This window comes from Haliotis rufescens, unplaced genomic scaffold, assembly GCF_023055435.1.
Source record: "Haliotis rufescens isolate VD_foot unplaced genomic scaffold, xgHalRufe1.0.p SCAF_5, whole genome shotgun sequence".
Taxonomy (NCBI): Eukaryota; Metazoa; Mollusca; class Gastropoda; order Lepetellida; family Haliotidae; genus Haliotis; species Haliotis rufescens.
The window spans coordinates 9,273,174-9,335,673 of record NW_025964223.1 but is presented as its reverse complement, the minus strand read 5'-3'; the positions used below and the strand labels follow the sequence as shown (position 1 = coordinate 9,335,673).

Here is a 62,500-nt window from a genome sequence, read left to right as displayed (position 1 = left end):
TGTGTCTGTGAATGTGTTTTGTCCCCTGAAAGCATATGATATGAACGACTTCCCTCATATATTCACATGTATATAAAGTTTGATGCATATGTTCCATATGTCACATACATACGTGCAGAATTTTCTCTCGAATAAATAATGTTAAGGTCCGATGAAAGATTTTGAAAACTATTGTTGAACCCATTCTATAATTACTGCGCAGGTCACCTTTTAAATGATATACAATATATATTCCAGCAAATATGATAATTCAAATTCAATATTACACTACTGAGAAATATTTCTTCTTGCCTAATCAAAACGGCCGAGTATATGCCATCTTTAAGATATAGTTGTGTACAGAAATAAAAAGAATCACTACACCGTATTTTATTAAGAAATGAATTATCATGAATTTGTCGGTATGCGTTGGTCAAAACAGTTTTTAATAAACAAAAACATCCCATTCGCCATGTTACAGCAAATACATTCGTGACAGCAAATGCATGTTTTGATTGTACTTTGTATATTTAGTCATTTTTTAAACATTATTCATGCATATTTCGAGCTTTGTGTTCTTTTTATAATGTTAAGTCTCTATCATATAACTGGTAGATTTCTCGGCAGGGTGAAGCCAACGGATAAAACTTGTATCTGTTGAGGTCATTAGCGATGAATTATTATGTAAAAAAAGGTCAGGTTGTTAAATACTAAGGCTCGGTAAATAAAATGTGTTTCTTTTGCAGGATATGTCCCATCCAAAAATACACGAGCGTGATAAACTCTACAGTAAACTACGTTTATAACGAACACGCTTATAACGAACTAACGGATATAACGAACTTATTTTTAATCCCAACCATTTGTTGTATATATGCTGTATGTATGCTTATAACGAACTACGGTTATTACGAACTAAAATTATTGGTCCCCTCGAGTTCGTTATAACCGTAGTTTACTGTATATTGTGGGTAAAATAATATTTTTCTTGGGACCCAAGCAGTACCTATTTCACCTCGCCCTCTCTTAATCCAAACTGTGGGCCATGTGTACTTGCTGGAAGGGTTATAGCTGTTATCGCAGAGGAAGGTCACACGCAAGCTACCTACACCGCAACTCAGCCATTTGAACTCCCGACAAAGACACACACACATGGCTTGCTAAGCCCTCAATAAAGAGGGTATACGCTCATGGCGCACATTTTACACACAATGTTTGCGAAGTTAATAGCCTACTGCCGACATGCACGTGGTTAGATTTTAGATAGACAATGTGTTCTGTTGCTATGAAGGCTGTAGCAATAGAATGACGTATATATTTCAAGTCAAACAGATTAAACATGTTTAAAGGTGCGTTTAGCAATAGCCTCTGACTGTGAAATACGTCATCTAAACTATCTGTACATATTTAAACATATTCAGGAAAGTATGTTACTGAACTGAGTTTCGTAGGATAAAACAGTTGGTTGGATGGTTTGTTGTTTAACGCCGCACTCAGCAATATTCCAGCTATATGACGGCGGTCTGTAAATAATCGAGTCTGGACCAGACAATCCAGTGATTAATATCATGAGCATCGATCCACGCAATTGGGATCGATGAGATGCATCAACCAAGTCAGCGAGCCTGACCCTCCGATCCCGTTAGTCGCCTTTTACGACAAGCATAGTCAGGCATAAAGTACAACAAACGATGTTTTCTTAAGTTTCAAAAAATCGCTCATTGGTAGAAGCCATCGTACAATGATGCAGTTATGTTTTTAGTCATGCGACCATATTCAGTGTCCTCTTCTGACCTGTGGATAGCAATTCAAAAGTACGACAACATCTGTACCAAGCTGTTTGATAAGATGATTTCTTTCCCTTTTCGCGAACACCTGGCGTCACCACTGATTTTCAGTGATCCATTTATATATTTTTCACCACTATTTTGTCTGTTTCGCCCTATGGAAATGGTTTCGTCCGATATTTGAGACTGGGTTCGATTCCCCACATGGGTACAATGTGTGAAGCCTATTTCTGGTGTGCCCCATCGTGATATTGCTGGAATATTGCTAAAAGAGTCCTAAAACCATACTCACTCACTCACTATAACCTTGATCAAACAACGTTTGAGCAACAGTCGTATGACGCTCTTAGAAATCTACATAGAAAGAGTATGCTCGATTGTAACTAAAAAGTGTGAAATGTAGACACCAAACACTGGAGCTGGTGGAATATTGCTCAACATAAAGGGAAAAGGACTACAAAAATTAAAAATTATAATTATTGTATTAAAAAGTTGTAGTCGCCCCTTTTTGTCATGAACTCATATGGGAGTTTTTTGTCATTCTGAATCTTTATGCCGTGTATGCATAGATCTTAGTATGAAACAGATGAGGCGGTCGAACTGATCTCTTTTATTTTTAGTTCAGATGGGTAAATCAGTTGAAGGTATTTGGCTATTTTACATTACTTGAACAGTAACAGATCATCTTTATACGCGAAGCTTAAGCTAAACCTCCACGCCAAATTCCGCTGTTTCGACTTTGCCAATCCAGCAGAATTCCGATTCATATGCATAAAGAAACATCTCAGTAAGAAGAGGAGCACAGTTGCTGCACATGGGCACAAAGTTGAGAAATCAAATGTTGTGACAGAATTAATTAATAAATTAATTCTGAGATTTCAAAACGTTCAGCAAATCCTTTGAGATTTTGAGAATCTACAGAATATCAGTTCCACTCTATCAATTCCAAATACTTTCTGTGAATAAATATGAAAGAAAGAAATAACTGTTTCTAAGTGAGTCATTGAGTTCATTCCGGAGAACAAATATTAAATTTGTTGGGGCGAAACATTAACATCGTGCCACGCGGTCATCTGTTCCAGAACACCGACGGCAACCTCCTTCCCTTGCACCACAATGTGTTCAGGCTATTGCTCTCCTAATAAGCAGGTCAGAGGTCGAAGGTTAAACTTTATTTTAAATAGTTTACATTAAGGCAGTCACGTCCGTCTGTCCAAGCATTTCCCCATCATAACGCTAACGTTGTATAACTTCGGACCTATTATGACGCACGACGGCGCTCTTGAAGACAGACGCAAGCGGTGTCAGATGGGAAATATACCACACGTTATTTATCATCAGTAGATATGCAACATGCACGTGTTTTCCATTCATCCCATGTTACGCTCCTCGCCAACTACTGTCACGAATTCAGGATAGTATGTATTACAATCTGGATGCCGAATGAAATGCACCCACATGAATGCACAAACTATGTCAACGCCATATCTAACTTCTAGACACATGTCTAACAACACGCAACCACAAACACCCATCACCCGTGAAGATCCGGGGTAGAATATAGGTCTTCAGCAACCCATGCTTGCCGTAAAAGGCGAGTACGCTTGTCGTGAGAGGCGGCTAACGGGATCAGGTGGTTAGGCTCGGTGATTTGGTTGATGCATGTCATCGTATCCCATCCGTATCGATGCTTATTATGTCAATCACTGTATTGTCTGGTCCAGACTCGATTATTTACAGACCGCCGTCATATAGCTGGAGTATTGCTGAGTGCGGCGTTAAACATCAAACAAACAAACACAAACGCACACACGCGTTCACAATGATGTATCCGCGCTTGCACAAACGCAGATACATAGCTCAACTTACAGAGCTTAATACAACCTGTCTCAACCCAACACATATACACACGCACACACATCCGCACACGCACACCAACACACACACACACATACCACCATCATCACATACAACACACATCTTAACCAAAACATACCTTCAACAACACAGTCTCAACGATACACGCAAACACACACTCACACCCTCTACCAAACATAAATACGTCCTATCATCTTCATTTCTACCCTCACACATTTAAACATGGCACACGCGCACGCGCACGCACACATACAAACGCCCCATCCAGATATAACCTGCAGCCCCAAGGCACCGTTGCAAAATACATGCTCTTTCACACACGTGCACGCTTATCTTAACCCGTACCTGATCAAGGTACCTACACCACCCACCACCCTCCACCCTCCCACACAGAAAACACCCGTACACGAACATACAGCAACGTCTACACCACGGTAAGAGCATTCATTCCCTCTAATCCCTATCGATTGTTAGTCGTGAAACATGTACAATGAAGAAACATATAACCTCGAAGATAAAACTTGTTCTATGAACAGCAATTCAAAAGTAGTTCGGGAAATGAAATAAATATGTAAGTAAAATCACTCTGCCCAGTGCCAAATATACGGTGAGCTGTGGGTGTCATCCCACGCGCGCTGAAACAGCCTGGCGAACTTGTCACAAGAAATAATTAACTGGGGACACATTTAAGTGGAGCTGTGATGTGACAGTGGACGGAGGCGGGATGTCAGCAGTGTAACCCCCGGCAATTGTCGTGTACAAATCAGCCCTCGGCCTCAGACAGCGCACAACGGAATGATACATGTCTCGAAACAGCCTCACACAACCCATCCATAATTCATGGCTAGCTTCAGCGTACTATGACTTACACACTATACCTAGCTGTAGCCGGACGGCCCGTGAGGCTGTTTTCCCAGGAATGAGGATCCGCAGCTTGGTATACTAATGAAGTACCGTTATCAGTAACGGGACGAAACCGAGTGGAGGACGGTGTTATAACGAGGGACCACCCCGGATCAGGATAGTTTGCACTCGTATGCTGTGGATACTAGTCGGATATGAAGGTGGGATGTTATGTGTGACTATAGGCTATATGACAGCGGTAGTGTGAGTATATTTTATGTCATGGTTCGTTCTGTCGCGTTGTCTAAATCGTTTAAATGCTATGTGGGTCATGTAGATAGCAGTATTTGTGACATATGTGTAGAATACAGGCATAATTGACGTCGTGGCCTGTCCCTTTTGAATATACAATTAACACTGTGAATCTCCAGTTTACACCCGCCCCGATATAATGGGATAGCACGGTAGAAAATCAATTGCGTACATACAATATTGTATTGAGAAGTGTTGACGGTGGAAGCGTGACAGATCTGTCTCACGCATCACGTACTCTGTCGTGTGTTTGTTGAAGAAACGGCCACTGAGTCAGTTGTAACTTTCCGCCACATCCATGTTATTTCCTCACAAGAACAAGAAAAGGATGCACAACGGTAATGACATTAGACAATGCTCTGGGGTAGCGCTTCACACTGCCATCACCAGTCTAAAGTCCAAACACAGTGTATACATAACCCAGGCCCCTATTCCCACGTGGGTGGAGAATTTTATACATGAAATAATTATTAGATTATATTGCCTATGTAAGTAGCCACGGATATGAATTGCTGTACAAACGATTGTTTCTAAATGTCTGCACGTTAGCTGGTAAAGTCGTCCTTGTCCTCATTTGATAGCCATCATTAAATTCTTAAAATTGATTGTCAGTTTAAGGATGTTGTTTTGAATCAAATATATTCGTGACCTCAGGAGAATATATTAATTAGCGTGTTAATAAACGTTATGAAAGATGCATTTACTGGACAGAACAACCCACCCACAATATGTTACCCATACAACTACACAGCGTTAGAAATTGGCACTAGTCCTGTAGTCCTTGCCAAACTGGCCAGTAGTTAAGGTATCATAAGGACAAGTAGAAATTTGCCATTTTTAAGGTTTTTGCTATATGTTATCATTATAAGGACTAGTGGACTAAATATGTTAGTTTCTACCCTTGCTACAACATTTGGCCGTCCATTCATGAAAAATTAACACGACGATTAAACATATGTTCTTTCGTGAACTTTGTGTTATCATCTGGCATGTTGTATGTAGAAAGCACCAATAGACCGATCCAGTCCCGACCGATAAGCCCCGCCCACAAGCTGCCGTCCTCGTTTTAGGCGTTAGGGGGGACAAACACTGGCTATTCGCTGTGGCGTCACAGCCGACGAAACTTGAATGCGCGGGCGATGAATTTGGCTCAGAATGCTTTGTTACCAGTCGTGTGTAAAAAATATCTGAAGAGAGTTATACATGATCTGTTTTTGGTTCTACTTTAGTTGTCATATTGCATATCGGAGTGAGAATGAGTCATATGTCCGATGTAATGGTGTATCAGTCAATGAGGAAGTCACCATGGCTGAAAGTTAGAAGCGTGCACTACTTCGAAGCACTCATATCAGGCAGAGAATACTATATTGTGAATTTACAGCATGTAAATAATATATTATTCACCCAAGGGTGGATTAACTAATTTTTGTTTTTACTTTCCATCGTAATTTAAGTGTATGGAAAGTACTGGAAACCGTAAACACAGAACAAGTTACAAATCATGTGGATATCTATAAATAGATTACAGACCCTGAAAGAAATATATCCAATGCAGCCCATGCAAGTTTATAATGTTTGTCAAATCGAGATTACTGCAGTATCTGAAAATGAAGAAAGTCTCCGGTCTCCTATTTATCATATTCTATAACTATAATTAAACTGTTTTTTTAAAAATAAAATATGTTCATTTCAGCGACTAGATGTTAGTCTATACCAGCACCTAAGATGTATGATCCATTCTCCCGTGAAGATTCCGGGGTGGAATAGGTCTTCAGCAACCCATGCTTGCCGTAAAAGGCGACTATGCTTGTCGTAAAAGGCGACTATCGGGATCGGGTGGTCAGGCTCGCTGACTTGGTTGATGCATGTCATCGATCCCAATTGCGTGGATCGATGCTCATAATATTACTCACTGGATTGTATGGTCCAGACTCGATTATTTACAGACCGCCGTCATATAGCTGGAATATTGCTGAGTGCGGCGTTAAACAACATTCCAACCAACCAAAAAACATTCACCCAGTGTCTGGTGTAGTAGCATCATGCACAAAAGAAAAGATGCGTATATTGCCTATCACACTGTATAACAACCGACATCAGTCGCATCTCAAACTGGCCCCTCGAACTGCAGCTGCCGCCACGGCTCCTCCCACAGGCGATGTTAGCGACTGAGCATGTTGTGATGTGTGTTCGTGATATTTAGTGGCAATTATAGTATCCGAAGACTTGTGTATGTGATTATTCACCTCTTCCTGTAGAATAATAAGTATAAAGTGTTTGCATTGCGTTGTAGAAACGCCCGTCAACTTTGTGCATACATCATTCGTTGAAAGTTCGTTTACCCGATGAAAAGAGGCATTCGTCACAACTCGCCCCTTTCCGTAACCTGGAATTGTCCCGGAATAACACGAGTTGGTCACGAATGGAAAAGGGGCGGGCGGGTAGCCTAGAGGTTAAAGCGTTCGCTCGTTACGTCGAAGACCCGGGTTCGATTCCCGACATGGGTACAATGTGTGAAGCCCATATTGGTGTCCCCCGCCGTGATAGTGCTGGAATATTTCTAAAAGCGGCGTAAAACCACACTCACTCACTCACTCACCACATAAAAAGGAATAGTAATGACAGTTTTGGAGATTTGCCTTGGGACCGGTTGCACTAAGCGATCGTGGGTGCACATAGACTTACGGTGGGCTGCTTTGTGGAGTTGTGCCTGGTAAGAATGAAATAACCTAATCCTGAAACTATAACTTTACTGATAACCTTCATAGACCTCCAACAACTAAAACAATAACGCTTATCTTTAGTTGTATTTTACCACGCTTACTGTTGGTGTTCCAGTTAACTGTAAGGCTGGAAAAGACTTGTGCAGTATTCTAAGCTGTAAAACGTAGCTAGTAATACGTCTTGTTCTTCTTAATCTCAGTTAAAAATATAAATATCAAAACTAAAATGGGTTATTTGTGGGTGGTTACTGACTCAAAAATCTCAAAATTTTCTACTTGTGTCAGTCATTAGATGTTATTACAACAGGGCTGGGTACGGCATATTTCATTCGCATTTGATAATTCGCTTTCAGTGGAAACAGAGCGATTTGGTCGAGAAGCACTTCGGTGAACAGTTGGGGCCATTGTGACGTCACAGTGCTCCTTTGGTGTTTAGCAGCTCTGGCGTCTGAAACGCCTCTTTTACTGAGATAAATCCAAAACAGATAATAGAGATCTTACAAAGTAATACAATCAGATATCCATTCGTCACAATCAGTTCCCAAGATGTATCGAGGGGACGGTTTGATCTCATCTTCATGTCTTCATCTGAACAACATAATGACACAAAAACCGGTTCTCTTTGACTCAGAAAAGATACAGATATTTTTTTAATGAATCCGTTCATTATACAGTTGGTAGAATCAGCGTATGTTGAAGATCCCCCTTATTTTTCTAGGAATTGGACGCACGAGAATTGTTTCACACAAGTGTCATGTCCGGATATCACGACGTCATATGTAGCGAGGAGGGTTAAACGTCGTCAGATATATCCATGTGTTGATTAGTTATATATATCGACGTCAGATATATCCATGTGTCGATTAGTTCTATCTATCGACGTCAGATATATCCATGTGTCGATTAGTTCTATCTATCGACGTCAGATATATCCATGTGTCGATTAGTTCTATATATCGGCGTCAGATTTGTATCCATGTATCGATTATTTCTATATCGACGTCAGATATATCCATGTATCAATTACAGACAGACAGAATTTTTTTCAATATTTTAGGCCATATGACCTATAGTACAGAAGTGGTTTTTTTTTTGTGTATCAAAATTGTACAGTCACGTGTAGGTAATAATAAGTTTAAATATAATATTAACGTCTTATTTCAAAAGTCTTCTTCAGGAATATCGACAGAGATGATGTATCACTTAGTTCTATATCGATGTCAGATATATCCATGCATCGATTAGTTTTATATATCGACGTCAGATATATCCATGTATCGATTATTTCCATATCGACGTCAGCTATATCCATGTATTGATTAGTTCTATATCGACGTCAGATATATTCATGTATCAATTAGTTCTATATCGACGTCAGATATATCCATGTATTGATTAGTTATATATATATCGATGTCAGATATATTCATGTATCGATTAGTTCTATATATCGACGTCAGATGTTTAGCCATGTATCGATTAGTTCTATATCGACGTCAGATATATTCATGTGTCGATTAGTTCTCTATATCGACGTCAGATATATTCATGTCTCGATTAGTTCTATATCGACGTCAGATATGCATATGAAGGTATGAGGTAGATTATGACGACGTAAAATTACACATGTAGCGAATGTTTGAATATGATGATGTTAGATATATCCATGTAGCGAATATGTCGATATTACGACGTCAGATGTACTCAAGTAGCGAATACTTCTACATGTCGACATCAGATATGTAACGGACCCTCGGTGTTCCGGACAAACGGTGTTCCTGACTCTTGGGATTCCGGACAAACGGTGTTTCGGACTAACGGTGTTCCGGACTAACGGAGTTACGGACTAACGGTGTTCCGAAGAAACGGAGTTACAGACTAAGGAAGTTACGGACTAACGGTGTTTCTGACTCTTTGGGTTCCGGACAAACGGTGTTCCGGACTAACGGTGCTCCGGACTAACGGAGTTACGTACTAAGGAAGTTACGGACTAACGGTGTTTCGGACAAACGGTGTTCCGGACTAACGGTGTTATGAACTATCGATTTTCCGGTCTAACGGGGCTCCAGACTATCAGTGTTCCGAACTTTCGGGGTTGTGGACTAACGGGGGCCAGACTAAGGAGCCTTCGCCGTACACCATGATCGCGGAGTGATACCTGCGCTGTATACCTTACAAGTCACAGGCGCAGAAAATGGGTAACCTCACCTGTCCTGTACTAAATGTTAATGGATAGTTTAAACAAGCAGATTTCCTCAAAGGCGTTTTAACATTTGCAAAAGCCGCAGGTCCGGTTATCTTGAATGCCATACCCGTGACTGATCTTCCCCGACAGCGCAGCGGTATCGGTACGTTGTAGGAACGGGCTAGTGAAGCAATCATATACAATATAGTCATTAATCGACGAGGCTTGTAGGACAATACGTCTTGGTCTGTCGTAAGTAGGTGAACCGAACAACCTGCCTGTAGTACTCGAATATCACATTACGAAGCTATAGCGACGGGATAAGTTAAACGATTGAGGCCGTAGTCGTCTTGATTGTGTTGAACCTTACACTGGTGTTGCTATGTCACGTCAAGTTCGTCTATATGGGTCATGTGATCTCGCAGAGCGTTTAGCTAGACGATCTCCCGTTGGACTTTATTTGTAACGCTCGGAAACGAAACACATGTGTAATGTCGAAACAAAAAATAATTTAATACTAAAAAGTTACGCCTGCTGCAAAACTGGACATTTTCTTTGATAAACTAATCAGTATTTACATAAAATAATTATACCCTTAAGAAGTCCGGGGTTGTTGAAAACAGCTGTAAAGTGACATTGTTTGTCATAGAGGGTGGGTGTCTGTTTGTAGGGAAGGCAGCCATATTGCGTCATGTCATTCTGACAGACATAATGTCAATGCAACCTTCTATTAAATGATTTTAATATTTCCTGTCGCTTTTGTAAAGCCAGGTAATACAAAATGAAAATATGTAAATCGAATTTTAGATAGCATTTGAAATTAGCCTTGTGTTTAACAGGTCATAGGGAAGTCTTCCTTGTTTCCTGATATAGTTTATAAAAATCTCACGTCAAAAGAATTGACATAAATAACATGGTAAAAAGTTTTTAGAATTTTTATGAGCCACTCTTCATTCTTCACAAAATACAGGTATAAAAGCATAACGTTAATCTGTAAGTACACAATTATACAAAGTACATGCTAATAGATTCTGTTAAAACGCATTGACTGGGTTGAGTGTTCCTTCATTAGGAATTAGCGAACCCAGATCCTCCAGTGAGCCCTCCCCATGACGCGTGTTTGTCCTCCCTATGGCGCAGGTGGGTCCTCACTATGACTCGCGTGTGTCCTCCCTATGAAGCGTGTGTGTCCTCCCCATGACGCGCTTGTGTCCTCCCTATGACTCGCGTGTGTCCTCCCTATGAAGCGTGTGTGTCCTCCCCATGACGCGCGTGTGTCCTCCCCATGACGCGCTTGTGTCCTCCCCATGACGCGCGTGTGTCCTCCCTATGACGCAGGTGGGTCCTCCCTATGGCGCGCGTGTGTGTCCTCCCCATGACGCGCGTGTGTCCTCCCCATGACGCGCGTTGGACCTCCATATGACGGGCGTCGGTCCTCACTATGACGCGCGTGTGTCCTCCCTATGACGCGCGTGTGTGCTCCCTATGACGCGCGTGGGTCCTCCCTATGACGCGCGTGGGTCCTCCCTTTGACGCGCGTGGGTCCGCGCAGCTGGCTCTGGCCGCGGAGCTGTCCTTCAGTCTCTGATATGGAAACATGTTTCGTTATGAAAATTAGTAGTTATAGACACTGGGTATTTCTATGGAAACATGTTTCGTTATGAAAATTAATAGTTATATACAGTGAGTATTTCTCGTCAATCCCTGTGGTCAAGTGGATAGAGCGTTTGCCCGGAGAGTGGAAGGTCGGTGGTTCGACCTCAGGCCTCGTCACACCAATAAACGTTAAAGATGGTCCTTGTTCTTACCATGCCTGGCGCTCCGCATTAAATTGAATAAAACAAGGCCTTGTCAGCTCGGAGTCAGTATAATGTTTGAGTGGGGTACTAGTATTTAGTTAAACTGACGTGTATGCACGTCGCTATATATGTACAGCAATCTTGAACGCGACGGGACACACCATGTCATCTAATCTCAACTTATCCTATCCGAACAAGACGTTGGAAAACAAATGCAGGCGGCATTGTGTTAACTCAATTAATATTAATTTGGGAGGTCACCAGGGCTAGGATAGCAAAGGAATTATTGTCAAAGTGCTAATTTTTATTTTGTCCAACACTCATCCCTTGAACATCTTAATGACTTATAACTGCAATCGAGAGCAAACCCACGCAAGTTGATTAAGCTAGCATGCGTAAATAGTCATCGGATGCTATGTCTTCACGTTCATAGATACATTTGTCTTATCAGCTTGGAACATACATTTACTGATACAATGAAAATACAGCTGAACACACATATCACATAACAGCACAACAGTATCACGTGACACACAAACTGGGTCTATTTACCATCGGTCATGCAGATCCATATCTAGAGCGAGCACATGTACAGCTGAGAGAAATAGGGATGAGAAGTGTTTGTTCACATTAGTGAATTGATTGCGCCCTAGCGCCCATCTATCTATCTATCTATCTATCTATCTATCTATCTATCTATCTATCTATCTATAAAACATATATATATAACGACAAATCTATCTATCTATCCATCTATCTATCTATCTATCTATAAAACATATATATAACGACAAATCTATCTATCTATCCATCTATCTATAAAACAAATATATAACGACATATCTATCTATCTATCTATCTATCTATCTATCTATCTATCTATCTATAACACATATATATATATAACGACAAATCTATCTATCTATCATCTAACGATCTATCAAATATAAAACGACATATCTATCTATCATCTATCTATCTATCTATCTATCTATAAAACAAATATATAACGACATATCTATCTATCTATCTATTTATCTATCTATCTATCTATCTATCTATAAAACAAATATATAACGACATATCTATCTATCTATCAAACAAATATATAACGACATATCTATCTATCTATGTATGTATCTTTCTATCTATGCAAAAGTCCAAAGACGGGCTGTATTATTATAAATATGACATGCATACATGTATATATGTAGGTGTAGGTCTGGAATTTCACAACTGCCATTAATACAAAGATGTTAAACCCACTTGTTGATCCACACTGTCATATACTTTGAAGTGCAGTGCAACTATGTGAATCCTCTTCAATTACTGTCATTTATATTTTTGACTGAATCCGTGTCAGGTGACCTTGTCTATATAAGCCTTGGCCCAGAGGCGAAATGAAGGAATGTCTCGCCCTCAGCCCAGCTAGGGTGTGGCTAGGTGCTGGGGGCACCGACACCAAACCCACTGTCGCTTGATGACCTGGCACAGTTTTTTGTGTACAGATGTGAACAGTTCTAATTAAGTAGTATAACATCCCATAAAACAAAACAGAATATTTCCAACAATTATTAAAGCCATGTTTCGTATTTTCAAAAATAAGGAAGTCGTTAAACTACACAGTAAAACATGTCTTCAGGTCGCAAAAACAAACTTAAACACGTTCCTTGTCCCATTATTTTGACATGTTTAGGTCAAAACATATTTAGGATTGTGTACAACAGCTAAACGTGTTTAGGGTTGAAATGTGTATACCTCACTTGAATTTCATCGTATGTAATATATAAAAGGATGCTATTCTCGTGGTGGAAGCAAATAAAAAAAGTTAAGGATGTATCGTAGTAATTAGATAAACTTTCAGCCCGTAAAGATCCGGGGTAGAATAGGTCTTCAGCAACCCATGCTTGCTGTAAAAGGCGGCTATGCTTGTCGTAAAAGGCGACTAACGGGATCGGGTGGTCAGGCTCGCTTACTTGGTTCTTGCATGCCAGCGATCCCAATTGCGTGGATCGATGCTCATGGTGTCAATCACTGGATTGTCTGGTCCAGACTCGATTATTTACAGACCGCCGTCATATAGCTGGGATGTTGCTGAGTGCGTCCTTAAACAACAAACAAACAAACAAACAAAAGATAAACTTTCATTGTCAGCTTCCTGTTTTTGAGACATACTACTAGTCATACAACAACGGGGCGGTCGGGTAGCCTAGTGGTTAAAGCGTTCGCTCGCCACGCCGAAGACCCGGGTTCGATCCCCGACATGGGTACAATGTGTGAAACCCATTTCTGGTGTCCCCCGCCGTGATATTGCTGGAATATTGCTAAAAGCGGCGTAAAACCATACTCACTCACTCACTCATACAACAACACCACATAGACCTCACGGCATACGAAACTGCAACCTCTTGTAGTCCTTTATGCTACCACTTGTACAACGGAGACTGTTGCCATTGCAAGTGGCAGTTCTCCTAGGCACCAGTTTGATTGTTGTACATTTTTATGTTAATATTGTATCAAGTTCGTTGAAGGTCCCGGCGGTATATGTGTTGTTCAAGTGCCCGTGAATCTGATTTCTACATCTAATTCAATATAATTTCATACTATAAAGTTTGCACTGTTTCTTTCATGCTGATTGGTTGAAGGAGTCACGTGATCTGATATTTGGAGTTAACACACCTGTGAACGGACAGAAAAGTTGACACGATGTGAACAATTTTTTTGTGAAATTGATCGTGTGAACTTTTGCCGGAACTACTTTCCGGGGTTTCCCCGAATTCTCGATCGGTGTTTACGATCAAGTCGTTTTTTTAATTTTCTGTTTAATCCCTGCATTAATCAGCAATATAATGTAATTGAGTATTTTTGCCTGGTCTTGTAACATTTCATCTGACGTATAAATAACAAATGCTTTGGTTCTGGTGTTTGATGTTGTCTGGTTGCTAGGCCTACATGAAACAAAATGGATTGTCCTCACGGCGATTTGTATATAGAATGGCTATCTATCAATACTAATAACGCAAGTGAAGAAAATGAATTCTGTAAAATAACTGAGGTGAACGAAATTGATTTATATTTATTGAGCGATATTGACTTTGATGCCTTGTTTTCGAAAATGATAGGAATCTAGCATCAAAGACAATCGCGAATGAAAACAATGTAGTACCCTGCTCAGGTGTGGCCGCCGGCACAGATCAAAGCGACTGCTCCTGATAAATCCCAAACTAAAACCCGATTCGCTATCGTATCGGGAAAAAACCCTCCAAGATTTTGAGAAACCAAGACTCAGCAAATCTACAATGAAAAACAGAACATTTATAGGCTCTGAAAATGTTCAATGGTAAGCCATATATAATTAATCTAGCTATTAAAAAAATAAGACATAAAAAAGTAAGGAAAGAACTTTAATTAAAAAACAAAAAAAACTTGCCTACTTGTTTTACCGATTGGTCATCGGAAACGAGAAAATTTCCGTACACGGAATTACTACACCGGTTTCTGAGTTAGCCGACCTTCTCCGTGCATTCTAGGCCGAGACGCGGCGGCACATGAAGAAGGACGGGGTACAGAAATGAAACAGCCACCATGCAGGTGATACCGTAGGTCCATCTCAGGCAACCAGAAACACCACCCAAGCAACGAATTACAGCACACACGACAAATTCCAAATTCCAAATATAACACACCCTGACGTTGAAAATTAACACAAAACACACACGTTTCAGAGCACTCCGTTCAATCCCCACGAGTCCTTTCCATAGTTTTCGATTATCCACACCACATTCATAAATCAGTCATATTCCCAATTTGCTCGTGCCAAGGGAGGGTTCATGCGTCGGGGTATTTTCCATAACTGTTCCATAAGCTTCATTTTCAACAGCTGTAAAAATTTCATCCTCATCCTCCCGTTCGACTCGAAATGCACCACTTTACAAACTTATGTGACGTCATAAATAAACACACACTGATGGTTGACCTCGCTTCGGTGCATCGAGTCATGTTTATATTTTTGTGCACTTTCCTGTTACCTATTTTAAAGATTTCATTAATCCCATTTGTTAGGATATTATTCGGCGAGACCAATAAACTACAAAGTATATGAAATTATAAGAATTGAACGATGGGTTCACATAGTTTAACCAGCGCTTTTAAATCGTTCACACTTCAATGAACCCATCCAAACTGACGTTCAATTCTTAAAAATATTATACATCGTATCCATATTTGACTTATCGCCTAATGATATGCTTCTTATTGAAGCAGGTATACATTCGAAACATATTTGAACTTTAAACTTCTTCAAATTCGAAAATGTTTGAACATGTTTAAATTCTAATACTATTTAAACTTAAATCATTTTTATAATCTAAACATGTTCAAACATGTTTAAAGTCTAAACATATTTAACGTGTTTAAATTCCTAACGTGTTTAGATTATGGGGATGTTGTGCTTAGGTGGTGTTCAGGCTGCGAGGCGATAGCTCAGTTCATGTGTTTAGACCTAACTGCGTTTGGATAGAACACCCCAAACGCATTCCGTTTAGGATATAAACACATTCCTAATCATGTTTATATCTAAACATGTCTAGTTTTACATTATAAACACTTTTAACAGGGAAAAATTGCTTTATTCAATCTAAAATAATGTAGAGGTCCCCGTTCCACAAAGTGATATTGATGCCACAAAGTCGTTGATGAGTATGGGATGCTAAGACTGGCCTTGTGCTAAGATCGCTTTGTGGAAAAGGGCCCGGTCTGGATATTATTTTATGAGGCACTTAACATATACACATTTAGACATTTCCCCAAAATGTGAAGCCAGTATCAAAAAGTATTTATAATGTACTGTTATTCAACATACCGAAAACATAAAATACCTCTATATCGTGCCATCTAGATAGTATACATGTTTTGCCGGTGTATATAGTCTTTCTTTACCCCACTTTGCCACCGTTGATGTTTTCTTGGGAAAAACACATTGATTTATGTGGTAAATGTAGAAAACAGTGCCTAGGGTCTATATAACTGTAAGTAATGCAGTCCCTAGACACCGTTTTCATAACTGTTTTGTTTCAACTACTAATCCAGACCGCCGCCGTGGTCTAGTGGTAGAGCGTCCGCACGGAGAGCGGAAGGTCCGGGGTTCGATCACCGGCCGCGTCATACCAAAAGACGTTTCAAAGATGGTATTTGTTGCTGTCCTGTCTGGCGCTCGGTATTAAAGGGATTAAGTGACTGTACTTTGTCTGAGTGTGGTATTCATGTTAAACTGCGGCATGGTATCGCAGTGGGCTGGCACTATAAATCGGCATCAGTCCATACTAATACACACACACACACACACACACACACACACACACACATGCCCAAGGGACGCAACTCGTCACAGCGAATTGCGGCGCCCTAGACGACTGGGCCAACCGTGGCCCAAGATACAACATGAACCCCATGCAAATAATAGGATGTAGTTTTTGTTTGTTTATTCTTTAAAATATTCCCATTTTTATATTTTGTAAATTATTAAAATGCATCTTTATTAATAGTGGTAATCCCATAAAATATGCTACAATATTCATTTGACGTACCTACCTCAAATGTCAATATTATGGGGCATTCTCTGCTATTGCCTTTGAAAAAGATTTATATACGTGTTTGTAATGAATATGCGCAAGGTATTTGTGCACCGTTACAAAGTACCTAGTGCATTAAAATAGATGGTTTAATAAATACACAAACAACCCATATCGTAAACAGTCTTATGTGTCTCTATTTTCCCCTTCAACATTATATGATATCAATATGGCATCTGTTCCTTTGTAACTGCTATATCTAATACCCTTATCAAGCACTAATCAATATTGATATGCCCACCTCTAGTCTGCTCGGGGCTATACTTAATATTGCAAAGAGGAGGCTGTTCATCGTCAAGGAGAATATCGCCTGCTTGCTTCCGCAGGGCCCTCCAGTGCACGACCTACTATCATGTAGCTGATGTTTGTCGACGTGGGTGCTTTATATTGTATTAAGAAATCAATGGCAAATGCATTCAGTAATACGATACAATGCACCTTAAACTGGAGTTAAAATTAATCCCTGATTAATTTTGTAAAATACAATAGAAACAGAGTGTATTAAGTATTAAGAGGCTACCTATGTGAATCAGTGAGTGAGTGAGTATGGTTTTACGCCGCTTCTAGCAATATTCCAGCAATATCACGGCGGGGGACACCAGAATTGGCTTCACACATTGTACCCACGTCGGGAATCGAACCCGGGTCTTCGGCGTGACGAACGAACGCTTTAACCACTAGGCTACCCGACCTAGTACAGAAATACTTTAATTTCCGTAGAGATTTCTATTCTAATTAAGGATAATATGTTTTTAAACAGTAGTCTTCTCTCGATGTACTGTGTTAGTTCGTGGTCATTGGTAACGCATGTGTCCATATAAACTTCTCAACTTTTGAACACCCGACCATCTGAACCGCCTGGTAGCGCCTTGTGGAAGTGAAGCAACATTGGAGTTGTTTATCGAACAATAAAACACTGCAGGGAGAACATACCATCAGGGACGCAGCAGTGTTTTATTGTATAATAAACAACGACCACGTGTCGTTTATTTCTTATATGAGATATCAACATTACGTACAGATGTTAGTAAGAAGTACACGCTTTAAAAATATTCACCCGTATTTAAATAATGATGAATGACTGGATAGAATCCGACTGGATAGAATCCGCAATGTCGGACAAGTCCATTTTATGAACAGGGGGTATGTGATATATATTTATTTATATAATTTATGTATATTTATGTTAGGTATTTATTGATAACACACACTCATTTTTAAGAAATCCTGAAGAAATCTAGATGATGAAACTAAATATATCAATTGGTCAGTTGGTCCAATCATGTATGTATGTATGTATGTATGTATGTATGTATGTATGTATGTATGTATGTATGTATGTTGTATGTATGTATGTATGTATGTATGTATGTTGTATGTATGTATGTATGTATGTATGTTGTATGTATGTATGTATGTATGTATGTATGTATGTATGTATGTATGTATGTATGTATGTATGTTGTATGTATGTATGTATGTATGTATGTATGTATGTATGTATGTATGTATGTATGTATGTTGTATGTATGTATGTATGTATGTATGTTGTATGTATGTATGTATGTATGTATGTATGTATGTATGTTGTATGTATGTATGTATGTATGTATGTATGTATGTATGTTATCGATACTATTTATGTGACACTTCACGAATCAATTCTGAAAACAATTACCCGTTTTATGTGTTTCCCCGATGAAGCAGTTTTTGTCATATGAACTTGTGATGTCAATAATCCAATTAACTGAGTGGAAATACGATCTCAATAAATGAAATCGATTGTATATTTTATTATGTTAATATAATGGAAGCAGTACGCACTAATGTATAAAAACGACCGTGGGGATTCCGGTAAGAATGTAGATCCCCAGCAACCTAAGAGGCGACTAAATGGATCGGGTGGCCAGGCCCGGCGACTTTGTGGATTGGATGTCTCTATATCCATCACGGCAATCACTTGCTGTTTTGTCCACAAACTATGTCAACGCCATATCTAACTTCAAGACACATATCTAACAACACGCAATCACAAACACACACCGCCCGTGAAGATCTGGGGTAGAATAGGTCTTCGGCAACCCATGCTTGCCGTAAAAGGCGAGTACGCTTGTCGTGAGAGGCGGCTAACGGGATCGAGTGGTAAGGCTCGGTGATTTGGTTGATGCATTTCATCGTATCCCATCCGTATCGATGATTATGTCAATCACTGGATTGTCTGGTCCAGACTCGATTATTTCCGGATCGCCCATATGTAGATGGAATATTGCTGAGTGCGGCATAAACAAACACACAGAAACTAATTTATAGAATGAATAGAGTAATCTTTTAAATATCAAGAAAACTCGTCGCGCTTCTATGTATGGGTAGGGACAGGATATCCGAGATATGTCAAGTGTTCCGATTGATTCAGGACATAATTTCGGAACTGGCTCTATACGGTCTCTGCTTGATTGTTCAACTCCCAACACATGTCCAAACTATAATCACATAGATCCATAGATATGTCTCATTATACAAACAGTTATTATTTAGTGTCACAGTTATGGATTATTATTAATAAGGGTGTAGCATATTGTTTTAGGGGACGGGTTATTCCTTCCATTGATACTCTTACTCTGTGGGGCGTTTATGCCACGATGTACTACCCCTACGACACGTGAAGGTATATGGCATTAGATATGCGTGTGTCAGCGTGTATGAGTTGCGGTAATTTTTCTTTGAAGAGTATGTCACGGCGCGTCACGGATCCTATCACGGCTAATTCACGAACCTATGCGCGGACAGGACTGAGCGTGTTTCAGGACACACTTGCACGGAGTGTAGGTCTCTGTTGTAGTAATACTGACACAAGTCCTTGTCCTGAGTCACGTCGACATTATGCATTGACTTTGACAAGAAAAGCAAAATGTTTTACTTATCACGTATGTAGTTTCTTATTGAGCTTAGTCTGAAAACTAAAATGTGATTAGGCAGACTAAAACAAGTTCGGGCATAATTTGTTATTTTACTCGAATGAAATATATCGGTTTGATTTTTTCACGTTACTATGATATTTCATAAACAAATACACAACACATGCAAATATTGCCCGCGTGATCCGCGTAGTCACGTGGCATGTCCCCGTTAACCATGTGATGCGCATGCCATGTTTTATTCAGGAAGTACAGTCTCATCACTGAATGATGCCATTGCTTCCCTGACGCAGACACTGAACATTGGGATAGAGTCCATCTGTCCATAACTACGCCGGCATTTGATGGGCTATTATATCTGTGTGTGAGTGGGCGTTTCTTGGACGTCGGTATATAAGTAATGACATTATGCTCGTCCCCTAATTATGCATCCACCACTACTACCGCTACCACTACAACCACCACTACTACCACTAACACTACCACTAACACCACACACACCACGACTACCACCAGTACTACATGTACCACTAACACCACCACTAACACCACCACTAACACCACCACTACTACCACTAACACCACTAACACTAACACCACCACTAACACCACTACTACCACTAACACCACCACTACTACCACTAACACAACCACTACTACCACTAACACCACTAACACTAACACCACTACTACCACTAACACCACCACTACTACCACTTACACCACTAACACCACCACTACTACCACTACCACTACTAACACCACCACTACTAACACCACCACTAACACCACTACTACCACTAACACCACCACTACTACCACTTACACCACTACTACCACTAACACAACCACTACTACCACTAACACCACTACTACCACTAACACCACCACTACTAACACCACCACTAACACCGCTACTACCACTAACACCACCACTACTAACACTAACACCACCTCTACTAACACCACCACTACTACCACTAACACCACCACTACTACCACTAACACAACCACTGCCACCACTACTACCACTAACACTAACACCACCACTACGACCACTACCACTAAAATAACCACTGCCACCACTACTACCACTAACACCACTACTACCACTAACACCACCACTACTACCACTAACACCACCACTACTACCACTTACACCACTAACACCACCACTACTACCACTACCACTACTAACACCACCACTACTAACACCACCACTAACACCACTACTACCACTAACACCACCACTACTACCACTTACACCACTACTACCACTAACACAACCACTACTACCACTAACACCACTAACACTAACATAACCACTGCCTTCACTACTACCACTAACAACAATAACACCACCACTACTACCACTAACACTAACACCACCACTACCACCACTACCACTAAAATAACCACTGCCACCACTACTACCACTAACACCACTACTACCATCACTACTACCACTACCACTAACATAACCACTACTACCACTAACATAACCACTACTACCACTAACACCACCACTACTACCACTAACACTATTTCTGCTGATAGTATACTTGTTACAAAGTACGTATTACTAATTACTAATGGAATGATAATGTACAAAAAAATCCGACCAGATTGTCGATTGATTGATACACAGAAGTATTGATTGAAAATCAAAGCCAACAAACATCAGCCTCACGTGACCACCCCGAGCTCGACACCATGACCGACAGATGTCACATCAACACTCATGCAGCAAGCGCGTGTCTTCATCACCACCGCGTTATAGCGAGGAGACACATTTGGACATGTGTACAGTACATTCCATTGAAGCCACTCCAGTTATTTAGTCAACATTCACTATCTAAATAGCTGTATCACTCAGCCCTGTTAGCGTAACCACACATTAATCGTCACATCAATATTCAAAAGAACAGAATTATGTTCGTTTGACAGATAGTTGTTTTGTTATAATCTTTCAAAGAGAACTTGATGTTAACACACACACCCTCCCCCCATAAGAGCCAGCTATGGTGATATGCTAGATACATACATGAACATCCACATCGATGCGTGTGGTCATGCAATACTTTTTGACCATACGGTACCATGCTGGACATACAATAATACAGTTCGATGCTGACCATTCAATGTTACACTGGCTACACGATACTATGCTGACCATCCGATACTATAGTGGTCACAGACTTGCTTACAATCAGATGGTTGAGAGTATTCCTCTTTTCAATGGTAAGTATGTAGGACACAATAAACGTCCAATACTTGGTTAGGATTTGTTTGTTTGTTGTGTAACGCCGCACTCAGCAATATTCCAGCTATATGACGGCGGTCTGTAAATAATCAAATCTGGACCAGACAATACAGTGATTGTCATCATCATCATCATCATCATCAATCCACGTAATTGGGATACGAGTCAGCGAGCCTGACCACCCGATCCCGTTAGTCGCCTCTTACGACAAGCATAGTCGCCTTTTACAGCAAATATGGGTTACTGAAGACCTATTCTATCCCGGGTTTTCACGGGTGTACGAGATTAGGACAAAGACTAAAATCCTAGCTCTTTTCTTAATGTTTGGATTTCTATCATCTGTAAAAGGAAACTTTTATGTAAATCTGAAAAACAAATAACTATGTTTTATCAACATTATGTGCATCAGTTTGTGCTACGCCTCGTGGGAATTCCGGGTTAGAAAGTTTGACTGGTCGTAAGAAGTAGCCAAATGGATCAGATGACCAGGCTCAGTGACTTGGTTGATTGTCATCTTACCCCGACAGCATGGGTCGTTGCCCACAATGTCGTTCACTGGATTGTCTGGTCCAGACAGATTTTTTACAGTCCGGAATCGTCTGGGTGCGGCACACACACATGGGCGGATGTCCTTCTGATTGTGTTACAAAGGCAACACGACTCAGGATGGAGTTCATGTAACCAATGACTAAAGCAATTTGGTCAAAAGTGAACTAAAACTCGCACACAAGTACTTCCACGCGGATGTGACATTATGTGTCATGTTTCTTTAGAACATGAAATCGCTGTGTAGAGTTGCGTCCCTTGGGCACGCCAGAAACCTATGATTGTGGGTTCAAATCCCGGTTCGCCCCGATTATGTTTCTAGGGTTGTCAGCACCATACCCGTGCTCGTGGGTTTCACCGAAGTGCTAAACGTCTGAAACCTGCATGACTTCGGGCTTTCCTCCAACATTACGCTGACACGCCGCGATATATGCGGCGTTAAACCCAACTCACACACACACACACACACACACACACACACACACACACACACACACACACATAGAACGTGAAATGCAAATTAGAATACAAATAGTTTATCTCAGTGCAGTGGTGATATGTCCAGTCATGTCTGTGTCAGAGTGTGGAACCTCCTTCAACTGCCAATTCACTGCGGTATCAAGTGAATCTGTGACTTGGGCTTTCCCGTTACATACCAGTGTGTCAGTTCACCGTGGTACAAGTCGCACTGTAGGCGTGGAGCGTTGCTTGTTTTATTGACCACTGGAGGAATATTAGCAGATAAAGCTGGAAAATGGCCAACTGTCGACACAATTAATTGACCCATCCGGGCATTTATGACATGGCGTCATAACACAACACGTGCTAAACTATAAATCAAACCTTCCTATGGGTATCTATTTGTGTCGTCGATTGTGTCGATTGTGTCTACTTTTTGTGTAGGCTCTCTACATACCACATGTGCTGTGATACCTGGACTGTCATGCCTCGACAATAGTTGAAGTAGTATTTGAGATTAGCGTTTACAGTGTACATGTCAGAAGCCAGAGCTGATGTCACCTTTTGGATAAAACACAAGAGCGTGGATATGGTGTTGTCATTGAAATGATTCATTATCCGGATCTAGGGTTCGAACCCACGAGTATGATGTTGACAACCATGGATCATCATTAGGGATAGTCTGACATCCCAACCAACCATTATCGGATTATGTAACGTCAAAGGGACGCCACTCTGCACACCACACTTTGGAACACTATTCAAGGGCAAAACGAAGGTATTTTTATTTTGTCATTGCTGATCGGGACCGGACTAGTAGAAGTCATCGTAGTCACTTATCTGCCAGACAGATGTGTTTTGTTAATGGAACTAGATCTGACTCAAGTAATAATGAAGAGATACAGTAAACTACGGTTATAACGGACTCAAAGGGGCCACTAGTTCGTTATAACCGAAGTTCGTAACGATCACGCTTATAACGAACTGACGGATATGACGAACTTATTTTCTTGTCCCGGCCACTGCTGTATCTATGCTGTACATATGCTTATAACGAACTACTGTTATAACGAACAAAAAATAGTGGCCCCTTTGAGGTCGTTATAACCGTAGTTTACTGTACGTTCTATTGCCAGGCAGATTACATCTGCATAAAGCTGTATGTGTAGTGTCCGTGTTCTGCTGGAAGGCTGTAGGGCTTACAGAGCGCTCTGTCTGTCTGATGAACGCGATAGGTTCTGTATTGTATATACTAACTGTTACGGGTAGACCTGAGCAGAATCTCCGACTTAAGACAACAGACTTTTCTTGTTCGCAGATTAATGATATGATAGAAAGGATATAATATGTCATGCTTGGATGCCAGCGATGATATAACATATAAAGAAATATACCCTATAACCTATTACCTCTCTAGTTCAAAGGCCGCGCGCTAATTACATCTGTAGATCGCGATGATAACATAGATTGCTGAGGGCATACATATAGAATACTAAACGAGCTTCCGTGTAATACCAATTTTATGAAACGAGTGAATAGTTGTGGTATCTGACGAGCAAGGGGGGCACGGGTGGCCTAGTCGTCTAAGGCGCCGCGATTCGCTGTGCAGAGTTGCGTCCCTTGGGCACGCCAGAAACCTATGATTGTGGGTTCGAATCCCGGTTCGCCCCGATTATTTTTCTAGGTTTGTCAGCACCATACCCGTGCTCGTGGGTTTCACCGAAGTGGTAAACTTCTGAGACCTGCATCACTTCGGGCTTTCCTCACACACGAAGCTGACACGTCGCGATATAACTGCAATACTGTTTAAAGCGGCGTTAAACGCAAGCGTTAAGGTTATCGCAACTCACATACTTTAACTTAGATCAACGACTGTCGTTGCGCTACAGTACGATCGCCTTGTTGAACGGGGCCTTGCACCTCAAAGTTTACAATCACGTCACAATACCCGATGACGTAATTTGTGGAATTTTGTTGCAAGACCCTTCGGCGAAACAATGCCATGTGACGTCAGCCTAGCAACAAGGTTGCTGGGGTCATCGAGTGTGCATAAGGTCCTCTCAGTGATCTATTATCTCCACACACAATGTCGTTGAATAATATGTTGAGAGCTTTCAATATTTGTTCGTGAAACGTGTTCCAAGAGTACATAAGCACGCATTTTGGTATTACACAATGTGTAATACAGCTGAATGTTTATTAAACGGGTGATCTCTTCACGGGCAAGTAATAAATTGGTGTAGGTATTGCCGTATGCACAACCCAAGCTGTAAGTCGGGAAAATACAATAGACGTTTCAGATTTATTTAGGAAAATAGTGATTTCAGATGATTTTTCAGAGAGAGAGAGGGGGGGGGGGAAGGAGAGAGAGAGAGAGAGAGAGAGAGAGAGAGAGAGAGAGAGAGAGAGAGAGAGAGAGAGAGAGAGAGAGAGCAGTAGTATACGGGAGTGCTGTAGTTTACGGTTTATGAATCATGTTGTCACTATCCTTTTATTGAAAACATTCCCGTGTCACGGAATGTTTGTGACATATGCTGGAATCGACCTCATTGTTCAGCGAGAACCACTGATCATGATCGATGGCAATAATGTAGGCAAAAACCAAGTACCAGGTGCAGATAATAAGCCAGTTGAATGCCATGAGCCCAATCACGCACTTTGTATAGATAATATTTAATTAAATTTGATTGTATATATTTGTTATATTTTATTGTTGTCATTCTCCAAAGTGAAGCCCAATTACTTTTTCGACAATGCCCGCTGCAGCGGCCGTTTTTATCAACTAATTAATAGCTTTTTATCGGCCATCTTTCTTTCCAAATGCACCAAAAAGGTTTATTTGCAAGAAGGGTAAAGGGTCATTCATATACAAAACCAAATACACAGAGCAAGAGCGAAAATTATACCACAGGTTAATACAAAACTACATAAATACAAACACACAACGACTTTGTGAGTTCATTACAGCCAATTTTCTTTTGTCATAAGCATAAAATTAGTAATGTGAGAAAAATTAAAATCAGCGTTCACTGGGAGTAACCAAAACTGATTTGAAGATATTTAAGCTAGGCTACTTCCAAAAACGTTCCTACATTCTAAGGTCTTCATATAATACAAACACATACATAAGAATTCGTCCTCTATAACGTGATTGCAAGCTGATAGTAATGTGAGCTTGATTTAGTTAGTGAGTGCTTGCTTTGGATAAGAACATATTGATACATATATCCGTAAGTTACCGTAGAGGTGAGATGAAATTGGGTTTAACGTCGCGTCCAAGATTATTGCACTTATATAGCGACGTGTGTGTATGTGTGTGTGTCTGCTTGTACTAGTCCGGACTGATTTCTTCTTTGATAGGCATTTAGCTTCTTTGATAGGCATTTAGAAGTTGGAGTACTAAGTAAGGATAAGAATTTATGGATGAACAACTTCTTTATTACAATAAGAGCGACGTTTCGGTGCAGGTTCTAACACCGTTATCAAGCAAGTGACTGATGTCGATTTATAGTGCTAGCACACTGAGATACCATGCCGCAGTTTCACTTGAATACCCCACTCAGACACAATATACTGCCTCCGAGCCGACCAGTCCTTGTTTAAGCCCCTTAATGCCAAGCGCCAGACAGGGTAACAACACGTACCATCTTTGAACGTCTTTTGGTATGACGCGACCGGGGATCGAACCCCGGACCTTCCGCTCTCCGGGCGGACGCTCTACCACTAGACCACGGTGGCGGTCAGTTACCGTAGAAAAAAGACAGTTGGCTGCAATCCGTTCGAGATAACCAATGAAACAAATAAAAAATCCGAGCAAGTAATGAGCGAATAGTAGAGGCCCATGGGTTGTGTCGAGGTCACAGTTACAAGTTATATGCCTTTTTAGGTATTCGGTCCTCCTGCATATGAACTACTTTAAGACAACTTTTTCTACTTCTAAGGAGAGAGTTTGTATAAATCGGAAAGTGATCTGTTTCTCCATACTTCCATTTGGGGTTAATAATCCGATATTAAGAAACTTTATAAACGTTTGCAGATGGATTGTTTCACATTGCTGTCCCCACACCACAGAACCATATAATAGACATGGCTGTATTTGCGTTTCAAACATCGTAACAAATACCGCAGTGGAAACCATATCAGTTTTACTGAAAGTTATCATTAATTCAAGGCGTCATATTTTTCATTTAATGCCCAAATCTGAAAAAAAATATTGCTGAAATTTCCTGAAAAATTAAAGACTAAACCAAAATATTTGTAGCTGGATGCAACTTCAATGAATTACGCAAAAATATTTCATTGCATCTGTAACCCATTGTCTGAGACTAAAATAACCTCGTCTGCAAAGACCAACAACAATATTTCTAATATATCAGGGATTAACTGAAAATCATGTTTACCATCAGAAATAATTCCATCAACTTGGAATTAAAGACAGCAGAAAGTTTGTGAGGTAGTAAATGTGAAAATACATGTCACTTTTGTCTTTGAATGCGACTTGTTGAACGAAGAAAGCGACACTTAGAAAAAAAGTAGTATAGTCAAAAATACACTAACTGATCTCAATTCGATATTCAATGGAAACGGGGATTTACCAGAACAAGATAATAATTAAAAAAACGATTATGTACAGAGTGTACATAATACAAAGAGATTAAGGTAAACTACATTGATCTCACTGTTCACTTACCTGTCCTATTCTTTTCTACATGTTTAGTACAAATTGTAAATCAATAGTGTAAATATCTGGGAGGTGTCCTAAGTTGGAGAACTTGTACCCAACTACATTTGTATAATAGATGGTGGAAAAAACACGGATGGACTGCAGAGTACTGCTTCAAAGGTATTATCTTTCATTTTTTTTTAATTCAAGTTTTTCCTACGGCAAATAGGTTTATAATTATTCCTAATAATACAATACCAATAATGGATCGAGGATCGCGATTTGTAAACTTACTTGATTCCCGCGAGTTGTTATGCGTTTGGTCCCGCACCACACTGAACGACGTGTTATAGAATACATGATTTAAAAATTAAGCTCTACCCCGGCTACCTGGAGCGGACATGCTGAAGTCAACATAAATGTAAGCATGGACACAGATATTTTACAGACGGATCTCCAACAAGGGAGGTAACTCGTACACCCTTACGTACAGTCAATGCGCCTTGAGCTGTCATCCACGCCACTCCGAGCTTGCAATTGTTTCAGAAAGTTTGAAACTAAAACATTATTATCTTGTCAAGTGGATTATCCAAACTGTAGGAAGAGACAGGGTTAGGATGCGGTCGTAGGTCAAGCGAAGTATCATGAGATTAACCATCATTCGTTTTATTTAAAATTCATTTTTTACATATATACACAACATATATACACCCACCAAGTTTGCGTCTTGTATTTTTAAAGCAAACAAACCAACCACAGTTTCAGATCTTGAGAAATCCTCAAATCATGGTTAGAGCACATTTGGCGCCCTTTGGTCAGTTTGGCAGTCTCAAATATAATTATTTCCTGAGTAGGGTTAAGAAAACGCGATCAAAATCTTCAACATAGCAGAAATATGCTTTCAGTCACGAAGGCCGTAATAGACATCAAAGACTTATGGAAATAGTTTATTGACTACCCCCGAATGTTCGTGAAGTCAAACCTTTATCAACGTCCAATATCTGCACGTTTTTTAAATATTTCTATTCATTCATCATTCATCACGGACACTTCAACCTTCACTTTGAAATCCAATTCCCACGTACCTTTGCCATGAAGACGTCAGAATCAAAACCAAGAACGCAATTGCCTCCAGGATAATTACCATGCGGTCTGACTCAATACATCCCAATATATTAGACGCTTTACAAGCACTATGTGTTTTCGGACTTGCGGGTCTTATTTCGTATGTGATGCCCGAAAATTTGAGGTTTCAAATGTTAAAATTAGCATGTTAAATTACTTTTTCAAAATGTTATTTTTCTTTTCAGATGGAGAATGGCCACGGTCCAAACCAGCAAAAACCCGAAAACACAAAGATCCGACGTCTGGTCCCATACGCGATTAGCCACGAGGGGATTCTGTGGGAGGACGACTCCCGTCTACTGAGCATCGTGTCCCTTTACATCCTCGGTCTTGTCGGAGTGTTCATCCTCATCTTCCTGCTGTGCCACTTCCTGAAGGACTCCGGACTGTCCCACCTCGGCCAGAACGACATCATTGACGTTGACAATGTGGCGCTTTATAACGAAGTGTATACCAACAGGATCATTGATATCATTCACACATCAGAGCGGGAACACCAGTCCCCTAAAACTAGTCCTGTGTCTACCATACGCAGCCATAGGAGACTCTGCGACACTGCTGAAATAAGTAAGTGAATTCTTCTGAAAAGCTTTATTTTGTTGTTCTCTGAACTCCGCTTATGAGTCGAAGAATCACCATTCTCGATTGTCCAGTTTATTATATATAGTAAACTACGGTTATAACGAACACGCTTATAACGAACTGACGGATATAACGAACTTACCTTTTGGTCCCGACTATTTGCTTTAGTTATGCTGTATATATGCTTATAACGAACTAAAATTAGTAGTCCCTTTGAGTTCGTTATAACCGTACTTTACTATATATCAATTCAATTATGATAAATACATAGGACTATTGATTCGTGTCGAGTCTGATTCGAAAGACATGACGCTTAAAATATCGTCCAATCAAAATCTCTTATCAGCGAGAGAAATTCTAACAACCTACCAGAGGACGTATGGGATAGATATGGCACAACAAAACAACATATATGATGATGGATATTATACGGTGAGTGAGTGAGTTTGGTTTTACGCCGCTTTTCGCAATATTCCAGCAATATCACGGCGGGGGGACACCAGAGATGGGCTTCACACATTGTACCCGTGTCGGGAATCGAACCCGGGTCTTCGCCCCTGAATATTATACATATATCTAATGCAGTATGTGTTATGCAAGCTCTACGCCATGAATGTATCAGCGTGAGAGAATGAGTGCGTGATTATGTCCTAATTCCGCATCATCATCTTTTTCCTGTATTCGATGCTTGTACAGGTAAAGATGGTTAACCATTTGACCTGTATCCTGTACCGTTATACATGTTCTTCTCAATGTTTCTGAACGAGCAAGACGTGACATCTGTCAAAGTTAGAGTAACTTGAACGATCGTGCGCTTCGTTGTCTAATATTGTCATTTATCATCCAAAACTGGCTCCCACAGTAGATATCGCATGGGTAATAAACATACAGCTGTATTACACATTGTATAATACCAAAGCCCGTGTTTATGTACAGCGGGAACAAGTTTCACGAACAAATATTTAAAACTCTCAACATCCCTGGGCTTATTCAACGACATTGCGTATAGAGACGACAGATCACTGGAAGGAGCTTATGCACACTCGATGACCCCAGCAACCCTGTTGCTAGGCTGACGTCACATGGCATTGTTTCGCCGGTGGATCTTGCAACAAAATTTCACAAATTACGTCATAGGGTATTGTGACGTAATTGTAAACTTTGTGATGGAGGACCCCGTTCCACAAGGCGATCGTAGCGCCACGACACTTCTACGTCTAGGCATATGGGAGAGTTATAGATAGCCTTAGCGCTTCGATCACTTTCTGGAAAGGAGCCCTGAATTCTTAGGTTGGCCGGTGCATGGTATTGAATTAATACGTGTCAACATTTGACGTGTTTGAAGTATTGTTTTGTTAAACTCAATAGGATTATGCTGTGGATCGCCTATAGATGTCTGCCTATTATCACACACGACATTGTTTTCTAAAAAAAAGGTTTTAAACGGCAAGTTATAAATAAAATACGAAACTCGCCCCGGTGTAGAACAAATTTAATGCAACTCGTGAATAGTTCTGGTATCTGACACGCTTTCGCTCGTCAAATACCAGAACTATTCACTCGTTTCATTATACTGGTCATACACGGGAGCTCGTTTAGTATTCTATTTATATAGAGATTACTACACGAGTGTCTGTCAGATACCATTGATCTTACAACGAGTTGTTTAAAAACGTATCTAACGAGCGAAAGCGAGTTAGATGCGCTTTGTAACAAAGAGTTGTAAGATCAATGGTATCTGACAGGCACGAGTGCAGTAATCTGTTTGTTACACACGCTAAAATCGCACCTTTTCAGCATCGAACCGATGCATTTTGTCTATTCTCATGATTGCAGTAGCGCATTAATACATAAAACCACTGTCATAAGTGACGTCATCCTATGTACTGCTTACTCTGTGGATTATCAAGGCGATGATAATAATGCAAACTAGACAAAATCAAAGAACAATCGTTGTTAAAAGTGGAAAAACTACTCGGCAAGCCTCGGAGTTATTCCACTTTTATAAAACTTGTGTTGATATATTTGATATCAAAAGACACTCGGATGAGACTCTCTCTCTCTCTCTCTCTCTCTCTTCTCTCTCTCTCTCTCTCTCTCTCTCTCTCTCTCTCTCTCTCTATATATATATATATATATAGATATATATAGTCAAGTATAGTAAAGTCGAGGATAATCTCTATATAGTAATGATTAAATAAGTGGAGTAAGATTGAACACAGTTTTAATTGGCTAGCGCTTTCAACTCGTTTACACGTTGAGAATAACATCTCTAACTCGACCTCCGGGTGGTTGGTTTATCTACAGTCCCAATGAAGAGAATAAAACCTCTTTCTCTAAAGCCCTAAAGCCCGCTGATAGTTTGTACATTACACTTCGAGGATAATCTCTCTATCTCGAATTTCTGGTGGACGGTTTATCTTAGCTACCAAACACGTAGCCTTGCTCCAAGGCTGTATTGAATGAAAAGTCCATAGATATGTAGTAATTCTATCCTTCTAATAGGCAAGTCTAGATATGTTGAAAGACTCCAGTTTCTCATAGGAACAACGTGTTCTTAATATGTACAACATCTAGAAATTATGATTTACTACTAACAATTATTGCCTTAGAGACTTGTGCAAGTCAACCAAACACACGTTAATTCTTCTAAGTCCAAACTCCCGTGATCATTGAGGTTCCCAGTTAAAGTCAGTTTGACAGTTATTAATAACCACACATGTGATCTCAGGCACCGTTCAACCCCCGGGCGCTGCCTCACTCCCCTCACATTCCATTGCCCGGGGGAGGGGCGGCGGAGTTCGGATGACCGTTGTTGTTTTGTGTAGTGTAAACCAGTATTACAAGTGTACCAGGTCTTGAGGCCGCTTTTTCGTCGTGTCTCTCTTTGATAAATAATCCAACCATGTAAACATTGAATGAGGTCAGAGGGTCAGATTGCACGTACGTGCATGTACGCTGGAGTCACATGTATGAGTCACGGCACAAAGTCCGCGGTATATTTTGCCATTCGTTCCCACGCGCCACGGTAGTTGAAACAAACCCATTTGAATACGTCTGATGTACACATATAGGATGATGGTCAAGAGTTACACGATAAAAGCTATCTATCGTAGCAGTGGCATTGTTCTTGCACACGTGTATGTGGCAGAAGAAGGGGTGGGGGTGGGGAGTGGGCGTCATTCCATAGCGACTTGGTATTGGGTGTCTAACATATTCTCGTTACTCATAAGTTCATCAGTGACCCTCATCAACAAGGGATGCTGAGTGACCTTTTTCATTCATAAGTCAGTATGGAATCTCATTCACGTGATGTACACATGGGCTAATCTCACGCAAGTCTTTAATATAGTTTGGCAAGTCTAGATTTCTTCTGAAAATGAAGAGAGCCATTGGCTCATTTCTATTATATATCGTGAGACAAAATCATCAATTCTCAGCCTAGACTAACATCTAGAAATGAACATATCGTACAGAAAAAAACAGTTGTTCAGTTATCTTAATAGAAATATAATAAAAAGGAGCCCAGTGACTCTCGTCCTGATACTTCAGTGATCTAGACTTGCCAAACATTATAGACTTGCATGGGCTGTTTTTGATATATATTTGTATCAGGGTCTGTAAGACAGACTATTCTCAGCCTTTCGACGTTCATAGCGGGAGTACACAGCATGTTTGATGTTTTTGGGAAATTATTTTATTGTAAATTTAATCTGATGAACAAAGAGTTTGCCACTGAGTTGATGCAAGGCATCAAAGCTTTTCCTGTGAAAAGTCTGACGTAGTCCGGTGAAATTACGTACGTAATTTGGCAAGTCGTCCCTGTGACCCAACCCATGAGTATCCAATGTATTTATTCTCCTTTCTGTTAGGTTAATAATTGAATTGAGATATGATACACTTGATAATCGAGGATGCAGCGAAGATCGTACTAGTTTTGTCAGCTGATTTAATTCTTAAATGTGGATGACATCTTTTGAAAGTTAATTGTGTTGCATTCATAGTCTGTGGCTTTACTTATGATGTATTTTACATGGTTTATTTATAAACATGTAGCTTCATTTACCTGACTAATAAATATATTAATATATTATTAGACACACAATCATTCCTGAAGATAAAGGTTTTATTTCAAGGCGTATTCGCTCGTTATAAAGCGTTTGAATCACACTAGTAATAATAAAAACAGTATCTAACACGGGCTCGTATAATAATCATTATCTATTAAATCCTGTCTCTCACGGTGTTTAAGTACTAATCATTACTTACCTTCAAGCTAAAACGCAATGTTTCCTAGTAGCAAAGTGATACCCAAGTTTTCTTTGAATTGTGTATGAAATACTTGGTTTGGTTTGGTTGGTTTGTTGTTTAACGCCGCACACAGCAATATTCCAGCTATATGACGGCGGTCTGTAAATAATCGCGTCCGGACCAGACAATCAAGTGATTAATATCATGAGCATCGATCCACGTAATTGGGATCGATGACATGCATCAACCAAGTCAGCGAGCCTGACCACCCGATCCCGTTAGTAGCCTTTTACGACAAGCATAGTCACCTTTTACGGCAAGCATGGGTTGCTGAAGACCTATTCTACCCCGGAATCTTCACGGGTATGAAATACAATGACATTGAAAATATTGTAACGACAAATTTTGTTAAGATGTAAAATTTCATGGAATCGTAAACTACTACCACTACTACTACTACTACTACTACTACTACTACTACTACTACTACCACTACTACTACTACTGAGTGCGAAGCCATTTGGCAATTTATTTTAATAAATTCAATATATCTTCAAGTCGAGATCCTTAATGTTGTTCAAAATATAATACAATGCAGACGTAGATCCGTTACTTGTCAGTCATACTTGCCGTAAAAGACTGATGTAGGACGTTAACGCATTTCCCATCATAAACGGACCGATGAAGATTCCGGGGTAGAATAGGTCTTCCGCAACCCATGCTTGTCGTAAAAGGCGACTATGCTTGTCGTAAGAGGCGACTAACGGGATCGGGTGGTCAGGCTCGCTGACTTGGTTGATGCATTTCATCAATCCCAATTGCGTGGATTGATGCTCATGATATTAATCACTGGACTGTCTGGTCCAGACTCGATTATTTACAGACCGCCGTCATATAGCTGAATATTGCTGAGTGCGGCGTTAAACAACAAAGCAGCCAACCAACAACTTGTCAGTCAAAAAACACATCCGAGGCAGAATTTTATCCACATAATTGTAGTTTCACCTGACGAATTATTTGTAAAATATGAAAAACTAGTTTTCTTGCAGTCATACGATTATTTCTTTTCTGACCTCGGTGATCCAGTGGTTGGATAAGGGAAAGTTCATACAAAAATACATATGCGTGTGTATGTTCACTGAAACACTGCACAGCCTGACAGTGTCGTCGTTAACTGATTATATCTTCCCTGCCTGGTTCCCATATTGTGACAAACATGTACTTTAAAGCTTCACAGGAAAGCAACTCGCATACACAACTCACAGGGTTACCAAGGCAACGTGATAAACATGCCAAGGTGTAAATGAATTTAACAAGTCAAAAGTGATGTTATCTTTATAACAGAGTAACTACCAGAGACAGATACACAAGGATATGGGTATACTAACGGCCATTGAATATTCGGTGTGGCGGGGGGCGCTTGGAGTTTGTATTGAAGACAGATATTTTCCGGCTACAAATATTTATTTAATTGTAACTATGATCAAAAATAATTTTTCTAAAAACCACATTGCAACAATGTTAATATAATTGCAGATAATTTCCTTTTTTTTCCCAATAATATGAAGCATAAATAACCTTTTCTGGAAGATTCGGGGACAGTATATTTTTTGGGCTTATAATCCCCAAACTAAATTGGCAGGCCCCCAACATTTAGTATTAAAGTTATCTTAATCCAAATTGATCCCAGAACAATGCTTAATTTCAGCTTACTAAATCTGACTTATCTTTATTTCTATATTCCCTCGTTATACCGCCATTCCAAAATGTCTACCTATTTCAAAATATAGAACATTACCGTAGTGGTATACTGGTTACAGCTGGTGCATTCAGGTTAATGCAGGATACATGTGATTAAAAGGGATGCGATGGGATGCCTGGTGATGCCAATAATAAACGGGGAGTCATACACAGTAATGCTTAATGGTGTTCTGTAATGCTCACTTGTGCACGGTGATGCTCACTGATGCTCGGTGATGCTTTGTAATATCCATTAATGCTTTAGGATATTCCGTGATGCTCACTTCAGGTTGAGGATGTTCTGTAATGCTCACTTATGCACGGTGATGCTCACTGATGCTCCGTGATGCTTTGTTATATCCATTAATGCTTAAGAATATTCCGTGATGCACACTTCTGGTTGAGGATGTTCTGTAATGCTTACTTATGCTCGGTTATGCTCACTGATGCTCGGTGATGCTTTGTAATATCAATTAATGCTTAAGGATGTTCCGTGATGCTCACTTCTGGTTGAGGATTTTCTGTAATGCTCACTTATGCTCGGTGATGCTCACTGATGCTCGGTGATGTTTTGTAATAACCATTAATGCTTAAGGATGTTCTGTAATGCTCACGTATAATAATGGCCGATGATCCTGTTTACAATCAGTGAAAATAAACAAAAAAGACATGGCGTCGAGGTGACTGCAAATTGCAGAGGCACGGCCATTTTGGAAACATACTTTTTGACCATGACTTTATTCAATTCATAGGTCTGTGGTATGCAGCGAGTATGCCAGTGACCTTTATATGCTAGTGGTATGCAGTGACTATGCCAGTGACCCTTATATGCTAGTAGTGGTGAGGTAAGGTCATATATGGGGTTTAGGGTCTTGTTCAGTATTATTGAGTGAGTGAGTGAGTTTGGTTTTACGCCGCTTTTAACAGTATTCCAGTTATATCACGGCGTGTCAGCTTAATGTGGGAGGAAAGCCCGAAGTGATGCAGGTCTCAGACGTTTACCACTTCGGTGAAACCCACGAGCACGGGTATGGTGCTGACAAACCTAAAAACATAATCGGGGCGAACCGGAATTCGAACGCACAATCATAGATTTCTGGCGTGCCCGAGGGACGCAACTCTGCACAGCGAATCGTGGCGCCTTAGACGACTGGGCCACCCGTGCCCCCCAGTATTATTGAACGTATGCCTGCACGCGCGCGTGTGCCTGCTTGTACTGGTCTGCACTAATCCAGGTGTTGTAGTTCTAGTCCTCTGATATACTAGCATACCGCAGTTTAACATGAATATACCCACTCAGACAAATAATTCTGACTCCCGCACCGATCAGTCTTGTTTTATCCGCCTTATGACGAGCACCAGGCAGGGTAACAACAAGCACCATCTTTTAACTTCAAGTCTTTAAGTATGACACGGCCGGGGTTGGGACAACCGACTCTCCGGGCAGACGCTCTATCCACTAGACCACGGAAGCGGCTTATACACTGGTGATGTTTACACATTTGGGAATACCGACACATGATACCAGCAATATTTAGTGTCATTAAAACGTCGATATTAGTTCATACACAGCTTAACTTGAAAGTATTTCAATTAATTTGTTTCATTGCAAGTACCAGACAATTCTGAAGACCAATTCCCTTGGAACTATTTCTGACGACTTCGGATGACACCTCTCAGTGATGGACATATTTCACTAATGGAATTTAGTCATGCAGGGCCGTCGAAGTGCATCGCATCAAATTTCCACCGCCAAAGATGTGGCAACGTAGAAAATATTTGCCACTGCCCGATAAGCCTGGCATGTTAGAGTCATGGCCACATGCTATATCCGTTAATGATCTGTCGTTACGGTTAGACCTCCATGGTTTAACCCATAGTCATATTTCATTAATGAAACTAATGGAATACACACCGCTGATAATATCAATGCTATTTTGTCGATGACGAAGACGCGAAAGAAACATTGCTGGTTCAATTCTATACAAAAATTAAATGAGAGTTTGTTTAACGGAACAAACATGCTTATTTTGTATTTGTTTTTTGATGAAATGATTAATATATTAATATTTTAACCCTATCCTTATACTTACTAGCAATGATCTAATATTTTAAGAATCGTGTTCTCTCCAACTGGGGAGGTCGGTTAGCCTAGTGGTTAAAGCGTTCGCTCGTTACGCCGAAGACTCGGGTTCGATTCCCGACATGGGTACAATGTGTGAAGCCCATTTCTGGTGACCCCCGCCGTGATATTGCTGGAATATTGCTAAAAGCGGCGTAAAATCAGACTCACTCACTCACTCACTCACTCACTCTCCAACTGTGATGAGCACCCATGAAGACAAATCTCGGAGGACCAGCTCTTACCCTATCAGGGGTTAGAAGAAGACCGCACGGACCTAATCCTGCTAAGACATCTCATTACGTGAAACCGCTTCGGCCTTGAAAGCTTTTCTCCAACTTGTACATAGACAAGGTTTTACGTCGCGTTTAAGATATTGAGGTTATCACGCGAGTGTGTTTGGGGATGGTAAATATTCTGCATTAGGAATAAACATTGTATTTAGCGAGCCTTGGCGAGCTAAATACATAGTGTTTATTCCTAATACACTTAAGTGAAAGATTTCACTTTTTTCTAAAAAGCGTGTCAAACCTATATCGAAACGTTTGAAGACGACTTAATTAACTGTTAAATATGTTCAAGTGTTTTTTAATCCTTAAAGCCTTAATAAAATAACGCCATGTGTAATGTGTTAGATTGTGTTACCTATGTACATTCACAAGTAATTAGATAACACTAGGAAGAGAAACAATCAAATTACATATGAAACATACATACACTCTTAAAAAAAAGAAACGCACAGTTAGTGTGTAGTTCATTGAACCTGACTACACAAACAATCCGGTATATAAATTGGTAATGTGTATTCACACTTGTTCAAAAATGTCATGGAGGAAAACAGTAAAGCAGAATGTAAATGCAAGTTATGGCATTCGTAACTCGTGGTAGTGGCTATAAAAAGGCAAACATAAGTCAATAACTTGTCATTCAATTGTCAACAATTTTCAAGTTCGAAAATGCCAAGACTCAGCGCTGCCGATCGGAACATCGCCATAGAAGGTATCCAAAGAGGGGAATCGCAGTCTTCTGTTGCACGCCACTTCAACGTCCACCACAGCACCATTGGCCGTCTTTGGGACCGATACACAATTCAATTCAACTGCAGACCGTCCGAGAACCGGCCGACCAAGAGTTACCACTCCTGCACAGGATCGCTACATTCGACTGTTCCACCTACGTCATCGCAATGCCACAGCTACGGAGACTGCAGGACGCATCCCTGGTTTGAGGAGGATATCGGACCAGACTGTCAGGAACCATCCTACGACCCAGTAGACCAGTTATCGTCCCTGTTTTGCAACAGATCCATCGACAGCGACGCATGCGTTGTTGCCATTACTTACAGCCTTGGAACTTGAGAAACTGGAGACGCCATATCCTACACCATGAGATCTGACTTGGTTGTGGTTCAGGGAAATTTGACAGCATATCGCTACATGAATCAAATTCTTCAACATCACCTTCTTCCAATCATTGACCGCCAGAGGGAGCTGTTTCAAAAGGACAACGCTCCACCGCACACAGCTCATGTCACGGTAGACTACCTTCATAGTGCCAACATCAACGCCTTGCCCTGGCCGTCGAGATCTCGAGATCTCAACCAAATCGAACACTTCTGGGACGAATTCGATCGACGTGTACGTCAACGTCAGACCACGCCGCAGACACTCCCTCAACTGACCAACGCGTTACAAGCAGAATGGCGCAGAATTCCACAGGAAAGAATTCGTTCACTTATCCAGTCAGTGCCGAGGATTGCTGCCTGGGGCGGTCACAAGATATACTGAGTTCAGCGCACCCTTTAGGCCTTATGTGACATGATAACGAACAGTGTTCAATGCCTTTGTACAACGACAACATGTGACTATCGAGCTCCAAAACTTCATATTTGTAACTATAATATTAAATTAAATATATCGACTTTATTAGATACAATAAAGTTACTAAAAATCTACCTGTGCGTTTCATTTTTTGAAGTGTGTATATATTCCTTGTTTGAGATAGTAGGAATGACTTTTGGTTAGGGAACACTCTGTCGTCGAGTGAAAAAACTAATCATAATAGCAGTTTGTTATTCCCTAACCGATAGTTACCAATATGTTCCCAGCAGCCTATAAAATGTTTTCGTGCCATCAAAATCTGATTTACGTGGTAACATAGCTCGGTCTAGGAGGTCAATCTGGCACTGAACATATGCAATTCGAAATTGTGGTAAACTTCTTTTAAAACTTAATTAATAGTCCAAACAGTGTACCTGTTACATCCTGCTGGCTGAAGTATGCCTCTAAAGTATGACGTACATGACATAATGCTCTGTAACCCCAGTAGACTTGCACAAGTCTCTAAGGCAATACTTATTAGTTTAAATCACAATTTCTAGATAATGTAAATAATATGAACAAGTTGTCCCTACAATAAGAGACTAGTGTTCACATATACTTGCCTAATTGGAGTATAGAATTACTACACATCCATGGACTTTTCTTTCAGTACAGCCTTGGAGCAAGGCACACACACACACACACACACACACACACACACACACACACACACACACACACACACACACACACACACACACACACACACACACACACTCCCCCTACTGAAATGAACACTGGGTTTTAATAGAAAGGAAAAGATAAAAGCGGAGTTCAGACTATTCTTCGAGTCATCGCACGCTATTTCCTCGTGTGGCAGACGTATAGTATTTACGTTAATCTGCTTTACTTGCACTTTCCTCCGATTAATGATGTGTTTGTTTGTTTTCTGATCCAACTCACGTTTTCTTAAACTGTTAAACCTCTTTGGTTGGGACAAAAGGAAATTCGGTTAAAAATATCAGGTTGATTTTAACAGGATTTAATTCCTTTCTTTACATGTATGCGATACATGGTGTTATGTAAAATAGGTGATGGCTAACCTGGAAAGTGTTCATTCGCTGATTAAAAAAAACACACACAATGTGTGTATAAAATCGTTTATCTCGCAAAACTTGTACATATAATATCGTATATATTTTATTTCTCGCAGCACTTATATATAATATAATATGTATAGTTAATGTAGAGAGGTATGTATAATATCGTTTTTCTCGCAAAACTTGTACATATAATATCGTATATATTTTATTTCTCGCAGCACTTATATATAATATAATATGTATAGTTAATGTAGAGAGGTATGTATAATATCGTTTTTCTCGCAAAACTTGTACATATAATATCGTATATATTTTATTTCTCGCAGCACTTATATATAATATAATATGTATAGTTAATGTAGAGAGGTATGTATAATATCGTTTTTCTCGCAAAACTTATGTTGTCATGACATCCAGCCTGTCCAACAGTCTGGGTTGTTAAAACTGGGGACAAATTATGTTTTCCCATGTCTTTCTGGAACAAATAATTTTAAAAATTTATTTTTTATGTAATAACCCCACCCCCCACCCCCCCCACAATCTCCCTGAAAATCAAATTGTCCTGTCTTCCTTGACAGAGGTTCAGAGCCAAAGAATAATGCACATATTCTTGGCTGATGAATCAATTTGCCCCTCAGTCCTTGCCGTCAATTATAATGTCACATGAATTAATTATTAGTTCAAAATTATCAGCTTTTAAAACATTTACACATTCATCGCACTGGCTTTTTAGCAGCGTATATAGTTGAGGTTCAACATGATCAGTTAAGTATTATCAACACAGCAAAAACAGGCTAGGTCTCATATTCCGTCAATGCTTAATGAATATTTTATAGGTCTGATGAAATGATATATTTTGCGTAATATTCATATGCTTTACATGGTGGCATGAAAAGCAAGTATACATAATGAGGGCTGCGAAACTTAGCATTTAAATTTTTAACTTTCGTCTGTCAGATACCTACCATCCCTTCATTTATATAGTGAGTGAGTGCGTTGCGTTTAACGCCGCTTTCAACGGTATTCCAGTTATATCGCGCCGTGTCAGCTAAATGTGGGAGGAAAGTCCGAAGTGATGCAGGGCTCAGACGTTTACCACTTCGGTGAAACCCACGAACACGGGTATGGCGCTGACAAACCTAGAAACATAATCGGGGCGAACCCACAATCATAGGTTTCTGGCGTGGCCAAGGGACGCAACTCTGCACAACGAATCGCGGCGCCTTAGACGACTGGGCCACCACCACTCCCCCCCCCCCCCCCCCCCCCCCCCCCCCCCCCCCCAACACACAAACACACACACACACACACAAACACACACACACACACTAACAATAATATTAAATAACGCTATCAATACAATACCCATCTTCATAAGTTTCACCAAAGAGGTAACATCTTTGACCTGTATGCCATGATATAAGTACAGTACTGTTTGGAGCGGCGTTAAACCAATTCACTCACACTCTGCCTATCATATTGTCCTCGTGGGTCAGCCTTCTGTGATCGTGTTAAATAATTGTCTAGGTAGCCAGTGTATGATAGGCAGTGGGAGGAGCAGCTCACATAAACAGACAGACAGCCTAAAGAAACACCGAGGCGAGTGTTAATCTCTCTTATTCCCTGTGTGCAGCCCCGAAGAAACATTTGTGATTGAGTCATGAGGACTAACGTGTTGCCACTTGTACAAAGATGAGTTAATTAAGAGAATTTTCGCCTACAGTCGGCACGATAAACGTTGGACGTTCCTCGGGCGGAGGGGCGTTACCATAGCAACCGTCTAATATCAGTAAATTGCCAAGAATATTGATTCAGAAATTCGCCTCCCTTTTTTCCGCCGGTCAACGCTAGACACGCCTGCGTGGTTCAAACTGCTTGACTTTACTGAGCGGGGTGGCCGCTTCTCTGTTTGATTCCGGTATGTATCCAAGTTAATTACTCCCGAAGATGCACTCCAATGTTTGGTACACTTTTTCCTTCACGCGCTATCGTGTATCACAGCTAACTGCTCGGAATTCACTGTCAGAAGAACACGCCGTTCGCCACTGTGCGCCCTCGCCGAGTAGCAGACGATCCGTTTGCATCGTCTGCTTGTATGGATATGAAAACGAGGCCCGCCGTTTTGCGAGAGGTGATGGAGCCATCCAGATGCGTTCGCAGTGCTGTGAGGGTTAGTATGTGCGTTCTGCTTTGTGACTGTTCTCTCTCGGTGTTGGAATATGGTTGTATTGAAGCCAGTTCCGATTAAGTGTCGATCTGCGATCGGAGGACGATGTGGGACGAACAGGGTTGAGCGGCGAGGGACCGATCTCCCTTTCACTTGGAAACCATGCTGCGGAAGAAAAAGGTGTCCCCTGTATCGGGAGAACTGGTTATCCTAACACTGTGTCTGGTACTTGTTATGATCACGTTGTCACAAATACTGGTCGTTCATCACAAGTTTAGCGGCAAATACACGAGGGTTGTTCGCCCAAATAACCCCAAAGCTCGTAAGGAATTGCGCCAGTTGGAGCGCAGCATCGCTGCCCTCATGAGACAAAATGTTCCATCTATAGAACAGCATAAACAAATACTACAGAGCCAAGTGTTTGCCAGTAGAATAAAAGACATAATCTTCAGGGCTTCCATGGAGGCTAACACGTCTATCAGTGCCAGTGTTTCGGTACCAACGAAAGTCATGCGTGCTCCTGCCTCTCGGGACTACACGGGGCTGGTGGGCCAAAGCTTCGAGGGAGATAAGAATGGAGGCGGACATGGGAGTTCCACGCTTCAGTTCAAAACAGGGAATTTATCAGATATTCTGTGTGGAGCTATACCAGAAGGCCTAGGTATGTAGACAACGCATTCCTTCAGTTATAGCATATTCACACAGTTGCACTATTATCATGACGTAATCCCCATTGCACCGCATTCACCATTTACTATTGCTTCCTACTTAAGACTCCATTGACTTGGACAAACTACAGTTTTGTTTATGGTGCGTATATATACAAACCATCCCGTTCCCATTTCATATTGTGTCCATATGTCAAGACTACAGCATTGCTAAACTTGAAAAATGTCTGTGACCTCACCGTCCTGACCTACAGTGATTTAAATATTTTGTACAAGGATAAATGTTGGTCCCATGTGGAGTCACACGCGGAAGCACTAAGAGGATTACATAATGCAAGGCACGGTGACCCCTGACCACCACTCCCATGTACTCAACTCTGACTAGCCCAACACTTGATGCCTAATTAGATAAACACGTGGTCCAAGGAATGGCGGACCGGACATTTTTATGACCACTGGCTATAATCGAGTAATCGATATCATCACCATTGACTTGGATACGCGAACGATTTTGGAATCGGAACACGTTGGAAAAATGGTACCATTCCTGGTAACAAACCAAACTGCCCAGTCACAAAACTGACTATAAATTGTATAATCACATCTCAATTACCCTGGATGTGATTATGATTCGACATTATAGTGAATGAATAGTATTAACCTGGGTTGAATGAATTATGCATACGTTCGGAACACATGATCTGATATGAATGGAAATACATCAGACGAACCAACTGTTATGTGTTTTTTATTATCATAAGCCATCAGATGTAGGCCTACATACGTGATGTCTGAATCCATTATGCCTCTTGATATGAACTGGGACCGTGGCATCCCATCCATGGTGTGTTTGCTAAACGCTGAAAGCAGTGATCCATTCCAAAGACGTACTGCTGAAAGAGAGCTGGTACCTTTAAACAGTACCGACGATTCAATGATTAGAACAATTACAAATGTGTCGATTACGACTGGTCCAATGATCCATTTAACCACCTACTGAAAATATTCTCTCAACGAATAGTTATGTGTGTGTGTGTTTTGTGTGTGTTTTGTGTGTGTGTGTGTGTGTGTGTGTGTGTAGGGGGATGGGAGGGGGAAGTGTTTCAGGCGTGTTGTCAAATACCTACATAATTATGCTTTCGTCACGGTGTGTCTCTCTATCAATATTGCATTGTCTTTAAGAGGCGTAAACAGAATATGTGCTTATCGAAAATTAGAAGAATTACCTTTCTGTCATTGTCATTCAGGGAGGGGTGCTTGAGGTGAATATTCCCACACATGTATGGATATTTATTAAAGTACATCAATAACATGGTTTTATCGAAAAGAAAAAACATTATGTATGACGCTATAGAAGAACGGTGTATGTTGCTGCATAACTTGGTAATGGCTAGACAAAGAAGTTAACCTTTGGTAAATCCCTTCGTCCAGGCACGTCACTGACCACCCCCTGTCGCGAGATGATGTCAGACAACTCATACTTCAAGAAACACATTGCGGAAATTATATATTACACCAGTCCGGGGTATAAATTATATCCAAGTATGTACGTGTCACGATCTGATCACCATGCGATAAAACATCTGTGCTGAAAGGAAATGACAAGAAAACAAAGCCGGTCTGGTAGATTAAGGAGTTTATATCTTTTAGACTACGTAACATGAATACCACACATCATTATACGTATACACAGGGGATATATAGGCGTGGATGAAGAGCCAGCGGGGAAATATTTAAACCCGTTGTGGTCATGGTGAGTGAGGAGAGTTTTATGCCGCTTTTGACAATACCCCAGCGATGTCAGTACGGAGACATCAGAAATGGGCCTCGCACATCAACTCCTAGACTGAGTGAATATGTTTCATATATATTAATAAAAATATAATAAAAAGGAGCCCAGAGACTCTCTCGCTTTTGACAATACCCCAGCGATGTCAGTACGGAGACATCAGAAATGAGCCTCGCACATCAACTCCTAGACTGAGTGAATATGTTTCATATATATTAATAAAAATATAATAAAAAGGAGCCCAGAGACTCTCTACTTTGCCAGTACACAATGTTGCATTTAGATATCACCATAGAAATACTAACTTTCATAACGAAACATGCTGATGTGCATATAAAAATACCCACTGTAGTAATCTAGACTTGCCAGGCTTTATAGACTTGCATGGGCTGTATTGAATAGATTTGTATCAGGGTCTGTGTGACAGAATAATCCACTCCATGAGAGGAATCCCACTCTGGCGTTCAGCGTGTACGCTTTACCACCCGCCACTCTGGTGTGTTTAAATCAACGAGGCTTTCATGATGTTAAGATTCCTGTTTGGTTTGTTGTGTATCGCTTTCAGATATACAACTCAACATTCCTGACTTAATGTTGGCAACCATTTAAACGGTCATTGATTAACGAGGAACGTGCGGTTTCAGGATATTAATGATGTGGCACACAAACTGTTGGTATGATTATAAAACGTCAAAGCCAGAGAATAACCAGTCTCGATTATCAAACTCCATTGGCCAGAAAGGGAAAATAGCGGTGAAAATTATATGAATGGGTCACTGAAAATCATTGATGACACCAGGTGTTAGCAAAAAGTGCACGCATGTCCTGCTCCTGTCCGACGTTGAGCCTGCAACGATTCCACGAATCGGGACACGTATTGTAGGTTCATATCATCCTGGTCCTAACACGGCATGGATGTGAATTGTAGATGTCCCTTTTCTCTGATGTAATGTTCAGAAGTTCTCAAGCCAGCGTTCGTTTAGGCATCCCACGTTCAATGATAGCCTTTTTCCAATGCTGTACTGAAAGTTCATGGATGTGTAGTAGTAATTCTATCCCCCTTATTGGCAAGTCTAGATATGTGGACAGTCCAGTCTCTTATAAGGACAACTTGTTCTTATTATTTACATAATCTAGAAATTATGATTTAAATTAATTATTATTGCCTTGGAGGCTAGCGTCATAACTGTGGCGTGTTTGGTCTCGTTGAAGTTGGAAGTGGGCTTACGACTATGACAAATGTGTGTGAGTGAGTTGGGTTTAACGCCGCTTTTAACAGTATTCCAGTCATATCGCGGCGTGTCAACTTAATGTGGGAGGAAAGCCCGAAGTGATGCAGGTTTTAGACGTTTACCACTTCGGTGAAACCCACGAGCACGGGTATGGTGCTGACAAACCTAGAAACATAATGTGGGCGAACCGGGATTCGAACCCACCATCATAGGTTTCTGGCGTGCCCAAGGGACGCAAGTCTGCACAGCGAATCGCGGAGCCTTAGACGACTGGGCCACCCGTGCCCCCCTATGACAAATGTCCAATCTCATACAAACATACACTCACCGAAATAAACTTATGTATCAGTTTAAATTAAAAGGTCCACGATCCCTCAATTCTCTAAATTCCTAGAGTTCACAAGAGGATGAGAACCGGCTGCTGGAGATAAAAAGACAATGAGAATGGAATGGTGGAATGTTTAATGAAATAGGGTCTGGGGTCTGTAAGAGAAATTAGGACTCTAGGTATCGTGTCGTATATTGCATCGTTGTCATAAAATCGAGAGCAAAGTGTTTCCTTACAGCCCCACTAATTGTGTGTCAGTCGGCAGTATATGTTAAGCACGTATTCAGCTGTATTCTGACTTACTGTTTAGTTTACACGAGTCATTAATTATTTAGGTTCGTATATATGGCAGACCATTATATATTTTACTCATAAATGTATATAACAATGAGGATATTATATCAATTTGTTCATTGCAGTTGATAGCTTCAGATTGAATATATATTGTACCACACGGGTAATCTGTGACAAGGATGAGTCAGGCATATATACACACGCTAGTGTTCTTATACTGTAAGGATAAGCTAAGGTTGGGATCAGTGCTTGCCTGCTGGAAAACTGAAGCACAAACATTTACACATGTAGTGGCATTGTCAATAATCTCCATATAGATGTATGTCGTGACATTCAAGACCAATTTCAATTAAATGACGCGTTATATTGCGTATAAACCTGGCTCGTGCTTGCCAATTGTACAATGTTTCAACATTATTCATGATGCCCCACGCCGCGCTATGGCGGGGATATTGCGAAAATCAGCTTAGAAACATACTCCCTCGGGTTTACATAAAACACATATCATTATATTGTATGCCATCATTGATTGCAAAAACATTCCGTATAATACACATGTCTTAAGCTCTCCAGCATTCATCGTAATCTAGCGAGCAGTGTAGTCAAAGCGGTCATTTCTTTGTGATGCGAATCTAGGCCATGTGTAGTTTAGTGCAGATTGTATTTGTACATTTATATGTGTTACTAGCGTGGAACTTATTGTGGTGGTGTCGGGAAGCCGTGTGCCACACTGCCAGGCATCAGCGGAAACATCACAAAAAGCTGCCATGTTTGAAGTAAACTAACTAACCATGCTGACACGGTGTTGATGTGAAGTGGTTGATGTTTCCATGTCACGTCCACGACAGTGCAGGGTGGTGGTGGAGGATGGAATACGGATTGGTTTAGAACAGGAAGAGAGAGAGAGGGGAGGAGTAAGAAAGAGGGAGTAAGAGATAGAGGTGAGGGAGGCAAAGAGAGAGAGGGATGGAGTAAGAGATAGAGGTGAGGGAGGCAAAGAGAGAGTGGGGAGGAAGAGAGAGAGAGGGGAGGAAGAGAGAGAGGGGTGGAGTAAGAGAGAGGGAGTTAGAGATATAGGTGAGGGAGGCAAAGACAGAGAGAGGGAGGAAGAGAGAGAGATAGTCTAGTTTGCTTAGATTTGATATTAACATTATTTTTGTGATTAAATGTCAGTTTAACAGTTGACTTATGGAGTTCTTCCCGGAAACGCCACAGTGAAAGAATACAAGTCAACTCCGCTTCTAAAATGCAATTTGAGGGATATTATCCTAATGCTGATGTGTTCGCGAATACACTGATTTGAATGTACCGTTTAACTGCCGGCTAAACGGTGTATGGTGAAAATAAACCCCATCAAATATAATCCGGTTGATGTCAGTACCAGGGCATGTCTCAATCACAATCATGTCATCTTGACCCGTCGTCACAAAGAAGAATAAATAATTATATATTTTCTTCCCGTCACATAAGGGCACACACAATCTGGTGATCCTGAAATAAGTGTTGCAAGTATTTCTTTTTTGTTTTGTTTTCTCTAAAACGAAGTGAATACTTATTATCTGTGTTGGGCTTGTAATCACCTGCACTGGTGCACGACCTGTATGCATGGGACGGGATGTGGTGGTTTGTCTTCAGAGGCGACTAACGGGATCGAGTGGTCAGGCTCGCTGACTTGGTTGATGCAGGTCATCGTATCCCAATTGTGTTGATCGATGCTCATGATGTCAATGACTGGATTGTGTGGTCTGCCTCGCTGACTTTGTTGATGCATGTCATCGTATCCCAATGGCGTAGGTCGATGCTCATGATGAAAATCACTGGATTGTCTAGTCAAGACTCTATTGAAAAACCGCCGTCATATTGCTGTAATATTGCTGACTGCGGCGTTTAACAACAAACAAACAAACAAACAAACAAGACAAACTTCGGAACTGTCATCACAAGACAATTTCCAAATAAGGTACCTAAATATCAAACGCAAGAACATCTACAAAGTGTGATGAAACATCTTTTTACGTGTAAATCATTGAACCGATATGCACGCACGGAGAGCTTAAATCCTCTTGCTGAACCGTTTCATCTTCTGTATAATTATGCACTTCTTGTCAGACGTTTGGATCAATCCTTACATTGCCCTGCGTTCATTAACTGATTTATAGAGCCCTGCTCTTGTCGTATTCAGAGGTGGAAATTCCTACATGTATAATCAAGCTGCCGTCCCACAACGAGGTCTATATGCCGCTCCATGCATCAGTATGCGACATGGCTGTCGGCTCGTGGCTCTCCATGGCGTTGTCCTGTTCACCTTCTGTCGTGGTCGTCTGAAAGTGTCTCAGAGATATTCATGAAGTAATTAAGTCGCTTTAATTCATATTTATTTGACAGCTAAACTTGATATGTAGGTTGAAGCATTAGAGTCCGCGATGACGAAATAATGTCTCTGTAAAATTCACATATTCACGAAGGGCACGGGATCCCAGTCGTCTAAGGAGCCGCAATTCGTTGTGCAGAGTTGCGTCCCTTGGGCACGCCAGAAACCTATGGTCATGATTTCGAATCCCGGTTCGGCCCGATTATGTTTTTTAGGTTTCTCAGCATCTTACTCGTCCTCGCGGGTTTTTACCAAAGTGGTAAATGCTTAATACCAGCATTACTTCCGGCTTTTATCCCACATTAAGCAGACAGGCCGTGATATAGGTGCTTTGTACCGCAGTATACATGAATGGGGGACACTGGTAGCCCATTCGCCCAGGGCGCCGCAATTCGCTGTGCGGAGTTGCATCCCTTAGACGTGCCAGGATCGTGGCTTCGAATTCTGCATTCGCCCTGATTGTTTCTATGTTTGTCAGCACCATTCCCGTGGGGTTCACTGTGGTACACGTCGGAGTCCCGTGGATGATTTCTCACACATCAAGCCTGCACGCAGTCATATAACTGACATAATGTTCAAGGTTGAACTCGACCCACTCATTCATACAAAGGACATTTTCCATACATGAAAGCTACACCAGAGGATTGAAACTATTATGACAGTTCTTCCTGACGTTTGTCGACTTAACGATTGTCATAGTAACCAGTATGATATATGTCTTGACAGAAAGTTGCATTAAGCCGCCGCGTGCACCAGTCGTGCTTCAAATCTGAATAGCCGAATGTAGCCATGTGTTATTACTTTGCGTGACACCACATATTGATTGCCCATATTAACTTGGAACTGTGTCCCTTATAAGGTGCATATTCTACTTGACACCATCTCGGAACTCGTCGTTTACAGTTCCGCGTATTATCTTAGACAGGGGAGCAGTGCTGCTGTATTGAACACGAAAACCTTAGATTACTGCAGCCATATTGCCTTAATAGCCGAGCGCTACACACTGAACTGACGGTAAGCGAAGGACAATGCTATTAGAAGATTAGCGGACGAGTCTTTATTGGGCCAAATCGTGTTCAATTACCTTCGATAAGGGCTGGAGAAAGTAGGGTATCAGTTATTTGTTATTTAGAATATCATTATGGATGCAGTCGCGTGTTAGCAATAACGAACATGTACCAGTCCTGGTCTGTTGATGATGATGATGATGATGATGATGATGATGATGTTGATGATGATGTTGATGATGATGATGATGATGATGATGGTGATGATGTTGATAATGATGATGATGATGATGATGATGATGCCGATAGTTTCAGGACTATTGCAATATTAACGCAATTGAAGGAATGGGATATATTTTATGCATCGTTGATGAAACGTGTGAATATTGTTTAATCACACTAGCTGTTTATACGTAAGTACTGTATATTTTATATTATAATTTAACTTTCAGCTTGGTAGAACAATGGAGTAGGCGTTAGCTCTCATTCTACTTTTTACATAAATCGTCCATATTTTGTGTGGGAATTGCAACGAAGATCGTATTGTCTTTGTGATTGAGTGAGTGAGTAATAATACAACTGACTTTATCACCACTGTGAACATTTTTCAATGATATCTCGGCGTCATTTCGGAGTGAAAGCAGATTGTAGACATTTACTACGCTTATAACGAACACGGATATAACGAACCTATGTATATAACGATTTGTATTTAAGTCCCGTCTATTTGCTGTATATATGCTTATAAAGAACTACGGTTATAACGAACTAAAATTAGTGGTCCCTTTGAGTTCGTTATAACCGTAGTATACTGTACCATGAGAATTACATGGTGCGGACAGGCCAAGGATAACACGCTATGGTATTCGAACCCCGACCACTGTGAGTCTACAAAGGGACGCAACTCTGCATCGCGAGTTGCGGCGCCTGAGACCACTCGGCCAGTCGCGTCCTCGAAAACAAAAGGGACATCACTCATGTCGATCCATCACAGAACTGATTTCCACATCAAGGACTCCTGGCATCACGTGTGTTTACTCCGTGTGTAATTTCATTAACATCGCCAACTGTCTAGGACCAGGTCATGGACGAATAAATGTCAGGCTAACATGGAATGACAGAACGAGAACACGCTGTTACATGTCAGTTTCACTCTCGCTGATTGACATCAGTGCCGTACCGCCGTGGCTACCTTGTATATAACATGTCAATATCAGGCCGCGTTATATAACGTGACTCCTTCATTATGTCGTCATTGTTGTGGAAGGTTTCAATCAACACGCTCGTTCTGTCCACATGTGGGGGCACGGGTGGCCCAGGATATTCGCTGTACAGAGTTGCGTCCCTTGGACACGCCAGAAACCTATGATTGTGGGTTCGAATCCTGGTTCGCCCCGATTATGTTTCTAGGTTTGTCAGCACCATACCCGTGCTCGTGGGTTTCACCGAAGTGGTAAACGTCTGAGACCTGCATCACTTGGTGCAACTAGCCATGGTAACTAGCCCATGCAAATCATGCGTGGTGACAGTTGGTGCAACTAGCCAGTGTAGCCCGTGCAACTCATGCATGGAACTAGTCCGTGTGACAAGTTGGTGCAACTAGCCATTGTAACTAGCCCATGCAAATCATGCGTGGTGACAGTTGGTGCAACTAGCCAGTGTAGCCCGTGCAACTCATGTGTGGAACTAGTCCGTGTGACAAGTTGGTGCAACTAGCCATTGTAGCCCGTGCAACTCATGTGTGGAACTAGTCCGTGTGACAAGTTGGTGCAACTCGCCAGTGTAACTAACCAGTGAAACAAGCCAGTGTAAGTTGGCAGCGTTTAGTACGTACAATTAGTCAACATAAACTAGTCCGTACAACTAGTGAGTGTAAATTAGTCCGTGCAACTAGTGAGTGTAAACTAGCCCGTGCAACTAGTTAGTGAGTGTAAACTAGTCCGTGCAACTAGTTAGTGAGTGTAAACTAGTCCGTGCAACTAGTGAGTGTAAATGGTCAATGCGACTAGTACGCGCAAATGTTCACCAAGTCGCGCTGATTGCCTGGCTGTTGTTCACTCTATCAACCACAGGTTTTCCGCTATGTTATAGCTGGAATATTCATTAAACAACATTCACTTAGCTACAAGGGAAACTCTTCTCATAATCAGACGCGATGTAAATTAAAAATTAATGAAAAAAACTATTACAAACTAAAAGAAATTAAAAAAACGTATGAACTGCACTGTGACACAGGACGTTTGTTTCCAGTTGCTATTCGAGTATTATATCAATCCATGTCTCGCGCATGTCCACTGTTTATGTTCGCTGAAGTTCACAAAAGTACGTCAGTTGCTGGTACTGACACGCCACCACCCCTGTCAACTGCAGACTCGCATTCCGCCAACGTATATGCAGGTATCCAGTTTGTATCGACGGACTGCCCGTGTTGTTAATTAAACACAAACATTAAATTTCAATAGTGATTAACTGACCAACTTAATGTCTCAGGATGGTGGAACATATTCCAGATTCATAACAAGTAATCAAGTTCATGACTGGGGAGACATGTCGTTATTGTGACTAGTGACATGTTTTGCCGTTGGCAAACTTTCTTAATCAATGTAATAATAAGGAGCATGTATGATATAATAATATCCTAAATAGCTTATACGATAGGCTAACATCTAGCCTCTGAAATGAACATGTACAGAAAAAAACAGTTGTTAAATTATCTTAATAAAAAATTGATGGAAAGGAGTACAGCGACTCTTTTCATTATGCTGCAGTAATCTAGACTTGCCAAACATTATAGACTTACATGGGTTGTATTTGATATATGAGACTACTTTTACTACTGTATACCATAATATTGATTTTTAACCATAACATACATGTGTCAGTGATGGCTAGGTGAGGACAATCGACTTCCGCTCTTATTCGGTATTTATATAGCATCAGTGTACCAGGCAACAATATCGTATATCTAAGTTGACAACGTTACTCGACATGTACCAGGGGACAGTATCGCATATCTAAGTTGACAACGTTACTCGATATGTACCAGGGGACAGTATCGTATATCTAAGTTGACAACGTTACTCGACATGTACCAGGGGACAGTATCGTATATCTAAGCTGACAACGTTACTCGACATGTATCAGGGGACAGTATCGTATATCTAAGTTGACAACGTTACTCGACATGTACCAGGGGACAGTAGCGTATATCTAAGTTGACAACGTTACTCGACATGTACCAGGGGACATTATCGTATATCTAAGTTGACAACGTTACTCGACATGTATCGGAGGACAGTATCGTATATCTAAGTTGACAACGTTACTCGACATGTATCAGGGGACAATATCGTATATCTAAGTTGACAACGTTACTCGACATATATCAGGGGACATTATCGTATATCTAAGTTGACAACGTTACTCGACATGTATCAGGGGACAGTATCGTATATCTAAGTTGACAACGTTACTCGACATGTATCGGAGGACAGTATCGTATATCTAAGTTGACAACGTTACTCGACATGTATCAGGGGACAGTATCGTATATCTAAGTTGACAACGTTACTCGACATGTACCAGGGGACAGTATCGTATATCTAAGTTGACAACGTTACTCGACATGTATCAGGGGACAGTATCGTATATCTAAGTTGACAACGTTACTCGATATGTACCAGGGGACAGTATCGTATATCTAAGTTGACAACGTTACTCGATATGTACCAGGGTACAGTATCGTATATCTAAGTTGACAACGTTACTCGACATGTATCAGGGGACAATATCGTATATCTAAGTTGACAACGTTACTCGACATATATCAGGGGACAGTATCGTATATCTAAGTGCACAACGTTACTCGACATGTACCAGGGGACAATATCGTATATCTAAGTTGACAACGTTACTCGACATATATCAGGGGACAGTATCGTATATCTAAGTTGACAACGTTACTCGACATATATCAGGGGACAATATCGTATATCCAAGTTGACAACGGTACTCGACATGTACCAGGGGACAATATCGTATATCTAAGTTGACAACGTTACTCGACATGTATCAGGGGACAGTATCGTATATCTAAGTTGACAACGTTACTCGACATGTATCAGGGGACATTATCGTATATCTTAATTGGCATCGTTACTCGACATGGATCAGGGGACAATATCGTGGATCTAATTTGGCATCGTTGCTCGGCATGTATCAGAGGACAGTATCGTATATCTAAGTTGACATCGATACTCGACATGTATCAGACGGCGATATCTTGTATCGAAGTTAGCATCGTTGCTCTACATGTATCAGAGAATGTTTTAACGATCCCGTCTGAGGTCAACCAAATTAATGTAAATGCTTCAAACGCCGACGAGTGTTTAGCTGTACGTGCCAAGGGCTAGCGGGGCGCATCTGTTTATCATTGAGCAAACAGACAGGATGTTTATTCCACCTGGAGCAGTATAGATCCTGAGGGAGAACACCAGATGCTGTACGGCCATGTCGAAATGACTTACAGTGGTGCGTCTATACTGCCGTTATGACAGTGGTGCGTCTATACTGCCGTTATGACAGTGGTGCGACTATGTTGCCGTTATAACAGTGGTGCGACTATAGTGCCGTTATGACACTGGTGCGTCTATAGTGCTGTTAGACAGTGGTGCGACTTTACTGCCGTTATGACAGTGGTGCATCTATAGTGCTGTTATGACAGTGGTGCGACTATAGTGCTGTTATGACAGTGGTGCGACTATACTGCGTCTATAGTGCCGTTACGACAGTGGTGCGTCTATAGTGCTGTTATGACAGTGGTTCGACTATACTGCCGTTGTGACAGTGGTGCGTCTATAGTGCCGTTACGACATTGGTGCGTCTATAGTGCCGTTATGACAGTGGTGCGTCTATAGTGCCGTTATGACAGTGGTGCGTCTATAGTGCTGTTATGACAGTGGTGCGTCTATAGTGCCGTTATGACAGTGGTGCGTCTATAGTGCTGTTATGACAGTGGTGCGTCTATAGTGCCGTTATGACAGTGGTGCGTCTATAGTGCTGTTATGACAGTGGTGCGACTATAGTGCTGTTATGACAGTGGTGCGTCTATAGTGCCGTTATGACAGTGGTGCGTCTATAGTGCCGTTATGACAGTGGTGCGACTATAGTGCCGCTACGACAGTGGTGCGACTATACTGCCGTTATGAAAGTGGTGCGACTATGCTGCCGTTATGACAGTGGTGCGACTATACTGCCGTTATGACAGTGGTGCGACTATACTGCCGTTATGACAGTGGTGCGACTATGTTGCCGTTATGATAGTGGTGTAACTATACTGCCGTTATGACAGTGGTGCGACTATGTTGCCGTTATGACAGTGGTGTGACTACACTGCCATTTGGAATTTGCTGCATTTCTCACTCATTCATTCGGTTTATTTGACCTTCTGTCAATACAAATGCCGATGTGCTTTAGATGACACGATTACTGACTTTATATAAAGATAACGACACATCATGTACAGAAGAATATTGAGGCATCTTGTCTTGTTTTTCTTCACGATATCGTGAATGAAGTAGATATGGCTCTGCAAAATTTCCAAATCCTGTTATTGAAGTGTTACACACCTTACCGACAAAAACTACGACAAGGCTTCGGAGAAATTAAAAAATTGTAGATAATATGGCAGGAGAAAAGAAATAAGGTTTGAGAGAATCACTAACATCTTTCTAAAAAAATGTCACTCCCACTTCCCCTGCCCACTCCCATCTTAATAACCGTCATCTTCTCAACAGCGTGGCAGTTAACCGACCCCCTATCACGCATGTGCTTTATATTAACACGTCGCTACAGATGGCCTTTGACCGATATTTGCGTGGGCAGCTGACGAGGATATTCCTTTGACATTATAGTCATATACTATCGTATGAAACCATTATTTCTCTGGAAATCCATATTAGATGACAACGTATGATCACCGGTTTCCAGACAGACGGCATTGACTATTCTGAAGTAGTCGCAGTGTGAAACTACGCTTCCATACTCACGAACGTCACGACACAAACTGCATCCTCCTTGAACCGGCCCCTCACTCCATGAGCCGACCCTTCAGTCCATGAGACCCCCCAGTCCATGAGCCGACCCTTCAGTCCATGAGACCCCTCAGTCCATGAGCCGACCCTTCAGTCAATGAGCCGACCCTTCGGTCCATGAGTTGACCCATCGGTCCATGTGCCGACCCTTCAGTCCATTAGCCGACCCCTCAGTCAATGAGCCGACCCCTCAGTCCATGAGCTGACCCCTCAGTTCATGAGCCGACCCTTCAGTCCATGAGCTGAACCTTCAGTCCACAAGCTGACCCCTCAGTCAATGAGCCACCCCTTCAGTCCATGAGCCGACCCTTCAGTCCATGAGCCGACCCTTCAGTCCATGAGCCGACCCTTCAGTCCATGAGCCGACCTTTAAGTCCATGAGCTGACCCTTCAGTCCATGAGCCGACCCCTCAGTCCATGAACCGACCCTTCAGTCCATGAGACGACCCCTCAGTCCATGAGCTGACCCTTCAGTCCACAAGCTGACCCTTCAGTCCATGAGCCGACCCTTCAGTCCATGAGCTGACCCTTCAGTCCATGAGCCGACCTCTCAGTCCATGAGCCGACCCTTCAGTCCATGAGCTGACCCTTCAGTCCATGAGCCGACCTCTCAGTCCATGAGCCGACCTCTCAGTCCATGAGCAGACCCTTCAGTCCATGAGCTGACCATTCAGTCCACGAGCCAACTCTTCAGTCCAAGGGCCAATCCTATAGTCTATGAGTCAGCCCTTTAGTCCATGACCGATACTATGGACCATGAACTGACTCTTTAGTCCACGAGCCGACCCTATAGTCCATGAGCCGACCATTTAGTCAATGTGCTGATGAACAAACCCCAGTACAATCCTTTCTTTTTATTCCCCAAATCAGATGATTAATTATAAATGTGATGAAACTGTGAATACAGTGAATACAATACCATGTACCCCATGCTTGTCAGAACCAGGTGATAAGGGCGGTGGTTACAATACCCCAGTACCCCATGCTTGTCAGGACCAGGTGATAAGGGCGGTGGTTACAAGATCCCAGTACCCCATGCCTGTCAGGACCAGGTGATAAGGGCGGTGGTTACAATACCCCAGTACCCCATGCTTGTCAGATCCAGGTGACGAGGGCGGTGTTTACAATACCCCAGTACCCCATGCTTGTCAGGATCCAGGTGACGAGGGCGATGGTTACAATACCCCAGTACCCCATGCTTGTCAGATCCAGGTGACGAGGGCGGTATTTACAATACCCCAGTACCCCATGCTTGTCGGGATCCAGGTGACGAGGGCGATGGTTACAATACCCCAGTACCCCATGCTTGTCAGATCCAGGTGACGAGGGCGGTATTTACAATACCCCAGTACCCCATGCTTGTCGGGATCCAGGTGACGAGGGCGATGGTTACAATACCCCAGTACCCCATGCTTGTCGGATCCAGGTGACGAGGGCGATGGTTACAATGGCCCCAGTACCCCATGCTTGTCAGGTCCAGGTGACGAGGGTGATGGTTACAATGCCCCAGTACCCCATGCTTGTCAGATCCAGGTGACGAGGGCGATGGTTACAATGCCCCAGTACCCCATGCTTGTCGTAAAGCAGACTAATGATCGGATGGTTAAAATATGCCCAGATGGTGTGGACAGTTGTTCAATGCAAACGCTTCCACCGGTTCGACTTGATAGGAGCTGAATGTTGCGTATTTCAATCAAGTTACTAAAGTTTTACTCAAGGTACTTGTCGGCAAATGCAATACATAGACACTGATAGGGGTTCTGAAATAGAGGTATTTATTCTTAACACAAATACACAATTCTCCATGAATGTAATCAAAAACAATTTTCGTAGATATATTTAATTAAAGACACCAAATTATTTGTCTCATCACCATGTGTACGCAAGACAATGTGTTATCTAGGTCGCGTGTTTTGTTGCCTGCCTCAACAATTGGAAATTATTTTGTTGGACAAAAAATGCACATAAAATGAGGTTTAAGAGACCCTCAGCTTCCCGAGCTGTCTTAATACCGACTTCTGATGGCGGTATGCTCATGCTGTCAGTCACTGGATTGCCTGACCCTGACAGCATTTTTTTAAGGCCACCGTGATGTACCGGTAATAGGATATTCACTCGTTAACTCACTGAAAGATGAGGACAGATATTTGTGGTCCGATGTCATTCTTATATCTAATATTTGTGAAATTATCGATTCTGGTAAAATCTTTTATATATCACTTGACATTTACTTTAATGAATAAATCCCATCAACATGCACGTTTTGTATATGTCAGTCCCTCAGACCTACACTATGGGGACATGTTCATAACTCTTCACAGCTATGGTATGGGAATTCATGCTAATTTCGGTATTTGCGCTTTATCGTAAATGCTTTAAGTTGCATGACTATTCATAATGATTTACATAACACTAGGTCGTGTCAACTTGCCCATTTGTCAAATATGATGGCATGAAGTGTGTTTCCATAACGATAATAAATTTCTAAAACGACGTCGTGGATAATGACGTATATGATGGCATGAAGTTTGTTTCCATGACGATAATAAATTTCTAAAACGACGTCGTGGATAATGACGTCACACAGACCATCGCACTCCCCTCCTGTTTCAATCCCCGGGATTCATGAATCATGAACATTAGCCTTGCTCCAAGGCTGTACTGAAAGAAAAGTCCATGGATGTGTAGTAATTCTATACTTTTAATAGGCAAGTCTAGATATGTGGACAGTACATCTACTCTAGTCGTTATTGGGACAACGTGTTCTTATTATTAACATAATCTTGAACTTTATACTAATAATTATTGCCTTAGAGCAGAGACCATATAATAGATTATTATATGGTCTCTGCTCAGACTTGTGCAAGTCTATATGAACGTCAGGCTGTGCCCCAGGCCCAAGGCGTATCTCTCGACTACAGTGAACGCCCAAACCAGTTGCTTTACCTCAGTCTCCGCGGAAATACTTGCCTTGGCTCGTGTAAGCTGATACTCAAGCCAGACTGATTTCATTCGTTCCCTGATGAGATTATGTAGGGTTTATACGTCCATGTAATCCGTCCCTGTGAGTCCATCCCTGGCTGTCTCCCATTTCCTGCTTCTTGGCTGTCCAGCCCGGGGATTACACGTGGCCTGTTTCTACATGCTGGGGGACAGAGTTGTTGCTGTAGCCAGTACGGGAAAAGTGGTTATTAATTACATGCTTGGAATGTCGGTAAAATTAGAACGCTATGCTGGAAACAAGCTGAGGGAGGTTTCTATTTTAGGAGAAAGGTGCACATTTGTCTTAGTTGCGCATTCGCGAATCAGCGTCAGTGGCGACTTGCGACTTGTGTCAGACTACGTGTTGTACTTGGTCATTGGAAGTTACGTAAGAATTATGTCTTTGGAACATGCTCTTCATCAGCTGATGATGACCCGATGAATGGACAATAGTCGCCACGTCGTTACAAATATAAAAGAGGTTATCAGTACATTTAATTTCTTCGTGCTTAAAGGAGGTGCGCGGGGGGGGGGGGGGGGGGGGGGGGGTGTAGCCTAGTGGTTTAAGCGTTCGCTCGTCACGCCGAAGGCTCGGCCCATTTTTGGTGTCCCCCTCCGTGATATTGCTGTAGTATTGCTAAAAGCGGCGTAAAACCATACTCACTCACTCACTCTTCATGCTTAAGATGCCCGTGAAGATCCGTTAAAGATGTCTTCAGCAACTCCTACTGTATGACATCGGTCTGCAAGTAATCGAGTCTGGACTAGACAATCCAGTGATTGACATCATGAGCATCGATTCATGAAGTTGGGATGCGATGACATGCATCAACTAAGTCAGCGAGCCTGACCACCAAACGTCTCTTACGACTAGCGTGTAGTCGCCCTTCTCGGCAAGCATGGGTTGCTGAAGACCTATTCTACCCCGGATCTTCACGGCGCATTGGGGGGCACGGGTGGCCCAGTCGTCTAAGGCGCCGCGATTCGCTGTGCAGAGTTGCGTCCCTTGGGCACGCCAGAAACCTATGATTGTGGGTTCGAATCCCAGTTTGCCCCGATTATGTTTCTAGGTTTTTCAGCACCATACCCGTGCTCGTGGGTTTCACCGAAGTGGTAAACGTCTGAGACCTGCATCACTTCGGGCTTTCCTCCCACATTAAGCTAACACGCCGTGATATAACTGGAATACTGTTAAAAGCGGCGTTAAACCCAACTCACTCACTCACTCACTCACGGCGCATTGAGTTAATATGAATGTATTAAACATTAAACTTCCTTGGCATTTTAGTCACATGGGCAGTTCTGTGTGCTGAAATAAATGTTTATGTTTTCTTTTAGGTGACGTGAAATGGTTAGTCCCGTTCAAAATTACTGCACTTATATATCGACGTGCATGTCTGTGTATGTGTGTCTGTGTGTGCTTGTGCGTGTGTGGCTCTTTGTATTAGTCCGGACTTACGCTGGTTTTATAGTGCTAGCCCACTGAGACACCATGACGCAGTTCAACATGGATACCCCACTCAAACTAGCCGACCAGTCATTGTTTTATCCCCTTTTATGCCGCGCGCCAGACAGGATACTTTTAAGACGCGGCCGAGGATCGAACCACCGACTTTCCTCTCTCCGGGCCGACGCTATCCACTAGGCCAAGAACGCGACGAGTCATTATGAAAGTCATCGATGTAGACGCAAAGCAATGTTCATCACCTGGTGTCCGTGCATGCCGCCCATCATATGTGTTCGTGACATCTGTTTCATCATAAATGGATATGTCACTGCCATGAAATCAACTAAATTAAATTAAAACACACCTGTGAACATTATTTATTGCGAATGTATATTTTGGTCAGTTGTCAGTCATCTATTATATTGAACCCATATTTCAATTAATGAACTGTTGGAATTGATGGGTTTTTTTTCTTTTGACACTCAAGAGAATAATTTCTAATTTTGAGGGCGTGTAATTGTCAACCTCGCGACTACGACGACAATGGCACAACTGCGTGAAATTAACAATAAATATCATGTGTTACATTATATAACCTGTATCGATGTTCACGTGAAAGTAATTAAATCAACCTTTGATAAGAAAACTATGAAACAGACAAACATATATGTCTTTGTTTTTAAAATATTTTCCACCCAAAAAACATACTCGCATCATGCGGGTTTTGGCGATTCACATTCCTGAATTGACAGTTACTCTTTACACGTAAGGGGCGGTCGGGTAGCCCAGTGGTTAAAGCGTTCGCTCGTCACGCCGAAGACCCGGGTTCGATTCCCGACATGGGTACAATGTGTGAAGCCCATTTCTGGTGTCCCCCGCCGTGATATTGCTGGAATATTGCTAAAAGCGGCGTAAAACCATACTAACTCACTCACTCACTTTAACATGTAATGAAATACCCGCTGAACTGAAAGTCAGGTGAGCTTATGTCTTGTCCGGCGTTCCTCTTCGTCGGATGTTTTGGTAGCAGCCTCTAAACTTAGTGCAGATGTTTGCGATACTGCCCTCAGTAAGCAGAAACTATTTAATAATGCTGCCAGCAACGTTTGTCAGAGGTTGTCTTTGTTGAACTGTTGACTATGTTTTACCCCCCGTCTTTCCGTCCGTATTTCGTTTCCGTATAACTTGAACACCGTGAAAGACGTTTCATCCAAACTTGGTACATGTAACCAGGGATGAAGTGGTGCGATTCATGATTGTTGGGCCGGGAAATCTGTCACCTTCTGATGACTCTTGTTTCATAACGTAGCATGACCTAAAATCAATGCCAGTTACAAAGTCGGTGTCAGTTTCAGAAAAGCAAGTGCAGAGATAGCCTAAAGTACTGTCGGAAATACT

At 41.5% G+C, this 62,500-nt stretch overlaps 1 protein-coding gene across 2 annotated transcripts; it reads left to right on the top strand.

Annotated features, from left to right (window-relative positions):
- The first annotated feature begins 4,262 nt into the window (after positions 1 to 4,262).
- LOC125373491 lies at positions 4,263 to 29,778 on the top strand. Of its 2 annotated transcripts, none has more exons than XM_048384593.1 (2): positions 4,263 to 4,751; positions 29,293 to 29,778. In XM_048384593.1, the coding sequence occupies exons 1-2, from the start codon at positions 4,719 to 4,721 to the stop codon at positions 29,680 to 29,682; spliced, it is 423 nt and encodes a 140-aa protein (XP_048240550.1). In that variant the 5' UTR covers positions 4,263 to 4,718; the 3' UTR covers positions 29,683 to 29,778. The 2 variants fall into 2 exon arrangements, with proteins under 2 accessions (XP_048240550.1, XP_048240551.1); XM_048384594.1 differs by having other exon boundaries at positions 4,265 to 4,708; positions 29,293 to 29,776.
- Positions 29,779 to 62,500: the final 32,722 nt, after the last annotated feature.

Bases quoted from the DNA above. Each gene is read 5' to 3' on its own strand.
- LOC125373491 (XM_048384593.1), top strand. From the start codon at position 4,719: ATGTGTGACTATAGGCTATATGACAGCGGTAGT. The intron at 4,752-29,292 runs GTGAGTATATTT...TTTTCTTTTCAG, and splicing joins GGCTATATGACAGCGGTAGT to ATGGAGAATGGCCACGGTCC.